At 37.3% G+C, this 72089-nt stretch overlaps 5 protein-coding genes, 1 long non-coding RNA gene and 1 pseudogene across 6 annotated transcripts in view; 6 read left to right on the top strand and 1 right to left on the bottom strand.

Moving 5' to 3' along the window:
• The first annotated feature begins 9182 nt into the window (after nucleotides 1-9182).
• LOC112176370 lies at nucleotides 9183-10038 on the top strand (annotated as a pseudogene).
• Nucleotides 10039-15542: 5504 nt separating this feature from the next.
• LOC112179090 lies at nucleotides 15543-17576 on the top strand. Its single transcript, XR_002927635.2, has 4 exons — nucleotides 15543-15912; nucleotides 16149-16222; nucleotides 16376-16498; nucleotides 17369-17576. It is a non-coding gene; the product is annotated as an uncharacterized LOC112179090 (long non-coding RNA).
• Nucleotides 17577-18810: 1234 nt separating this feature from the next.
• On the top strand, nucleotides 18811-19940 carry LOC112179088 (glutathione S-transferase U10). The gene is made up of 2 exons (XM_024317410.2): nucleotides 18811-19204; nucleotides 19275-19940. Exons 1-2 carry the CDS (start codon nucleotides 18884-18886, stop codon nucleotides 19653-19655), a joined length of 702 nt encoding a protein of 233 aa, XP_024173178.1. The 5' UTR covers nucleotides 18811-18883; the 3' UTR covers nucleotides 19656-19940.
• A 116-nt stretch (nucleotides 19941-20056) lies between these two features.
• Nucleotides 20057-22726, bottom strand: LOC112179089 (60S ribosomal protein L34). Its single transcript, XM_024317411.2, has 4 exons — nucleotides 22580-22726; nucleotides 21139-21218; nucleotides 20397-20506; nucleotides 20057-20277 (listed from the first exon to the last, which is right to left on the bottom strand). The coding sequence occupies exons 1-4, from the start codon at nucleotides 22656-22658 to the stop codon at nucleotides 20184-20186; spliced, it is 363 nt and encodes a 120-aa protein (XP_024173179.1). The 5' UTR covers nucleotides 22659-22726; the 3' UTR covers nucleotides 20057-20183.
• Nucleotides 22727-25088: 2362 nt separating this feature from the next.
• Nucleotides 25089-27297, top strand: LOC112179584 (pentatricopeptide repeat-containing protein At1g74630). The gene has a single exon (XM_024318047.2). It carries the CDS (start codon nucleotides 25329-25331, stop codon nucleotides 27261-27263), a length of 1935 nt encoding a protein of 644 aa, XP_024173815.1. The 5' UTR covers nucleotides 25089-25328; the 3' UTR covers nucleotides 27264-27297.
• A 327-nt stretch (nucleotides 27298-27624) lies between these two features.
• Nucleotides 27625-31107, top strand: LOC112179585. Its single transcript, XM_024318048.2, has 4 exons — nucleotides 27625-27957; nucleotides 28829-29144; nucleotides 30029-30188; nucleotides 30413-31107. The coding sequence occupies exons 1-4, from the start codon at nucleotides 27778-27780 to the stop codon at nucleotides 30882-30884; spliced, it is 1128 nt and encodes a 375-aa protein (XP_024173816.1). The 5' UTR covers nucleotides 27625-27777; the 3' UTR covers nucleotides 30885-31107.
• A 38680-nt stretch (nucleotides 31108-69787) lies between these two features.
• The window catches only part of LOC112175856 (myb-related protein 306), a 2375-nt gene continuing 73 nt past the window's right edge, over nucleotides 69788-72089 (top strand). The window contains exons 1-3 of the mRNA XM_024313605.2: nucleotides 69788-70239; nucleotides 70663-70792; nucleotides 71136-72089. The exon at nucleotides 71136-72089 is cut by the window's right edge and continues 73 nt beyond it. Coding sequence (XP_024169373.1) covers nucleotides 70107-70239; nucleotides 70663-70792; nucleotides 71136-71937 — 1065 coding nt within the window. The 5' untranslated portion in view covers nucleotides 69788-70106 and the 3' untranslated portion in view covers nucleotides 71938-72089. The remainder of the gene's footprint in view (nucleotides 70240-70662; nucleotides 70793-71135) is intronic.

Genomic DNA, 72089 nt, shown 5'->3' on the forward strand with positions numbered 1-72089 from the left:
ACATATTCCTACTCCGGCTAGGAGAAACCAAGCCAAGCAAAGAAGAAGGAGCGGCCGCCTGACCAAATGAACTTCAAATGAGCTGAAACCTTCCAGATCCATTCTAGACACCCAAAGGATCATTTCTTATGAAGAGTGCCAGAGCAAAATATGAGTGGAAGGCCTTCAAACAATCAGCCCAATTTTCTACAGAAGCAAAACCGGAAAACTGGACCTGTAAGAGGTCCAGCAGCATTTCCGGCCCAACCACATGGATTGAAGCTCTGAAAATTTTTCGGGATGATCTACACTCATAGTGGAACATTTCATATGAAGAAGTCGAAGGCATATAATGAAGTCTTGTTGGAGAAATAATTGAAGGAATAAAGGGGCAGAAACTGACCTGAAAACAGCTCAACACCACATATTCATGTTTCCCACCCACATGAAGAAAGCTAGATGCTTTTCTCTTTTTCCTTGGATATATTTTTTCTACAATCTCTTTAATAGATCATCATCACTTCCATGTTGCTGCACCTTCATGCTTTGCTTTCATTTCATCATTTCTCTTTCTTTTCCATATTCTACAAATCACTTTCATACTCCACTTTCATTATTTTTCTTCCACTCATCATTTCACTCTTCTTTTTCTTCCCTATTTAAATACCTTCTCCTCTCACTCTCAATTACCAATTCCTTCATCCATTCCATCTTCTTTGTCTCTCCATTTCCTTTCCATTTTCTCTCCATCCTCTAGTGCATTCAACGTTTCAAGCAAGGGAGAAGAAGAAGAAGAAGGAGCCGTGAGCATCATCATCCATCCTCCACCTTGAAGCTTGCTTTCGAGATTCAAGAATCCATAACGTTTCATCCTTCATCCCCATCTCCATCTCACGGTGTAATTCAACCTCTTTCTTTGTAATCTTGCTTAGTTTCGTGAGAATTGTGTTTAGTTAACATTTATGTTTGAACAAGGTTTATATTCTGAAATTTTATGATTGAATAAAGAATTTCGATTCTTATGTTGTGATTCCAAAGTTGCTTATGTGTGATTGTTCGATTGAATTTGCTTTATAGATATCTTTTGTATTTTAATCTTATGTGGTTCGAAACACTTATGGTTTTGATATGAATGGTGCTAGATTTAAGAACATGATTCAACTTTTTGTGTTATGAACTTAAATCAAAAGTAGTAAAGGTTTTGGACAAAAATCGAATTCAATTGAAGAGGATTGCAATTAGGTGAACTTATTCATACTAAGTTGTACACTTGAGTTGATAGCCTTTCTATGTGTTTCATGCGTTGAACATGTCATGATTGACTAGCTTTCTAGGGCTTGATTACATGTTTGATAGGATTAGTCTATGTGCTTTCACTTAGATTAATTAGCATTGAAAAGTAAATTATGGGAAATCGTTTGCTTTCGAATGTTTCACATGATCAACTCCTTTCACATGACTTGGAAGAACAATGTAGGGTTAATTCGAATTCAATGATAAACTTGGGTTTAATCTTTGTTTCTTATGTTTCATTATTGTACATGTGTTTTTATATTTTCTTTATTTAAATTTTCAATTCTATAATTCTTAAAAACCCCCCCCCCCTTATTTTTGTTCTCTTGTATATATTTATTCATTATTTTATTTCTGTAAATAATACTTTTCTTTATTTGTTACACAATTACAGGTGTACCCTCAATGCCCTGAATAGAACGATCCCTATTTGCTTATACTACTAACGATATTTTCAGGGTTAAATTATGCGCTTGCTTTTAGCGCGTCAATTTTTGGCGCCGTTGCCGGGGATTGAAAAATCACTTGCTAAATTGTGTCATTTATTGTATATATTTGTTGTATATAAATTGTTTAAAACTTAGTTTAAATATTATTTATATTATTGAACACGAATTTTAATTGTAGGTTGTAAATTGAGAGGAATAGGTGAAGTCTCTTTTATTAATATTGGCCTAAACCCCTTATTGGTACCTAGCTCAGGTCCCTTAAGGTTGATGGCGGCCTTTATTAACACTTGTTGAACTGTCTTCACACTTATGAACTTTTTCATCTTAGTAAGAAAGCCTATGTGAAATTGTGTCTAGGAAGGGGACAACGTTCATGACGGGTTTTTGAATCCAGAAGTGCTTGCAAATGGGCCTAAACCACTATGTGGGAGTAGCTCATGCCAAAATGGATTTTTCCTCTCGTGTTCGTCCTCCCCCACCTGGCCATTTCAGTAAGGTTGCCCAAACGATTTGAAAGGGAGTTTGTGTCTAGGCGACTATACTTGGGCCGCACGTTCACTTGATTTACCGCTTGGAATTTGATTCGATATCAATAATGTTTATAACAAAAGAAATACTTGTGAATACTCTATACGTGTAAATTATTTTGTTGTTTCACACTTTAAACTTGTAAAAATACTTTTCACGTTTTATACTCACTTGAGTACTTAACTTGTGTCTTATGTACAATATACTTGTTAATTATACTTGTAGTTTGTAATTAATAGTTATACTTGTTTTTATTTTGTATTTCTTTGTTAATTATAGTTACTAACTTTATTTAATGTAGGTACCGTCTGGCTGCAAGACGTAAAATACAAGCGCTACTTGGGAGGCAACCCAATTCAGAATATAATCATATTTGCTTTCTCTTTCCCTATTTCTTTTTATTTTTCATTTTTTCTCTATTGTTTTTATTTTAGGATTTGTTTTCGTAAACGTCTTCTATCTATGCTTACTTATTTCATTGCATGCTTTTAATTGATTACATTGAGGATAATGCAATATTTAAGTGTGGGGGAAGGGATTTATATTTTTGTCTTTCATTTTGAGTCCTATATATATTTTTGTCTTTTATTTTTGAGTCCTTTATAAAAAAAAATATAAAAAATAAATAAATAAAAAAACTGCATTTATTCAGTCTTTTTAAATTCAGCTATTTACAAAAAAAAAAAATTAAAAATATATATATATATATATATAATTAAAAAAAAAATTATACACTATACTAAGCCATGTCTGCATCTCCGTAGGACTTTGCTTCAAGGACAACAGAACCATACCAAGGACATTGCAGAGCTCAAGAAGCAAATGGGACAAGTGGTGGACTTCATGACCAAGTTTCATAAGAGTGGTAAGCTTCCAAGCAATACAATTCCAAACCCAAAGGGAGGCTTTGAAGGTTCCACCAATTGAGGACAAGAGGAAACCACGTCTAGGCTGAGAAGACGTTAAAACTAAGTGCTACTTGGGAGGCAACCCATGCAAATCAGATTTGCTTTCTTTATCCTTATCTTTTATTTTTCGTTTTTACTTATTTGTACTTAGTATTATTTTCGTAAATTTCATCCCTATATGCTTAAGTGTTTCATTGCATGCTTATTCTTGAATACATTGAGAACAATGCAATATTTAAGTGTGGGGGAAGGGATTTACACTTTTATCTTGAGTCATATATATTGAAAAAATACAACAAAAATCGAAAAATGTCAAAAATTTAAAAAAAATTTGGTTACTTTTGTTTTTGTTTTTGAGTCTTAGAATGCCCTTTTAACTGTCTAGGATGATTTTATATCTCTGAAATCATGATTAAAAGAGGATCACAAAATTGAGATGATTTTTAAAATGGTATTCTTTGGTTAATTGAGATATATGAAAAATGCATGCATGTGTAGTGGATATGGATTTCGTAACCTTGGTACAGAATATGAGCATGTTAGGATGAGTTTTGATTCATAAAAGCCCATGTGAGATATTTGAGCCATGTCCCTTTTTCTTGGAGTGATAAATGAAAAACATATTCTTAATTTCTTGGCGATGTTTTGATGATCTCATTATTCTCTCATCTTGATTGATTGCTTGCCATAGATTAAGTTTAATGGACTAGAGAATGCTAGAATTCACTCTTGTGCTTGTTGAAACGTTATATCAATACATGGCCCTGATTCTGGAAAGGATAGAGGCACCCTAGGAATTACCACCATTGCCATATAAACTTGTGTCCCTATTTGTGCCCGTCGTGGGACCCTCCTAGATAAGCCCCTTTGAGCCTACATTAAGCATTTTCATTCATCACCCTTAAAACCCTTAACCATGAAGCTTAGTATAGTTACAACCCTACCCTTTGTTCTAAGAACTCAGTGGAGCTATCTTTTGAGACATACTACGTGGGTTTGGTGCTAAGGATGAAAATTGAGAAGAGGTGAAAGTTCAAGTGTGGGGGTAGACTTGTCCATAAAGAAAAAAATATGTGAAAGCCGTGAAAAATGAAAAGAAAAGAAAAAAAAAATTGTGTACGGCTAGAAAAGAAAAGAAAGAAAAATGTTTATGGATTTTAGTCCCCCGTACTTAGTGATTTTGGAGTTTACTTTGAACTGAAGGCCCACTACAGAAAAATTTGGCCTTTGTCCATTCCACTATAGTTCTAGGGAAGTTTACAATGAAGATTTGGCCCAACATGAAGACATTAGGCCCTTTTATGTTACCTCTAGGGAAAGTGACGTTTTTGCAATGCCTTGGTGGATTTCTTGAGGTCTCTACATCTACATGTGCTCTGCTAGGTTTTTAGGACACTTTGATAAATCCTTACCCTTCATTTCTTAAAACCGTGAGCCTTGGCCCCATTACAACCTTTAAGAAGACTTTCTTGATCCTTAAGATGGGACAGCCCTTGATGTGGAGATGAGTTACAAGAGTTGAACCTATGGCTTGGGTCCATCCGTGCAAGTAGTTGATATCCTTCATGAGATCTTTTCAAAAAATTATATTCACAAAGTGCTTTTCGTTTCTTATATATGTGAGCTATTTGATTGCCTCAAAATATTTTCTCTCACATATAATTGAGTGATTATAAGCTTTTAAGCATTGTCTTGAATTCTGAGAGAAGAAAGAGTGGATATACTTTGTGAGGATATGAATCATACTTGTTCGAAGCATGCTTAACAGAAACCATCACCATTGTCACAACCAAGTCCTACTTGTGTATGTGTAAATTATGTGTTTCAATTAACTCTCGAATGCCTAACATTGAATCTTGGTTGAGTGCTAATCTTGATGTTGTGAAAGTAGGAGATTTCTGAGACAAAAAGTTGAAGGGCAATAGAGACATTGTTTTTGTAGAGTCTTTAATTTTCGTTAAGTCTTAGTGTGTGTCTTAGTGTGATTTTGCTAAGGGACTAGCAAAAGCTAAGTGTGGGGGAATTTGATAGGAGCATTTTAATGCGACGTTTTACTTGCTTTTCCCTACATTTCTTGCGTTATTTCCTTATTAAAACCCTGTTTAGGAAAGTTTTCATTCTTTGATTGGGAAAGTTCCTATTTGTAGAAAGTTTATATTTTTGTAGTTTCTATTTATCATTTTTAGTAAGTTTCCATTTTCAGTTTAGGAAAGTTGTCATTTTTCAGTTTAGGAAAGTTTCTATTTTTCTTATTAGTTTCTATTTTCAGGACCTCCGAGCTAAAAAGTGGAAATGAACTCATAAATGGAAAGAGGAGCTTGCGAACACCAAGGGGAGTAAAGATGAAGGTACATTGGAGTAGATGAAAATGGAAATGTACTAAAAGATCAATTTTACACATATTCCTACTCCGGCTAGGAGAAACCAAGCCAACCAAAGAAGAAGGAGCGGCCGCCTGACCAAATGAACTTCAAATGAGCTGAAACCTTCCAGATCCATTCTAGACACCTAAAGGATCATTTCTTATGAAGAGTGCCAGAGCAAAATATGAGTGGAAGGCCTTCAAACAATCAGCCCAATTTTCTATAGAAGCAAAACCGGAAAACTGGACCTGTAAGAGGTCCAGCAGCATTTCCGGCCCAACCACATGGATTGAAGCTCTGAAAATTTGTCAGGATGATCTACACTCATAGTGGAACATTTCATATGAAGAAGTCGAAGGCATATAATGAAGTCTTGTTAGAGAAATAATTGAAGGAATAAAGGGGCAGAAACTGACCTGAAAACAGCTCAACACCACATATTCATGTTTCCCACCCACATGAAGAAAGCTAGATGCTTTTCTCTTTTTCCTTGGATATATTTTTTCTACAATCTCTTTAATAGATCATCATCACTTCCATGTTGCTGCACCTTCATGATTTGCTTTCATTTCATCATTTCTCTTTCTTTTCCATATTCTACAAATCACTTTCATACTCCACTTTCATTATTTTTCTTCCACTCATCATTTCACTCTTCTTTTTCTTCCCTATTTAAATACCTTCTCCTCTCACTCTCAATCACCAATTCCTTCATCCATTCCATCTTCTTTGTCTCTCCATTTCCTTTCCATTTTCTCTCCATCCTCTAGTGCATTCAACGTTTCAAGCAAGGGAGAAGAAGAAGAAGAAGGAGCCGTGAGCATCATCATCCATCCTCCACCTTGAAGCTTGCTTTCGAGATTCAAGAATCCATAACGTTTCATCCTTCATCCCCATCTCCATCTCACGGTGTAATTCAACCTCTTTCTTTGTAATCTTGCTTAGTTTCGTGAGAATTGTGTTTAGTTGACATTTATGTTTGAACAAGGTTTATATTCTGAAATTTTATGATTGAATAAAGAATTTCGATTCTTATGTTGTGATTCCAAAGTTGCTTATGTGTGATTGTTCGATTGAATTTGCTTTATAGATATCTTTTGTATTTTAATCTTATGTGGTTCGAAACACTTATGGTTTTGATATGAATGGTGCTAGATTTAAGAACATGATTCAACTTTTTGTGTTATGAACTTAAATCAAAAGTAGTAAAGGTTTTGGACAAAAATCGAATTCAATTGAAGAGGATTGCAATTAGGTGAACTTATTCATACTAAGTTGTACACTTGAGTTGATAGCCTTTCTATGTGTTTCATGCGTTGAACATGTCATGATTGACTAGCTTTCTAGGGCTTGATTACATGTTTGATATGATTAGTCTATGTGCTTTCACTTAGATTAATTAGCATTGAAAAGTAAAATATGGGAAATCGTTTGCTTTCGAATGTTTCACATGATCAACTCCTTTCACATGACTTGGAAGAACAATGTAGGGTTAATTCGAATTCAATGATAAACTTGGGTTTAATCTTTGTTTCTTATGTTTCATTCTTGTACATGTGTTTTTATATTTTCTTTATTTTAATTTTCAATTCTATAATTCTTAAAACCCCCCCCCCCTTATTTTTGTTCTCTTGTATATATTTATTCTTTATTTTATTTCTGTAAATAATACTTTTCTTTATTTGTTACACAATTACAGGTGTACCCTCAATCCCCGGAATAGAACGATCCTTATTTGCTTATACTACTAACGATATTTTCAGGGTTAAATTATGCGCTTGCTAATAGCGCATCACAGACAGGAAGTCTACATCTGGGTACTTCACCTTTGTCGGAGGAAACCTTGTTACCTGGAGAAGTAAGAAGCAAAAAGTTGTTGTAAGGTCAAGTGCTGAAGCTGGATATAGAGGTATGGCACATGGAGTGTATGAACTTCTGTGGCTACGAAATTTACTTCGAGATTTGGGTTTTAAACCTAAGTCAGTAATGCAATTATACTGTGATAACAAAGCAGCTATTGACATATCACAAAATCCTGTGGAACATGACCGAACGAAACATGTGGAAGTTGGTCGACACTTCATTAAGGAAAAGCTAGATGCAAAGTTAATCTCCTTTCCTTTTGTTCCAACCGAGAAGCAATTAGCGGATATACTTACCAAAGCTGTATCTAACAAGTTGTTCCATGACTCACTAGGTAAGTTGGGTCTTCGTGACGTTTATGCCCTAACTTGAGGGAGAGTGTTGACTTCTGAGTCATGTTGTGTAGAATAAGTTTGCTTGCATATAAAGTAAACTTGTAGGAGAAGGATCTTGTAGAAGAAACAGTGCCGGCCCTGAGACTAGGCGAAGCAGGCCCAGGCCTAGGGCCTCAGATTTTAGGGGCCTCAAAAAAAAATTTATATAGGCTTGCAGCTTCTTCATTTTCACCGAATCCCCAGTGCTTCATCTCAATCTATCCACTTGGAAACACAAAAAAGCCTAAAACTTGAAACTACCCAATTGAAATTTACTTGCTGGAAATTGGGAAACAGAGAGAAAAGTTGATACCTTGAATTGCAATTTCATCTAGACAGTTGCTGATTAAGCCCTAAACCCAACAATTGATACCCAAACCCTAAAAATCATCAGAAAAGGAATTTGGGGGGAGACAGAGAGAGAATGAGCGCGGTGTCAGTGTGGCGGGATTTTCTTTTTTGCTTTGGTTTTTCTAATTTTTTGGTTTGCTTTGAGTCAGCTTTTCCTGTGGACCGTCCATTTAATCCAATGGTTACAAATAGTTATTCTTTTTCTTAAACCTTGGTTCTCTCTCTCTCATCTTCTTCTTGTTGATGAGATAGCAGCAGCAGCCCCCAAAAACTAAGAAGTGAAATTCTTCTTCTTCCAGTTGTGATTATGAATGGAATTACAAGAAAGTTAACCCTCTGCTTATTATTAAGTAATTTCTCCTACTCTCTCTCTTTCTTTCCAACTAGTTATTTTATTCAGTAATTTCTCCTACTCTTCTCTCTCTAAAAACAGTGTCGTTGGTGCTGCTAGATCACTATCAGGAAACTATAGATTAGTTGTTTTTTATCTAGATGAAGATTTAGTGGGCATTTCTGAATACTCTAAGAAGAGAACTATTTTTGGTGCTCCTAGCCCCGCAAAGAAAATGAGGCATATGATAGAACTGATGACTACCAGTGAGGACCAAGAACGGGGATCAGTTTCAAACACATTTAGGGATTGAAGAGTTGATTTTATCTTCCAAAAAGCAAAAAGGTAAGATCTTTGAAGCCTTTTGTTTTGTGTTTTGAAGAAATTTTGGCTTTTTTCTTCTCTATTTGTGTTTATTTCATCCCTGTTTCCTTCATTCTCTGTTGAAAATTTGCTATATGCCTGTGGCTTTCTATATGATATTCTTTAGGGATTCAAATCATTCAATTGTTGAATTTGTTGGATTGTTGGTTGGGTTTGAAGTTGTTATCACTGACGCTTTATTTTGGGGCCTCGAATTTTTTTTGCTCCTTGAGCCTCCAAACTCACAGGGCCGGCCCTGAGAAAAATGAAACTTAGAGGACAAGTACACTTGGAGAACAAGTTTACTTAGAGAACAAGATGTGTAATATAGTAGTGTAGGGCTTGTATATATATACCCCCATTTACACCATTGAATTGATATGAGAAAATTCATCACTCACAAATATCTCTTCCTTTCCATTTCATATTTTGACTGTGCTTACTCTAAGAGAGTGGAACTGGCCCTCAGACTCAAAAGCATACCTTATGAGTACATGGAAGAGGATTTGAGCAACAAGAGCCAGTTGCTCCTCGAGTACAATCCAGTTCACAAGAAGGTACCTGTACTCATCCACAATGGAAAACCCATCTCCGAGTCACACATCATCCTAGAATACATCGAAGAAACTTGGAAGACTGCTCCTAAGCTCCTGCCTGAAGATCCTTACGAAAGAGCCAAAGTTCGATTCTGGGGTAGTTTTATCCAGCAACAGGTCAGACAATGCTACTGTAATATATATAATCTAAGACATTAATTAATTTTTGTCAAATGATGCATATTTTTGTTAACATATATAGTTGTTTGAGAGCATACTCAAACTGGTGACAAGACATGGGGAAGCACAAGAAAAAGCAGCCACGGAAGTGATTGAGAGGCAGGGAGTGTTTGAAGAAGGAATGAAGAAGTATTTTGGAGGAGGTGCTTCTTTCACTAATGAGAAGAATTGGGGGCTACTAGACATATTGATGGGTTCAACATTTGGCGCTTACGAAGTTCATGAAGAAACTTCAAACTGATGGACCCGGATAAGAATCCATTACTGTTCTCATGGATTACAAGATTGAAGGAGCTTCCATCGATGAAGGGATTACTGACTCCTCATGACAAGTTTGTCGAGTTCCTTCTACTTATTAGACGAACAAGTCACGCTAGAGGGGTTGATTCAAATTAGCTGATCACCTACCAATATTGATCAGCTTGTCTGATACCTTTCGCGTTATATTAGGGTTATATCATATTAGGGTTATATCTTATTATACAAGCTTGTCTAATACTAAAACATATTTATCATATTTGTTGCCTAGCTAGATTGACAGCTTCGTGCTTTTTCCATGGTCTTGTAGAAAAACAAGTGACGATGAAAGGATCTGGCTTGGCTAACCTTTCTGGGTTTTTGCCAAGGCTCCCAATCTGTGTCTAGAGGTTGCTGGATTGTGCTTGCAATAATGCCATTAGGCACATTGTATGATTGTATCTGTAACAAGACAGGGCAAATGTAATTCTTGAAAAGATGAATGAAGATATCGTATGTTTTCAATGGAATGATAATGTGAACAAAGAAACTTGATCGATCAAATTTAACAAAAGGTTGACAACAAATATTGTACCAACAATCATTGCTCCTCTAAAATGAAAGTCAAAATTTCTCGCATGCGCGGATCACAAGAAATTGGTTTTTCTCTGAGTCTGTAGGTTGTGGATTGTTCTACAATACATACATGTATATTAGGGGTGGGCTTGTGAAACCGAAAACCGAAAAAAACCGCACCGAAAACCGCACCGAAGCTGAACAAAACGTAACCGAAAAAAAATCGAACCGAAACAAAAAAACCGAACCGAACAGATTATATTCGGTTCGGTTTTCGGTTTTAGCTGGGTGAAAACCGAACCGAACCGAACTTGAACCGAACCGAACCGAAATATTGTGAAATTTTATATCATGACTACGGTTGACCAATCCGATCAGGTTTGAAACTATTGTGAAATTTGCTAAAATTTTTACCACACGCATAATTTATTGTAATAATAGCATCCAACAGTCGGTTTTTTCATTTTCTTTGAATTTATATAGATTTCTCTTTGGAGTGTTTATATATAAATATTGGTTTATAACAGTAACTAAGTTTGACCTAGTTGATCGAATTCGAAACGAAAACCAAATTGGCCCGATTTTTTACAACCATCATAAAACATTACAATCTCTCCATCGAACGGTTGGTTCCTCCAAATTCATTTTCCACTTCATGGTTGCTTTAGAACGAACCTTAACAATTTAAATACAATATATAAGTCATACAACTTTAGGAGGTAAATTGGTATAGGCCAATGTATTGGTAATTAAAATTGAAATTTTTATCCTATGTCAACGCCCATCCATTGATGAAATATTTACAAACATGATGTAAAAAAATAAGCACGTTTCGCGGTCGTCATGTCATTGGTCAACCAAGAAAACATACAAGTAATTATGGTTGACCAATCCGATCGGATTCAAAACTATTGTGAAATTGCCCTAATTTTTAAACACACTCGTAATTTATTGTAATAATCGCATCCAACGGTCGGTTTTTTTTTATTTTCTTTGAATTTATAGAGGTTTCTTTTTGGAGTGTATGATATATAAATATAAGTTTATAAGAGTAACTAAATTTGACCTAGTTGATCGAATTCGAAATGATAACCAAAGCCAACCATTTCATATAATGAAGCTTTGAAGTTTGATTATGATCTATGGAGTCTAGATTATTGTCTATTGAAGTATAAAGCATGAATTAGTGAATTTGTAAACTCAATTGTATCTTGTATGAATTATTATCCGCAATCTTACGCTCCGAGGCCTCAACTTCTTTTTGTCTAAAATAGTGATAAAAGTTACATTGTAAGGCATAACAGTACCTCACCAAATTAATATCCAGTATTGCATGACAACTACAATTCAAAATTAAAATTTTCATAAGCGTGAAGACTCACTCCTCCTTCTTGATCTTGATGGTAAAACTAGCCCTCGTCTTCCCCATTGTCGGAGCCATATCCTTTGATTCTAGTGCGAACAAACCCTAGATCTTGGCGGTACACAGAGGGAATATATTTAGAGTTTGTTTTTTATTGATAATTTTTGTTCTTATCTTTTAATACCTCAAAAAAAAAAAAAAAAAAACTTCATAAACAGTTTGAGAGAAATTCTTCCACGTTCAAGGAAGAACAACTCCCATGTTCATTGCTTTATTTTTTAAATTATGATTTTATCCTTTATATATGAAATTAATTATTGTTAGAGCCTTAATAAATCAAGGGCAATTACAAGGTTTTTGAAAATTTAACCATAAACACTATTTACTTAATTAATATTGATAGGTTTGAATAGGGGTGGGCGCGGTTCGGGGCGGTTCGATGTTAGGCTAAAACCGCAACCAAACCGTTTCATTCGGTTGTGCTATATTTAAAACCGCAACCGCATTTTAAAAACCTACACCGCTTACTTCGGTTACACCGTTTTGCGGTGCGGTGCGGATCGGTTTCGGTTATGTTTGACTTTCTTTTCTTTTTGACATATTTTCGACCAAAGTCGACAAATTTAACCGTCCTAAAATGAGTAACCATTACTATCAAAATATCAACAAAATAAAGTATAAACCACTCATAATCTGTTCACTAAATCAAGTAATGAACATTACAAGTAACCTGTTCATGACATCAACATCTCAAGTTCTCAACTACAAAAATAAGTCATAACATTAAGTTAATGTTAAACCTGCAGATCAACTATCAAATTATTCAAATATCAACAATCTGCTCCAGCTGTTCAACATTTATAACCAAAAAGCAATTTCCAAAACTAAATCAAAGTTCCAACAGTCTAACAATCTGTTTACAAACCAAATAGCTAACATGCAGCACAAACATAAATCAAAATTCCAACTTCCAAGTTCTAGCAATAAATCAAAGTTCCAGCAGCACAAAAACTTCAAAGTACGAAACATTAAATTTAAAGTTATTACAAACTATAGTTAAAGAACTTACTGGCTGCAACATCAAGTTCCAAGTACCAAACAGAAGTTAAAGTTATTAGTTATTACAAACCAAAGTTAAAGCAGTTCATACTTGAATGAAACCGGAAGGGAAGAACAAAAAAACAGAAAGTTGGGTCACGGAGAACTTGCTCCAGCAGCACAACAATTTAATGAATTTATTTCAAAAAGTTGTTCCATTAGTCCGATTTCCAGCAGCTGCAACCTACTTCATCCCTCAGAGTCAGACACTTGGGTCACAACAGAGTCTAATAAAAAGTTAAAAACCAAAAACAACAATCACAAACCAACAACTTACCAATTAATTGATTCAAATTAACAATTAGTGTCAAGTAAAAAAATGTTAAAATACCTGATTCAAGCTTCTCAAGCTCACCATAAAGCTCCAACTCGGTCTTCGTCGGCTCTTTGTACTCATTAAAAGCACCACCTCTTAACCAATCATTGAGACAAACCAGCCCTTCAACCATTGTCGGAGTCAAGGAAGCTCTAAATGGGTCAACAACCCTTTTTCCTAGGCTAAAAGCAGCCTCCGAAGCCACCGTTGAAGCTGGAACAGCAAAGACATCCTTGTGATTCGGAATAACAGTGAAGTTTATTATTCTCTTATGGAGTACCCAAGTCTCATCTATGAAATGAGCTGTCAAGACAAGGTAATTGATATTCTGGACCGAGGTCCAGGTATCGGTGGTAAGAGAAACCCTCAGATTGTTCCTAGCTAAAAACTCTCGAATCTTTTCCTTCTCAAATTGGTAGATATCCCTGATATCTCTACCAATTGTCCTCCGAGAGGGAGGATCAAACCTTGGTGATGCAATTTTCATAAACTCAATAAAACCCTGCCCCTCTACATGACTAAACGGCAGCTCATCCCTCACAATCATTTTAGCTAAAGCCCTTCTACATTCATCTGGGTCCCAACCCCTAGCAACTAACTTACCACCACTATCAGCACAATCAAAGGAAAGAAATTTTTGCTTCTTAGCTGGTTCGTATGCCGGACACTTCTTGCATTGGTAGAGCATATGAGTCCTCATGGATGTCGTCCCATTTGATCTTGAGTCGCAAGCATACGTGGTGGGGCAATACTTGCACTTAGCTCTTGGTCTCGCCATCGGAGTACCATCCGGATTCTTCATCTTCTCAAAATGATCCCATGCTGCAGACTGGTTCTTCCTCTTCACATAGTCAGCTTCACTAATTGGAGCAGCAGCTGCAGAAGGTGGTGGGGGAGGAAGCATAAGCGGTGCAGCAGCTTCACTTGTAGCAGTTGGTGTTGTTCCGGTGCTTGACCCAGTTGGTGTCGCATTGGGAGTTTGAGATGCTCCACTTCCCTGACAGAAAAATAAAAAACAGAATTAGCATGATAATTTAGCACCAAACCACAACCATCAAAGTCTCAAACAATCATTAGCATCAGTAAAGAATCAGATACAAACAGAAATAAGATACAAATATAAACAACAGAGCAGCTCAATAATGATTTCACACTTGTAAATCAAAACATTCCCAATCGAACCACAATTCTCAAACAGTAAGTAAGAAACTGATGAATCCAAAATCCAGCTACTAAGAACAATGAAACAAGTATGATCCATCACTAAATCGAAACCCAAGTATGATCCATCAGATTAACCCAAAATCGAAACCCAAGTATGATCCATCAGATTAACCCAAAACAAAATCCAAAATCCAAAATCCAAAATCCATCAGATTAACCCAAGTATGATCCATCAAATCGAAACAAGCTGAACAAATTAAGTATTAACCCAAGTAACAAATCGAAATTAACCCAAGTATGATCCATCAAATCCAAACAAGCTGAACAAATAGAAACAAGCTGAACAAATTAACCCAAGTAACAAATCGTAATCGAAATTGAAATCGAAATCGAAACAAGCTGAACAGATTAACCCAACTACCCAAGTATTGATTCCATGCTCAGTCGGCGTCAGTCTTCAGTTGTTCGGTTGCATCAGCTTCAGTCGTCAGCGTCAGTCTTCGTCGTGAGTCGAGAGAGATGAGGTCGGGAAGAGGCTAGCAAAGTCAGTCTTCGGCGTCGTCAGTCGTCAGCGTCGTCGGCGTAGTCAGCTTCAGTCGTCTTCGTCGTGATTCGAGAGAGATGAGGTCGGGAGGAGGCTAGCAAAGTCACTCTTCGGCGTCGTCAGTCGTCGGCGTAGTCAGCTTCAGTCGTCTTCGTCGTGATTCGAGAGAGATGAGGTCGGGAGGAGGCTAGCAAAGAGCCAAAGACTGCAAGAGTGCAGAGTGAAAAACTGAAAATGAGAGGCTGATGGGAGTTTGCGAATCTGCTAGGGTTTTCAATTTTGAGACAGTAATCCAGTGCAGCAGGGAGTACCTGTACTGGACCTAAACCAATTACAATTCGACAGCACATTTAAAAATATAAACATAATACTAAAATAATTAAAATAATATTAATTTAAATAAATAATATATATCCGGTCCGGTTCGGTTATTACCGGCCGGTTCTAATTACAAACTCGGTTCCGAACCGTTACAGACCGGTCCGGTCCGTTTTTTTTTTTTGCAGCCCTGTTTCATCCGGTTCGGTCCCCAAACTGGATTTCCGGCCCGGTTCGGCCGGTTTTTGACGTCCGGTTCGGTTTCTGCCCGCCCCTAGGTTTGAACTTTGAAGTGAAACAAACCGAACTAGTTAAAACTACGACGTTTAGACTTTAGAAACCCTTTTTCTCATTTTTCTCTCACCCTTTCATTTCTGTTTCTCTGTCTTCTCTGGCCTCTCGCCGTCTCTTTCTTCTCTTCATTAATCCTCTTAGTTTCCTCGTTGTTTGTCAAGAACTCGAGATCGCCAAGGAGTGGAAGGATCGCCAAGAACTCGAGATCTCTCAGTTTTCTCTTCGTCTTTGGTTTCCGTTGCCGCTTTGACTGCATCCTTCTGCTTCTTCATACTCTACAGATCCAGAGCCTCTTTCTCTCTCTGTCTCTCTTTGTATCTGTATATATCTGTAGATCTCTCTCTCTCTCTCTCTGATTCTTATCGATGAAGGTGAAGGTGAAAACATAGATGAAGGTGAGACCTCAAGAACATCCTTGGCGCTGGTACGTTTTTGCTTTCTGTGATTTATTTGCTTATTGTTTGGTTAAACATAGGCCCAAAGTTTGGGGCTTTATGATCGATTAGTGCTATTGATTTGTAAACTGATGCTCTGTATTCCTACTTTACCATGTGGGTTTTGAATTTTGAGTCTCTTTCTTCTTGATCTATGGATTTACATTATTATGTAGTGGTTATTTGCAACTGATGATATTATTTTGTGGGTTGTTGATAATGGTAGAGAAGATGGAGCTGCTGCTGCTCTGTCTACACTCTTCTTCTTCATAATCCGCAGATCCAAAGCCGTTCTCTCAAGTACTCTCTCTATTTCTCTCTATATTTGTATATATCTATAGATCTCTCTCTCTGTTGATTATGATTGATGTTAACAGTTTTGTGCAGTAGCAAAATTGTCTGAGGATCAAATTGTTCAATTACTTGTGCGATCTAACTGAATTGATTGATCAGGTGATGTGGGCTTTTTCCATATATTTGGAAGCAGTCGTCAGTCGTCACACTTCCTCAACTGGTGCTGCTGCGAAGGACAAGAAATATTGACAACTTAACAGGGCAATATGTAGTCCTCCTCGGGTAATTACTCCGTTTAAATTTTTGTTTTTTGAATTCAAGAAGTATTGACAACTTAACAATCCAAAATCATTTTCTAAAGACTAATCTAAGTTGGTAATTTGACAGCATAGAAGTAAATTGCTATTTCCCATTGTTTATCATATTGTATAAAATAAATCTCTACAAAAAATCTCTTCCCATTTGGTCGAGGAGCCTTCCCCTCCCGAGTACCACCCTTGGACCTTTTGACCTTGAAATCAATCTAGGAATAGCTGAACTGCCAGGGCTGGAAAGTGGGCTGATGAGCAGCAAAGCAGTTTAATAATCAGAAACTGGGTTTATATATCTATAATCATTTAGTTGCCATTCATGATCACCATTCCAACTTGATCTTAAACTGAACTGTGTTGTGTTCAATCTAAAAGAGGTTCGATGTGAAGTTACGTGATCTTTCTGACCTCTTTGATACTATAGTGAGGCAGCATTAACAATTCAAATGATGAAAGAAAAAGTAATGAATAGGAACTGGTGGATGATAGACTTGGTACTTGATCTTTTGCAAATGCTTTCTGAATCAACCTTTTTCTTTTATCTTTTTGTCTCTAAATATCAGTATGGTTGTGTTTTTATATTGTTTTCTTTGCTAGATGTATTTGCTATTGTATATTTGTTACTTGTCTTCTCAATTAGATTGATAATGAGTTTTGTTTTACTAGCTTTGAATGACATTTTGTGGGCTCTGTACCTGATGTTATACCCTATGAAAGATGAATAGAAAGTCTCAGTCAGCCTTTGATTTGTTTGAGCAGTGGAAATGACATTATTTCTCGTATTCTATTTTATCTTTCTAAATCAATTAAATTGAATCCTATATATACATTGAATGTGCAGAAGTTGAGTGCTATTGCAGAAGCAGGACTATCTGGCTCTGATGATGTAGATTTGGACTATTCTAATCATAAAATTTCTGAGGTAATGTTTCTCTCTAATTATTTGTGTTTTGGGTTTCCAAGAAGCAATTTGTACGAAACTCTTATAGCTCTTAAAGCATGTCAGTATCAACTTTTTTGTCTAATGTATTTGGGCTGAAGCATTTTCATCTCACTTTGCAGGCAACAAGAACCAATTATCAAAACTTTCCAGCTGTTTAGAGGATATAATTCTAGATAATGTTTTTAGCTTTTTTTTTTTTTCCTATCCATATCGAAATGGCTCCAATGGCCTTGATTTTTTCCATATTGAAAAGGCTCCAATGGCCTTCATTTCTAATTTTCTTGTTTCCAATGTAGGTTTTGTAAGTATATTGGTGAGCAATGAGCCTCAAAATCTAGCTAAAATAGAAAGGGAACATCAAATAGGCCTTAAAAAAAAAACTAAATAATTTTTATTAAAAAAAATAAAGAGATAATTTTTATTAAAAAAAAAAAACCGAACTGGACCTGAGTTACCGAACAGTTCGGTTCGGTTTTTGGTGTTGAAGTTTGAAAAATCTAAAACCGAACCGAACCGAAGTCTAATTTGGTGCTCGGTTCTGGTCTAAAACTGAATCGAATCAAACCGAACCCACCCCTAAATATCATACATACATTTACAAATGATCGATGTCCTAAATTGTTGCTGCGGTCAATATAAGAACAGCATGTCATTTGTGAAATGTCATCGAGTCCCTGGCCTTCCTCTTCAAGTGTCTTTAATTTCTCAAACAAATCCTTGATGGCTTTATCTTGTCTGCTCCAGCAGATATGTATACCTCTTAAATATCAGTTCAAGTTGCTATGGTTGGACATAGCAACTCGGACGAAGAGAAAAGATGATAACAACTGCTCTTCCTGGTCAATGAGCTTATCACCAGTGTTTGGTAATTGGTACAATTCTTAATATTTATCTTTTTGGATCACAGCATCACTTGAAAACTGCATAACTAATATAGAAATTGATTGTTATGACCAAGAAAATTGTATAACCATCTATTTCTTAATCTTGAGTTCTTGACTAAAGCTCAGGTCTCTTGAAATGCTGAAAGGTCCACAGCATTTTCTTTCTTAGCCGGACTTGTCATGCAAGTAAAGGAAATGGCTTATAACATGATATTGTAATGTTATAAACTTATAATGAGCTGAGCAGATGAACATCTGGGGCACAAAGTCAAGAGAGTACTGATGTGGCAAAGGAAACCAGACTACAATAACTATCTTAGTGCGCAAGAAAAACATAGTCAAATTTGAAACCTTATCCTCATCTTTCTTATATTCATGAGCTTAAAATATTAATAGCTTAAAAAGGAAGCTACCAGTAAACTAATGGTGTATGTTTCAGGTCAAATATTTCCAGATAACATGGTAAAATTTATATAAAGGCTTACCTCCATGAACCCGGAAAACTAAGCGATTCTTTTGAGAAGGAGAGATGGAAGGGGAGAGCAAAGTAAAACTACACGGAATGTGGGCTAGTACTTACTCCAAGAGAGTGGAACTGGCCCTCAAACTCAAAGGCATACCTTATGAGTACATAGAAGAAGATTTGAGAAACAAGAGCCAATTGCTTCTCAAATACAATCCAGTGCACAAAAAGATTCCTGTACTCGTCCACAATGGAAAACCTATAGCCGAGTCGTACATCATCCTAGAATACATTGACGAAACTTGGAAGAATGCTCCTAAGCTGTTTCCTGAAGATCCTTATGAAAGAGCCAGAATTCGATTCTGGGCTAGCTTTATCCAGCAACAGGTGAGTTGCTACTGCACTGTTCAAAGGGTTTCAAAAGGTTTACCATAATTTGTCTGTCTTTTTCATACAGTTGTTTGAAAGCATGAGCCGAATAGTGACAAGTCATGGAGAAGCACAAGAACAAGCAGTCAAGGATGCGTTTGAGAAACTGCGAGTGTTTGAAGAAGGAATGAAGGAGTATCTTCCAGGAGGTGCTTCTTTCGCTAATGGCGAAAATTTGGGACTCCTAGACATATTGATGGTTACAACATTCGGCCCTCACAAAGCTCATGAAGAAGTGTTTGGTATCAAACTGATGGACCCAGAGAGGTATCCATTACTGTTCTCATGGATCACAGCACTGAATGAGCATCCCTTGATGAAAGAAATACAGCCTCCTTATGACAAGCTTGTCGAGCTCCTTCAACATTTTAAACCAACAAATCAAGCTACAGGGACTGAATCACATTAACCAGTCACATTATGTGGTACGTGGCAGTGGTTGCACACCTACCAATATTGATCAGCTAGTCATTGTGGCTAACTGGTTTAGCAGCATGCTCTTTTCATGGTTTTGTAGAAAAATAAGCGTAAGGTCTGGCTAGTGCTAACCTTCTTGGGCCTTCACTGGTGCTAACCTTCTTGGACTTTCACCACCAGTGAAGGTCGCAGAATCACTCTGATTGCAATAATGCGTTAAGGGACATTGTATTATATTGTATCTGTATTCATCAGAAAACCAATTTCATTCGCCTTACTCCAATTTATTTCATTTGGCACATTATTCATTCAGGCAAGAATCTTAAGAAAGAAAACCAATATGCAGAAGCAATATATCACATAACAAAAAGAGCAAACACTTTTTGGGGCAAATAGTTCAAAAGATTTGTGTGCATTTCATGAAAACAAATAATGTTCCAACAATCTTCATCCTCTCAATAAATGTCAAAATTTCTAGCATGCAGATCAATAAATATGAAAACAGGAACTCTATAGCATCTTAGCTCTTTGATGCTGCCCTTTCTTTGGCCTTCTGAATCTTCAAAACCTTCTTCACTATCTTCTGCTCTTCCACCAAAAAGGCTCTAATTATCCTGCAAGATCAAAAATTACCCGGGGAAACCATCAGTAATTAATACCAACTCAAATAGGTAGCATCTGTAACTCCACCAAACAAAAGTACCCCAAAACATAAATTTCTAAAACGACAAACCTCTCTCTGACAGCTCCACCAGACAGAACACCACCATAGGCACGATTCACAGTCCTCCTGTTCCTTGATAGTCTAGACCTCTTATATTCAGCAGGTCTCAAGTGAGGAATCTGTTGATAGCAATAAGTAAGAATAACAAGTAACGAAAGGCAGGGACTGCCAAAACACAGGGAATATAACTTTGCATAGAGTTTCTCATGACATGATATTGCTAGAGTATGACACAAATGGTACAACAGCCACCGAATAAAGATCCAGTGTCACAGAGCTATAAATAAATGAACCCTAGAGTGACTAGTAAGTGCTGCATATACTACTCCTATTGTAGAATTAACCTAATCCTAACCACAATCTAAATCACAATTTACATGAACCTAATCAGGAAACGCAGAAAAGCATATATAGGTACATTCATGATTCATCAAAATTACATAGAAGAGACCATAATTAGTGAGGAAAGAAGACAATGGTACTTCATATCAGCATGGTAGCATATAAGGTCCTATAAATGAAAACTATAGGCCATTGCTTAGAAAAATTTTACCAATCAACCATTTGTAGTAAACCAAAAGGCTTAATTTGAAAACAGCGGCTTGCCCTTATAAGTGAATCTGAGAATGTCATCTCATATACACTTCTACTTCTAGAGAAACAATAGTGAAATCCACAATAACAACACAGATAAACATACATGAGAAGAAAACAATCATGAAAACAAGTCAGCTCTAAGGAACCGGCATACCCCTTGGATTCTCTTTCCAGTCACAGGACACTTGGGTCCACTTGCTCGCTTCTTAGTAGTCTGATACACAAGCTTCCCACCTACACATCAATTATAGCCAAGGAATAAGCACAAAACAATGGAACACAAATTTACCGTGCAGGATTAAAATGCAACTACAAGAACGAATACATTCTAACTGACAAGAAAATTACTTTCTACTAGGGAAAAATAACACATTAGGTTCAACATTAACTTCAAGAACATTACCATTCCAACTAGAAACATCAAATCTAATAAATAGAATCTAACAACAATGGATAGAAGCAATTGCACATCGCAAGTCAAAAACCGATTAAAAGCTGAAAATTATCATTCCAACTAGAAACATCAAATCTAATAAAATAGAATCTAACAACGATGGATAGAAGCAATTGCACATCGCAAGTCAAGAACCGATTAAAAGCTGTAAATTTTATAAACCAATCACATTAGGTTCAACATCATCTTCAAGAACATTATCATTCCAACTAGAAACATCAAATCTAATAAATAGAATCTAACCACGGTGGATAGAAGCAATCGCACATCACAAGTCAAAAACGATTAAAAGCTGCAAATTTTTAAACCCAATCACATTAGGTTCAACATTATCTTCAAGAACATTATCAGTCCAGCTAGAAACATCAAATCTAATAAATAGAATCTAACAACGATCGATAGAAGCAATTGCACATCGCAAGTCAAGAACCGATTAAAAGCTGTAAATTTTATAAACCAATCACATTAGGTTCAACATTATCTTCAAGAACATTGTCATTCCAATCAGAAACATCAAATCTAATAAACAGAATCTAAGAACGATGGATAGAAGCAATTGCACATCGCAAGTTAAAAACTGATAAAAAGCTGTAAACTTTGGTAGTTTCAACATCGACTTCAAGAACATTATCATTCCAACTAGAAATATCAAATCTAATAAATAGAATCTAACCATGGTGGATAAATTTTTTAACCCAATCACATTAGGTTCAACAGTATCTTCAAGAATATTATCATTCCAGCTAGAAACATCAAATCTATTAAATAGTATCGAACAATGATGGATAGATGCAATTGCACGTAGCCAGTCAAAAACTGATTAAAAGCTGTAAATTTTTTAAACCAATCACATTTTAACCAAACCACTTCCAGAAATAAAAGATTCAAACGTCTCTAATTTCTCTCATCATATTTTTCCCAATATTACAAATCCAGAACTTCAAAGCACACAACACAGAACACGCACACTTTAACCAAATTATCATACAACTAAGCCCTAATCCAAACTAGACTAGCCTATGCCCATGAAAGATTGGATTTTTATTACAAAAGATGCAAAAATTTTACTTGTGATCACAAATTTACAGCAACCAAGACACAGGCTTTAGTTCTATAAATGAAATTGGAAGCAAAAAAGTACCGGGGGTTTTGACGATCCGGTGCTGATTGGACTTGGTAGCATAGCTATGGCGCGAACGGTATGTAAGCCTCTGCACCATTTTTGACCTCACCCTTTCTCTCTCTCTCTCTCTCTGCTACTACTTGTTAGGGCGGTAGAGTGAGAAAGATAAATACCCTAGATGGTAGTAGAGGAGGCTCAGTTGCCCTAGGATCCAACGGCTGTCACGTGATTTTCTTAAACGGGCCAGATTAAACCACGTGTTCTTTACTAAATCAATAGGTTGGGATAGGTTGTGTAAATCGATGTGATTTCGAACCGAACCGAATTTAATTTAAAACAGAACCTTAAGATGGCTTGAACGCATGTAGCCGGCCACTCATAAAAATAGCATATCAGTCATTATGCTCGGCATGTTAGTAAATTCATTAACGGTGCGTTTAGATGAAAAAATTATAAAATTTGTAAGAATTTATAAATAATGGAATCTTTAACTCTATCAATCTAAAATTCCATTAATTGCAATTTCTATTGTTTGGTTGCATCTATTTATGATTTGAAATGTGTAATAAATTAATAAAGTTTAAAATAAATAAAAATATAAAATAGAAAAAAGTCTTTTTTTGGAAATAAAAATTGAATATTGCAAAGGAATTCGTAAATGACACCTATTTTGGTGGAAATTGAAGTAAGGAATTTAAATAACGAATTTTTTCATTTTTTTTCCACAGAGAAATTTAAAATTTCCAATCTGATAATGTCAAATGAGGGAATTGATTTTTAGGAATTATGAAATCCTCACTTCCAATTAAATTCCATCATTTTTTCTCTCATCCAAACACACTCTAATAGATGTGAGGATGCGAAGAGTGCGGAGAAAGTGAGATTAAACACACTAAAATATGTCTTTTTCAATATTTGTGTTTCTTATTTCCATCAAATTTCAGTTTTGTCTCTTCAACTCGGTTCTGTTTTTGTATTTTTAAGTTTGATAAGTTTTACAGAGTGAGGCTCTAATGAGGATCATTAAAATGAAGATTTCATAAGAACTTTCTAATCAACTGTTGTGAGACTTATTTTTCAATCACATCTCGACAAATTAACCGTCAGATGTTTAGATATTCATTAATAGATGTGAGGATGTGAAGGGTGTGGAGAAAGTCAAACTAAACACACTAAAAATGTCTTTTGCTTTTACAAACTTGAGCGAATTAACACCAAAACTTTATACAAAGAGAAAGAAAAAATTGTCAAAGACTCTGATTTTCCACCCATAACAAGACTATTGGGCACAATTTTTTGCCAAAGTCGCTTATTCATATTTTTACACCAAAATTTTTCCACCCTAAATCATGATTTTAAAACAATCTTATAACTAACAAAACTCAAAAATCTCGACACGAATTTTATATACGATTTTTCAAAATTTAAAAATCATAAAAAAAAAATATCAGGTTTCCATTTTTACGTAACGTAATATTCAAGCAACTCCCAAAAATCATATTATACATTATTACATATAGTGAAAATATGAAACAAGAACAATTATTATCAATAGAATTTTGTATCAAATCCTCAGCAACCCTAGGGTTAAGAAAAGAGAGCGGCGGCGGAATTCTGTCGGTCTAGTAGCAGACCAGCAGTGTGACTTCTCATTTGCAGATAGAGGTTGTCCGCGCAGTAGGGGAGCCAAATTCGAGCTATTGGGCCAAGAGGCGCTTAATGTCGGGGTGCAGGTGCGTCTTCTGTCAAGGTCATGAGGTAGGTGGGAGGCCAGATCCGATTGGATCAGCGCTTCATTTGGACGTTAGAAAACTTGCAGCGTTGAGCTAGCATTGTGGTCGAAGAGCAACAAGCAACTCGGCCATTTTCCCAATCAGATTCGTCTAGTTTTTTTGTGGGTCGCTGATTGACAATGAGATGGTTTGGTGGAAAGGCCGACTGCTGGAGACCCTGCTGTCGACGACGACGGTGGCGGTGATGGCTAGGCAGCATGAAGGGGCTTCGCTTCACTTAGCTTAGGTTTGGGCTTGGGCTTGGGCTGTTAGGCCTGGGTTCACTTCGAGCCAGCAGATTTCCAAGAACAGCGTGAAGACCAACATGTTGCCGAGGTTGTTGGCTGCTGAAAAGCCTAAGGCAAGTGCTGGTTCCGACCCTAAGGGGAAGGAAAAAGTACTTGCTTAGGGTTTCAAAGACATAGACATTCTGAACTCAAGCCTATTAAAGTATGAGTAATTTCTATAAACTTTTCTACGATGTTTCTAGTTATGATTTGTACCACAATTGCGTGTCTGCAAATTAGACTAAATGAATGATTATTCTTTAGAAAGCGAGGCTATTCTTACTTAATTAGGCTTGCGTGTTAGACTCTAGCCTGTTTTCGTGACTTGATTACTAATGCAATCAACTTCTATTCAAACTAAATAAATAATTAAATGAAACAAGAGAGTTGCAATAAAAATTGATGTTTATGGTGAAATTAATATACAAGAGAATTGCAATATTATGGTTCGGTTTCTTCGGTTCGACTTTGAGGGGTGGATTCAATTTGGTTTTGGTTTTGGTTTCGTCAGTTCGGTTTCGATCTATTACAGTTCGATCGGTGCCGGTTTGGTTTCGGTTTTACATCGCGGTCCGGTTTAACTTTTTGGTTCTGTACGCAATCGGCCCGGTTCTTTTCTTTCGGTTTTCGGTGTCGAAGCCTTTCTCCTGTAAAAGAAACGGCGCGAAAGCTTTGGGCTTTTGAACTAATGGAGTTGCAGAGCCGAGAATGAACACCTGTTCACACCTTTGCTCTTCTTTGTTAAACAAATGCAAGACCCTGAAAACCATGAAGCAAGTCCACGCCTTTGTGCACAAGACCGGGCTCGACACCGACCCCTTGGTCTTCGGCAAGCTCCTCCTCCACTGCGCCGTCACAATCTCCTCCGACGCACTCGACTACGCTCGCCGCCTCTTTCTTCATTTTCCATACCCAGATACGTTCATGTACAACACCCTTATCCGCGGACTCGCCGACTCCGATAACCCACACAATGCACTTCTCCTGTTCCATGACATGCGTCGGAAATATGTAAGACCGATCGATAGCTTCTCTTTCGCTTTCACGCTCAAGGCGGCGGCGAATTGCGGGTCGCTGAGGGAAGGGATGCAACTGCATTGTCAGGGTTTGTTGCATGGGTTACATACTCATGTTTTCGTTGGGACAACTCTGGTTAGTATGTATGGTGAATGTGGGTGTATTGGTCTTGCACGGAAGGTGTTCGATGAAATGCCTGAACCAAATGTGGTCGCTTGGAACGCGGTGCTTACGGCGTGTTTTAAGTGTGGGGATGTGGAGGGTGCGGAGGAAGTGTTTGGATCAATGCCTTGGAAAGATTTGACCTCGTGGAATATTGTGGTTGCGGGATACGTGAAGGCGGATGAGCTTGAGCTGGCGAAGGAAGCGTTTTGGAGGATGCCAGTGAAGGATGATGTGTCTTGGAGTACTATGATTGTTGGGTTTGCGCAGAGCGGTTGTTTTGATGAGGCATTTGGGTTTTTCGGGGAGCTACAGCGGAAGGGTGTTAGGCCAAATGAGGCTAGCTTGAGTGGGGTGCTGTCTGCGTGTGCGCAGGCTGGAGCGGTTGAGTTTGGTAGAATTTTGCATGGTTTGGTGGAGAAGGCTGGATTCCTTTCGATGATTTCAGTCAATAATGCACTCCTGGATATGTACTCTAAGTCTGGAAATGTGGAGATGGCTCGGTTGGTCTTTGAAAGAATGCCGGAGAGAAAGAGTGTTGTTTCTTGGACTTCGATGATAGCAGCACTTGCAATGCATGGTTATGGCAAAGAAGCAATACAATTTTTCTGCAGGATGGAAGCGTCTGGAGTTAGGCCTGATGGGATCGCATTCATTTCTGTTTTGTATGCTTGTAGTCATGCTGGGTTGGTTAACGAAGGATGTGAATATTTCTCTAAGATGAGAGATTTGTATGGTATAGAACCAGCTATTGACCATTACGGTTGTATGGTAGACCTGTACGGTCGAGCTGGAAAACTGCAGAAAGCCTATGATTTTGTATGTCAGTTGCCAATATCTCCTAATGCTATTGTTTGGCGAACTCTTCTTGGGGCTTGTAGCATTCATGGTAATGTAGAGTTGGCAGAACAAGTGAAGGAAATGCTTTCCAAACTTGACCCTGACAATGCAGGCGACCATGTTCTCTTGTCAAATGTGTATGCTGCTGCAGGGAAGTGGAAAGACGTTGCTGCTGTAAGAAGATCAATGGCTGACCAGAAGATTAAGAAAACTCCAGGTTGGAGCGTGATTGAAGTTGGCAAGGTCATGTATCGCTTTGTGGCGGGCGATAAATCAAACAAGATCACAGAAGAGGCTTATGAGAAGTTAAGGGAGATAATGCTGAAGCTTCGTGTTGGTGGAGGTTATTTGCCGGAGGTTGGGAGTGTTCTGCATGACATAGAAGTGGAGGACAAAGAAGATTCAGTGTTCATGCACGGTGAGAAACTTGCAGTAGCTTTTGGGTTGGCAAGATTGCCCGAGGGAAGGATGATAAGGATAGTGAAGAATTTGCGGGTTTGTAGAGACTGTCATACAGTGATGAAGCTGATTTCTAAGGTCTATAGATCAGAGATAGTGGTGAGGGATAGAAGCCGCTTTCACTCCTTCAAAGATGGCTGTTGTTCATGCAACGATTACTGGTGACTGGGGACTAACAAATTACTCAAATTAGTATTGCTTCGATCTGGAAGTTAAGAGAGCACAAAAGTCATAGCAGGAATATACTGGTCCTCAAAACCAAGAGAAGAAAGAATACCAACAATTTGGCCTTGGCTTATGTCATTCATCCAAAAATGAAAAATCTTCGAAGGAAGCCGTTGAACCTCCGGAGGGAATGAGGAAATCTGAAAACTTACTTCTAAATCAGAAACATACAAACTTCAAGTTACTTGCTTTTACTTTTTACCGTTGCCAATTTACCGGTTTTACCAAGTCCAAAATTCTCATAGGCTAAAGACATGATATGGAAAAGTCAACAAACTATGAGCTTCTGAGCTGACTGATATTGCTGGAACTATTATGGACACATATCTCATCTGGTTCTCAGAATACCAGCAGAAAAATCTCAGTAAAAACCAGTGGTCAGCATCTTCCTCCACAACTCCAAGCTCACAAAGTCCCTGATACTATTTTCTTTCTCCATTTCTGCACCATATCCATGGCGTTCTCTGCTGCATTCCATACATGTTCACGACCTTCCCTTATTCTTTCCTGCAGAACCCATAAACCCAATTTCCCTCAGACTTCTTGCTTCCACAGAACCCTAACGGTTAGGGCTTCAACCACTTTGGACTACTCCAAGCTCTCTGTGGACGATAAAGCTTCAGCTCCATCAAAGGTCAGAGACCCAATTGTTCCTTTTCTTACTTAGAATTCTGAAAATCCTTTCTTGTTTTCATTTCAGTTTATTCATGTAATTGTTATTCGTTCTGCATATGGATTTTAAAGGTTAGGTTTTGATTGTGGATTCAATACCCCTACATAAGTTGAATAATGATATGTTAGAAATTTGAGAACATTTAATGAAATTGTCAGTGATTTAGGCGGAATTGTCAAGACTAAGCAATAAGATGATATGCAAAAACGTAGATATATATGCATAGCAAGATGAGACATAACATACACAAGTTACATATGTTATTAGCTTCTAATAGCTTCTAATTTGGGCTAGGGTTTAGGCTTTTGGCCCAAACCTATGTTATTAGCTTTTTGTCTAATTACAATAAGTTTCTTGTATTAGGAACCTAATGAGTGTAGTTTGCTTGTCTGTTCGCTATGTTTTTTCATAGCTTATAGGCTCACTTTTAAGTGAGCGATTAGTTCAAATATAGTTGGTCTATCCTATGTACCACTGTGGCTCCTCCACGAATCTTTGTTCTGGCCATTGTTATGTGTCAGCTGGTGGCCATTGTTATGCATGTCAGCTTGTTCTTGGCATGCGCTATTATCAATGGAATTACCATTACTTAAAAAAAAACAAAACATACACAAGTTACATATTATATTAAATTATGTGAAAACCTAGATGGAAAACTTCCATCCTAATTGATATCGATGGCGCATTTACCAAAAGAAAATTTGGAAACTGTAATTACCAAGTGCATGGGCATAGGGGATCGGTGTGTAAAGAGATGCTATATAAATTTGAGGGTTTAGTACTACGTGTTTGTTACTTTGCCTCACAAATGAATGATGGTAGTTTATTGCAGACCAATAGTTGGCAATGGAAATTCAAGGATAATTCTATTAACATATACTATGAGGAGTATGAAAAGGAGAGAAAGGGTCCTTGTAAGAATATCCTTATGATACCAACGATTTCTGATGTTAGCACAGTTGAAGAATGGAGAGCAGTGGCAAGTAATATTGTTCAGCAAGTTGGTAATGTTAATTGGCGAGCTACTATCGTAGATTGGCCTGGTCTAGGGTACTCTGATAGGCCAAAGATGGACTACACTGCTGATGTGATGGAGAAATTTCTGGTCGACTTCATTAATTCAGTTGATGGTCCTCTAAGTGGCTCAGGTTAATGAGTAACTACTCTCTTTTGGTCAATGGTCAATTATTATACGACTATCATAGTATCATTTAATCTGCATTGCATTCTATCTTCTATATCTTTTTAGCAAGAAGTATAGTAGCACGGTTCTTTGAGCATGCATATGTTGTACTCGAGCTTCTTAACTAAATATAATTGCTAGAAAATTCAAACTGTCTTCATGCTTCCCTCCCCCTTCTAGTGGTGGAAAAAATATATGAAAAAATAAATTCACAGGATCTTTGTTTACTTCCTTTATGGAGTTTCTTTCTTTCTTATGATGAAGCCATGCTATTGCTTCTGTCTGGAATTTTTTAAATACAAGTCTTTTATTTTTGGGAGAATTCCACAAATGGTCACTCAACTATGACTCATTCGACACTTTGGTTACTCAAGTTTCAAATATATCACTTTTGTCACTCAAGTATTACACTGTCATTCACAAAAGTCACCCAAGGGGCATTTTTTCTCACAACAAAGTGACTTTTGTGAATGACAGTGTAATACTTAAGTGACCAAAGTAATATATTTGAAACTTGAGTGACCAAAGTGTCGAATGAGTCATAGTTGAGTGACCAAAGTGACTATTCTCCCTTTATTTTTTTATCTTGAAGTTCAGTTGCTAATACTTGTTGTTAGAACAACTACATCTTCTCCTAAACTTCAGCCATCTGATTCTCCTGCATTAACTACATAGGCTGTTATGATTCTTATGTATCAGTTTAGATCATAACTGTATATAGGATTTAATCACAGCATTGTAACTGCAGCAGCTAGCTGCGTATATATATATGTGTGTGTGTGTGTGTGTGTGTCCTTGCAGATATCAATACATTGAAAACTTACATTCGACACTTGTGCTATCAACCAGAAAATGATCTTGTGGTATTTGGAGGAGGACATGCTGCCACTTTAACTATCCGTGCTGCAAAGCGGGGTGCAGTAAAACCGAAAGCTATAGCTGCTATTGCACCCACCTGGGCAGGTCCCCTTCCTATTGTGTTTGGTCGAGATTCTAGCATGGAAACAAGGTATCTAAATAAAAACCTCAAAATACTGATGGAAAACTTTTAGTCATTGATTGGTAATTGGGAACCCAAATTGAAGATAATTATTCTGCAGGATCGCAGAGAAAGATCAATTAATCCATATAATTCATTTTCCTATTTGTAGACTCGTACACAATAATTCATTCCTTTGCTTTTATCTATTACGTGAAACTGATTGATCTCTCCATTTTGTTCACAACCAATAGGTATGGACTGCTTAGAGGCACCTTAAGAGCCCCTGCTTTAGGCTGGATGATGTATAACATGCTTGTCAGCAATGAGAAATCAATTGAATCTCAATACAAATCCCACGTCTATTCAAATCCTGACAATGTGACTCCTGGAATTATTGAAAGTAGATATGCCCTAACCAAAAGGAAAGGTGCTCGCTACGCGCCTGCTGCTTTCTTGACCGGTCTTCTTGATGCTGTACAATCCCGAGAGGAATTTCTTGAACTCTTTGCTGATATGGCAAACAAAAAGATACCGGTAGTTGTGGTGTCCACTAAAGGATCTCCAAAGAGGTCAAAAGCAGAGATGGAGGCTCTCAGGGAAGCCAAGGGAGTTAGTAAGTTTGCTGAGGTACCAGGCGCTCTTCTTCCGCAAGAGGAGTATCCAGCTATGGTTGCTGAGGAGCTTTACCAGTTCTTGCAAGAAAACTTTGAATCCAAAGATTAGAGTTTGTTTAGTTGCTAGATATATGGGTTTCCTTATACAACAGTTTTGTGATCAGAAAAGTTGCGGTACTACAGATCATATGACACTATGGTTTATGCTCCTAGAATTGTATACAAATGTGCATCTGCACAAGCGTTTTTTTCCTATCCTTTTGCTGATACTCTGACAGTGTTGTTCAAATTTATACACGCTTTTCTCTGGTCTTGCATGTCCAGAATCCTCATTTGTGTTTTTAGCATACATGAGCTAGCCTAACTCGGGAGACATTATAAAGAAATGGGATTCCGATAGGGCTTGTTCGATCCCTTCTAGTGTAAAGAGAAATCTCGTCTCAGTTTAAAGGATTTGTTTCATATGCATCCGAGCTTCCCCATTATTTGGAAGGACAAAACTTTGTAAATCCCCAAGACTGCAAGTGCAAGCAACATCTTTTGAATCCAATTCTATAGTGCTCTGGAGTTGGGCCGGTCTAAGAATCCGGAGGCCCGGTGTAAAATTAAAGTGTGGTCTTACTAATCATAGCCTTGTATAATGGAATTTCAAGGAAAAGATTTCCATGATCAAATTGACATAATGAAGAAATTGAAGAAAATGAAGAAAATTGTATACATGAAATTTTGGAGAACAATTTTGTTGCTTGACAATTTGTTGGGTCTTTGATTCATTAATTGGAGCAAAAATAATCGGAGTACAATATTGAAGTGTGAAACATGTTAAAATTTCAATTCAACAATCAGATACAACAAAACGACAAAATCTTATAAAAAAAATAAAAATAAAAAAAAACATTATCGTTTGTCACTAATTGAACAAAAGTTAAAAGACAAAGATCAGAAATTTAGTTAGTAGGAGCAAAGATTCTGAAGCACAGTCAGTGTGTGTTTGTCACCAACTACTCCTACCTCTCTGGTCTCTACCAAGCGCCAACGGAACCAAATATTGCATCTTCTCTTACATGTTATCCATTTTACATTTACTATTCATATTTCATAATGTCGTAATAAACAAGTTAAAAAAACGGAAACTCGCCGCCCCATACATTGAACTAATCGAACGGCTTACTTGTCTCTAGCGTCTGAATACTCTGGCCCTCAGAACTCTCTTAATGGCATTACACAGCTGAGTTCGGTGTTTGGTGTTTTTGTTGCAGGGCCATTTTACTATAAAATGTCCCCATCACAACTCACACGTCCCCATGTGTTTCCAAAAGGCCATGAAACGCCATGAAACCAAGTACGAATACCATAATTGAAGTAATGATACATTACGTGGAGCTAGCTTGTCCAGACCTAGCCTGCCAGAATACTGTGATGCCATGTACTATTTTTTTTGCAGGATGTACGTGATACCGTGTACTATGATTTCTGTATTTATGTGCGTATCCCATCACATCAAATCAGTAAGAACTGTAGCTAGCCCAATTTGTTAATGCATTTATGTGAGAAAAGACCCTCGGCCCTAAGCAAAATAGACTACTAATGTGAATCGACCCCCTTCATTATCGTGGGGTTTCGTATATGCTGTCCAGAAGTCGTACCTAACCCATAGGATTTCTGTATAGTTCAAATACCTTTTCCATAGCAATGTGGTTCATATTCTCTAATTTCTAGAATTTTTGTGATAATGAGGCAGAAAGGTATCCAATGTTCGTATATACTTTTCTTTTTTTTCGCGAAACAAGAAACAACAGAAGCAAGGAATCAGCTCCTCAGACGGAGGAGGAGGGATTCCATCATACAACAAAATATGGAATAGGAAGGAAGGAGGCTGTTGAACCCAACTATCCGGACACCTCTTCCTTCAAGCCAAGGAAGCTACTAGGTTTTTAGCTTTGTTAGCATCTGTACTAGTCCGACGCAAGATATTTCATTAGCCAAATGATTTCTGACCTAGTTAAATTTTTTATAGAGATATCTTTAACAATAGTATGGAGAAGATCAGCTAATTACTTGACGATTTGAGCTAAATTTTGAGAAAGCGGTAGTAGGAGGTCAGTGCTGGTCTGAAATGCTACCAGCATATCTTGAATGATAACTACTTCTGTCTAAATCAGTTTAGATGATTGGTTACATATATACTACGTACGTTGTAATCACTTAAGAAACAACATCGACTAGCAATCACTTCTAATGTCAAACATGTTTCTAGGTAATCAAAGTAGTTTTGTAGCTACGTGCGCATTCTGCTGACAGCAGTTAGCAACTAAAGTAATTGAAAGCTGTTCTTCAATTGTACGGTAATATATGCTATGTTTTATAGTTATAGGCTCGATCACTTTTTTTTTAATAAGGGGTTAGACGATATTTGTTTGTCAGAGGTACATAATGTAGGAAACAAATTTTACCCTCAATTCCGAAGGAAAAGAGTCAACCACACTCTGCAAACCGACCCCCCATCCCCCTATTTTATTAATAGAAGAACAGTTGACAAATACAAAAAAGTTGGGGGGCTAAATCAAAACCCAACAACCGAGAACAAGTTTAGGAAGAGACTCACTTTAATAAGTGAATGATTAGTTCGATTATAGTCTAGATTTTATGCTAAAAATTCTTGTACGCAAGCCTTATTGATCTCAGATATATGCCAAAGTTATTCTAATCTATGAATTCTAACTTATTGCCATGTAAAATTCAAGTAGCCAAACTATGATATACTTCACTTAATGATATCCATATGTACCACAGTGGTTCTCACCACAACTAGACATATCTTATAGAAGACAGTGGAAGAGTATGTAATGGTCATCCTGACATGCGTTCAATGAAATCCACATTTATTAAAAAAAAGCTTAGGCGTGTAATGAAATATTGACGATATCCTTGATGTTCAATTTCTCGTCTTTTACAAGTGTCAATTTAAAATATAACATGCTTTCGATATTTTATTTTAGTACATTTTTAGCCCATTATTCTACATCTAATACCAATATACAACTATACAATTTTCAATCGATACCTAGTATCTCTCAAATTTTCTATTTTTCACACTCAGTTTCATACAAAATTCTCCTATTATGACGATTTAACTAAGAAATACAGCATTAATAATAGATGAGGCAGGTCACTGTAATATAACTAAGCTCCAGTAGTCCGGTCTCTACTAACATTCAATCATTTGTCGGGAGCTGGGGCAAGTAGCTATGCGTCACGACTTCACGTGGGTAGGGTTGAAATATTAGAAAACGACGTCGTCCCCACAGTTACCTCTTTCCTCTGCCTTTTTCTTTTCATCTCGCAAATTCACTATTTTTCAAGTTTTGTTTGACCTGGTCAATCTTCTACTGGGGCCATTATTTTTCTGTTAATCTACATTTCCGACACGTAAGTCCTTGGAATATGACCCCACGAGAGTTTAGCAGGGCCCAACCTTTAATAACGAGATTTTAAATTTGGCCTTTTGGACAGCGGCTCCAAGCTGTACGTACCAAAGGCCCAATGCTAAAGTACACGTGTGAGATTGTGACATGTGTTTCTTCTGCTTCTTTATTTATTTTTTACTTTTCTCTTCCTGGTATTAAATGGAATTCTCTGTTCAAATTCCTCGACAGATGAATTTTTGGCCACCATCCTTGACTCTTTAAGTCTGGTTGGATAAAGTTTGTTGGGCAATTCATATGAGGTGCAATTGGATCCATATGAGTCCTGTAGATTCGGCTGTACGTTATTGCGCAATCTTTTATGGGTTAGGCTGCAATAACTTGTAGGGTACGTGTGCCGGCTCTGATTGTTAAAATAGAGATGGTTTAGGTTGTTTTATAGTTTTGTTTGTTTTAAGCTATGGGCATTGGTTGAGAATTATGCTTAGATTGGGTTGAGCAATTATTAAGGTCAACTTAGTTTTGTTTTATTTAGGTCATTGTTTTATTTGTAAAGTCAATAAGTTTCGACTGATGTTGATGATAATAATTATTTTTGGTGCTAAAATTATTTTACTTTTTTTTTTAACTTTAAATCTAAATTCTTTTGTCTCTCGAAACTTCTAATTTGACCACATGTCTCATTGTATACTCCAATCTGATCGTTTGCGTCTCATTCACTAATCCATCAATTTCTTCATATAGTGTTGTCCACTCAAACTAATTTTAGGTCTTCAATCACGCAAGAAATACACCATTTACATAACCAAGGCTAAAAATTCACCTTCAATGGATGCGCATGTCACCACTTTATCAAGAAATTAACATAATAATTTACTAATAGCTAGCTATGACACACCTTTAGTGCCTTGTACCCGTATTTGCTATATTTTAGTATAAAGATAGAGGCTTGACATTACTATTGAACTATCTCCAGGATATATGGGGAGTAGACCAAGTCCTCCCACGAGTTTATTGCAGTTTAATCTCTACATTGAAAACAAATTATATATCCATTAGGTTAGGTGTTCTTTTTCATTTTCGAAAGAGGGGACTTGAATATAAAACCTAATCTATTACGAGAAACATTATTCAGGTATGCCCTAGCGACTTTCTGAAAAGGAGACCAAATAGTGGACAAAACCCTCAGAGCCAGGATGGAAATGAAGTCAACATCAATCTAATTATTGAAGGAAAAGACACTTACTTACTTTCCAAGGGTAGACCCCCCTGTGTGTTCTGGCTTAGTCGGTGTATCCACTGTACATAATATACACATAAAAATTCACGAATTGTGATATTTTCTTTCTTCTCATACTCATTACAAGTATTTTCATAAGGATTTTAGTTTGTTAAATTTGTGGTATACAACTATACTTGGTAAGTACCCAAAGTGGCCGAGTGAGTTCACACTAGTTTTCCAGAACTAAAAGGATTATCAATTACATGATCACACACATATTATGATTTTAATGCATTATTTATTTAAGAGAATTCCACAAATGATCACTTAACTATGACTCATTTGATACTTTAGTCACTGAAGTTTCAAATATATCATTTTGGTCACTCAACTATTACACTGTCAATCACTTAAGTCACTACAAGAGTATTTTTTATTATTTTTTTTCAATGAAAAAAAATAACAAAGTGACTTAAGTGATTGACAATGTAATAGTTGAGTGACCAAACTGATATATTTGAAACTTCAGTGACTAAAGTGTCGAATGAGTCATAGTTGAGTGACCATTTGTGAAATTTTCCCTATTTATTTCATCCCAACGCATTGTTTATAAGTGGGAGTGGCACTGTTTGATCGAGATTAGTTTGAGACAAGGAGGGTACGTGTGTTGTGCTTGTTTGATCGCAATCAACAGAAAGTTGGATCCATGGCTGAAATTGTCTTGTCTAAATGTTATTGGACAAAATAAGAGTCAATTTAGTCGGAATTAAAAGAGCGATTAGAATACTATTGTTATAGGCCCATCAAGAAGGTCACAAACTCTTGGATTATTCAAAAGGTTGTCATTTTAGATGTTTCGAGTAGCTCGAATAAAAAAGTTGATGCAAAATATTAAATAAGATTGTCGTAACTTTAATTTGGGTGTCCTTTTGGACACAAAATGTCGAAAAGCTATTCAAGAAATCTAGAACACTCACTTTGTTAGCTCATCGCATCATATTTATGCCAAATATATTCGTTTTATTAGTTTGTTTTTAATCTAAATTTGGTTCTGTATATGAGCACAATTCATGCTTTGTATATGTAGTCCAATAAGGCAATAAATACTACCGTAATACAATTTTCTCTACTTTGTTGCTTCTTTTTTTTTTTACAGTATTAATTTATTTTTCTAAATTTTGACACCCGATTTACTTAATTTTAGGGCATTTTTAACAAACTCTTTATTTTGACTCTTTAGCTACTTTGAAGAGTGTGTTTACTTTATTTTTTTTATCTATTTTAACAACTGCAGTAGACTTCTAATAACACGACCTGACTGCCGCCTCACGGACATGGAGCTAGGGCTCCGATGCATGGAAATGAAAGAAAATCAAACATGAATGGACGTAATCTTACATTATTGTCAAACCAATATACACAATGGGGCCGTAATTAAGACATATTACCTGCACATATTGTGACAAGTTCGTTAATTGCAAACATACAAGTACTCCCGTTGAGTTGAGAGGTTGATATGGATCGATGCATTGCATCGATAATAACGATATATGTGAGTCCATCATGTTCGGACTAATCAGTTTGGAAAAACTCATTGTTCAAAAAAAAAAAAAAATCAGTTTGGAAAAACTTGATAATTGGGTAATTGGTAGGACATGAAAATTAAAGCTAGCACGCACGGTACGTCGGTGGATCTTCTTATTAAGGTCGCTCTTGCAGGTGGATTTGACTGAGGAATATGTACATGTATTACAGAAAAATGGAAAATGAGTACTCGTATGTGTCTACAGTCTATTAGTAACTACCCATAATTTTGATCCAGAGAGAGAGAGAGAGGATCATATAATTAAGTCTGGTTCGCACCTCAACTTTTGGTGTAATTTCCACGTATACTCTTGTTTTTGTATATCTTTGGGAAGAATCTTGGTTTGATCCCCTTATTCTTTTTATATTTTGCTAAATTTTAATAAAAAAACAGACGGTGAGTTTCAAGAAGTGGCAGCCTTCTATCTTTCGGAATTTTGAATAGGCGTTTGACGTCTAAGATCAATTATTGCTAATAGTATTGTGTAATCGGTAATCTTGTATTTGTTTTATATAATAGAAATGGGAGAAACAGAATTAATGGACCGAAAGAAATATTGCAAGAATTTCAATTACATGACTTATGGTTTTAGTGCATCACACATGCATGTAATAGTTTGTTGCACACTTGTATCACACAACTAGTATTATTGCACCACTTGATGCTGTTCAATCCCATTCAACAAGGGACGAATAAAATGTGGCTTCTTATATTGTCTTAGTTATATATTTCCATTTAATTAGGTAGCAACATGGGAGCTGGAATCAAAAACATGAAAACAACGTCCTCGTGTTGCATTACTATCACATATAGTTACGGCCTAGTCAGGATACATACATGTATAGCTGGAAATAAAATTGTGACAAACAAGTTCTAACAATAATAAGAGTGCTACACTTTAAGCTGAGAATTGAGGTTGTTCAGATTCATAATAACTAACCTTATAGTGATCCATCAAGGAGCTACTAACTAAAATAAGCTAATAAATGCGGGTTTCATACTAAAATTTCATATTTTTGGAGACAAATATTTCTTAAAATTGTTGATGTTAGCTGTGACCTTTACTAGCTAGTAGGACATGAAATTAAAGCTAACATGGAATTTCTCAATCAAGCATTCTAGCATCTTACGCAACTCTAACAGCTTCCCCCATATTTTGATTTTTATCTATTTTAGAAAAAAATGAGACTCTTTTGCTCAAATAGATTTCCTATAACTATCCCCCTATTTTAGGGATAGTGAGGAAAGAGAAACCAACATTTCTTAAATTTACAGCAATCTCTAAAATTTTAAAAAAGAATATAGAGATTTTAGAGATTGCGCTGCAAAATAGAGAATCTATTGGAGTTGGAGAAGAAAATGAGGCTAAAGTTTTGACTTTTACTTCCTTATAATATAGAAATTGTAGGGAAGCTGTTGGAGTTGCTCTAAGAGCATGTTTAGCAATGCTAGCCATTTTTGTGTTAAGTTTTAGCTAAAATAGCTAAAAAATCATTTTAGTTAGTCACTTTAGAAATATGTCTGTATCAATGCTCTCTATTTTAGCTAGTTTTAAATTTATATTATTTTTTAAATAAAGATTAAATAGTTTAAATGTATTTATAAATTACATAAAATAACTTAAAATTAATGTTTTAAATTATAGAAAGCCTCATCTCGCTATCTATATTTAGGAGCGAAATAGTTAAAAGTTATTATAGAGAGTCACTTAGGAGTCTGGTGCAACTGCTAAAATAAATAAAAAGCTAAATATGCTCTCCAAAATAACTAAGGAGCCAAAGCTTTTTATTTATTTTAGCAGCCGCACCAGACTCCTAAATAACTATTTATTATAACTTTTAGCTATCTCGCTCATAAATATAGAGAGTGGGATGAGGCTCTCTATAGTTTAAAACATTTATTTTAAGTTATTTTATGTAATTTATAAATACATTTAAACTATTTAATATTCATTAAAAAAATAATATAAATTAAAAACTAGCTAAAATAGATAGCATTGATGCAGACGTAATTCTAAAGTGGCTAGCTAAAATGACTTTTTAGCTAAAATTTGACTAAAAAATGGCTAGCATTGCTAAAGATGCTCTAAGATTTTGTTTTCCTTCATTGTTTTCTTTGATGAAGATGGAACCAATCAGTAGAATCAATGGTTTAGATTAAAGCTTTTGGAATTCTACATTACAAAAAGTGAATAGTGAAATTTGAGTTATAAGAAATTATACCACACACAATAATGCCGAAATTTTTCGTATGTATTAAAATTCCATACTCATTATACACCGATCTAAAATAGGAAGAATATTAACATTAATGGAACCGTGTGTCGAATTCACCGCTTCTGCACAACACCAACAATATCATTGATTAGTACATATGAAAGATCACAGAGAGGGCTAAAGCAACTCAATAACCACATAACAATGACAATAACGAATTAATAATGACGCTGTTTGTGTCTAATAATCTGAAGTAAAACGACCTAAGTTACTAAATATAGAAAGAAAACCCAGATTTTGCTCAATCATTGTGTCTTTCTTCTACTTCATTGGGCCATATTATAGTTTTCTATCTTAAAGTCTGGAAATGGACGTCTGTTATAGTTTTTGTTCGGTAATGCAGCACTCATAGATGACACAACTAATAACTAATATCCCTTTGCATGTGTTTGTTTCAAATCGTTTTCTCCCCAACTTTAATCATAACACCTTATGGTGTTGTTAGTGGTTGGAACACTTGAGTAGGATAAAAATCGATCTCATACCCAAAAAAAAAAAAACACTTCTGCAAATATTAGAAACCAATGAACCAAAAAATCAAACGAAGAATAAAAAGAAGAGTAGAAGAATGGAGCAACTTACACGTACGTGAGGTAACTAATCTATGGCGGGTGATAAAGTGATTTTGGGTTTACATCCAAAATTAATATGCAATGGATGAAGTGGCATAAACCCTTATAAACTCATAGGCAATGTAATGTCCCATTTTTCACATGTGAGACGTATATATTCTCAACACGCCCCTACACGTGTGACCAATTTTCAAGTCATACAGGTGGACAACTTTGGGTGACGTGGAGCATGTGTGTGTAGCCATGAGGCATGCACATGTGGAATAACCCGCTCTGATACCATGATAAAATAATCTGGGGCAATGGATGATGTGGCCCAAACATTTATAAACTCACAAGCAATGTCTCATTTTTTCCATGTGAGATGTATATATTCTCAACAATGGGTACATCACGTGAAAGTATTCAGAGATGTAGTTCATGAATTGCATAGTTTTTTTTCTTAAGACCCCAATATGCTAAATAATTATTTAAACTCACACTATAGTAATTACAAAAAAGATTATGAATTATCATCATTAACTACAAGTTAAGCAACAATCCATTAGACCGATAAACCAGGTGTGAATGTATAGTGGTTACTTGAATCTAAAATCACAATGTACCTCAAAAAAAAAAAAAATCGCAATGACATTCTTGAAACTCTCTTCGTAATTGTCGTTTTGGACGAGTGTCGCTACTAAATACAACATTATCCTCATATGTTGTTGCAATATAGTTCTATTCAATTTTACATAAAAATTTATTCTCTTTTTCTGTTGGTATTTCGATCTCAAGACTCTTGACATTTTCATGGTCTTTGATCTTTTAGTCCTTCATTTGTCCGAGTTGTTTAAGTAGTACGAATGGTTGAATAACTAAATGAAAGGAACAAACAAACAAGCGGTCTCTTGTTGGACCCCCGGCCTTTTCAAATTCTATGTCATATTGAATGAAAACGTAATCGCTCCAACAACGAACAGTACGTTGGAGACCCTTCTTGAACCCTAGCTGCACAGCCCTAGCTGCACAGCTAGTGCTTGGTCACAAATTCACAATGGAAATGCCCGAACCGATCGAAGATGGCATTGTTCTGATACGTGTACGTAGCAGTGCCATTAAATCTAGAGGCAAACTTAACAAACTCTATACCTGATTACACTGTTTGATTGTTCAGTTTGGACCGTTTAAATCCAATAAAGAAGAAAGCAAGGGCAGCTTTCTAACCTCTGTTGGCTCTGTGTGTCGATTCATTATTAGCATAATGGCTTGGACTTGATTTCGTGCGGCCATGTGGCTGTGCAGATTTCTTGTCTACCATCATCAAGAAACCAACAAACTCGTTCGATAATCCAGTCATTGATATCATCGATGATCAATATCTTGATCGCTTTTTCTATCACAGACAGGGCCGGTCCTGAGAAGAATTCAAAGACCTAGTGCGAAAATTTGACAGAAGCCTTATGTTCATTGCATAATGATTTAAAAAAAAAAAAAATGGGTACAACAAAAAAAATGTTATTACTGTTGTAGAGAAACTGAATTTGAGAGAAATTTGCTGTGTATTCTTATTGATAATAGGGGCCTCTTTATATAGAGGATTACAATGCATAGAATCTCAATCATACAAGGAAAGTAATTCTACATTGATTAGGATTCTAAATCCTTCTAATCGAATCGTATTACCACTAGATCAAGTAACCTAGAGTTTGGGCTAAACACAAATTAGGTTTTCCTTGAACACTCCCCCTTGTGTTGCCCAAATGCGGTGCTTCTCTCGTTGCCTCATTAAAAACCTTGGCGAGTAACAAAAACCCAGTGGGACAAAAATAACCTCGGTCGAAGGGGAAAAAGAGCACAACACACCCTTCACGATTCGAGACAAACATGTAGACATCTCCCCCTGATGTCTGCACCTCCCCCTGATGACTACGATCATGGGAGTTCAGGTAATTTTCGCAAGCCAATTCTTGCCACATGTTTCTCGAACGTGGATTTGGGCAATGACTTAGTAAACAAGTCTGCCACATTATCCTCAGATCGGACCTGGTTCACTTTGATCTTGAGGAGCTTCTGTTGTTGCTGATTGTAGAAGAATTTAGGCGATATATGCTTGGTCTTGTCGCCTTTGATGTAGCCTTGCTTCATTTGTTCAATGCAAGCAGCATTATCCTCATAAATGCTCGTTGGCTCATCTGTGGTAGACTTCAAACCACAATTGCTTCGAACATGCGTAACTATGGATCGAAGCCATATACATTCACGAACTGTTTCGTGAAGAGCAATAATCTCTGCATGATTCGAAGAGGTAGCGATTAAGGTCTACTTGGTAGACCTCCAAGATATCGCGGTCTTTCCCATGGTAAAAACATAACCAGTTTGGGAGCGACATTTGTGTGGGTCAGAGAGATACCCAGCATCAGCAAAACCTTCCAAAACACTTATATCGTTTTGGATTGGGGATAGGGAACGCAATCCACCATGTATAGCGTCCCTAGTATTTGATGGGTCCGAATCCATCATCTCTCTATAGGGATATAACAAGCCCATATCGATCGTACCACTTAGGTATCGAAAGATATCTTTAACACCAGTCCAATGGCGTCGTGTTGGCGCAGAGCTATATCTAGCTAGCAAGTTCACTGCGAATGAGATATCCGGTCTTGTGCATTGTGCCAAGTACAATAATGCGCTTATTGCACTTAGGTAGGGCACTTCCGCCTCTAGCACATCTTCATCGTTATCTTTTGGACGAAATTGATCCTTCTTTGGATCAAGACTACGGACGACCATTAGGGTGCTTGAAGGCTTAATTTTATCAGTGTTGAAACGCCTAAGCATCTTTTGGGTATAAGCTGATTGATGAATCAGAATACCATCTCTACGGTGCTCAAGTTCCAAACCGAGGCAAAACCGTGTTTTCCCAAGATCTTTCATCTCAAACTCGGATTTCAAGTGTTCAGCGGTTTCCCTTAACTCTTTAAGGGTGCCAATTATGTTCATGTCATCAACATAAACCGCTACTATTGCAAATCCGGAACTTGTCATTTTTATGAACACACATGGGCATAGTTCATTGTTGACATATCCCTTTCCAATCAAGTAGTCACTTAGACGGTTATACCACATCCGTCCGGATTGTTTCAATCCATATAGTGAGCGTTTCAATCTAATCGCAAACGCGCTCCGTGGTTTAGAGCCACTTGATTTGGGTAATTGAATTCCGTCTGGAATCTTCATGTATATCTCTGTATCTAGATCCCCATATAGATACGCAGTAACCACATCCATAAGCTGCATATTCAGTTTTTTGAAACTACCAAACTGACAAGGTAGCGGAACGTAATGACGTCCATTACGGGAGAATAGGTCTCCTCGTAGTCGATTCCAGGGCGTTGTGAGAAACCTTAGCGCCACAAGGCGAGCTTTGTACCTTACAACCTCGTTTTTCTCATTACGCTTTCTAACGAATACCCATTTGTGACCACCTGGTTTGGTGTTTGGCGGTATTGGCACAACTGGTCCGAATACCTTTCTTTTCGCTAGAGAATCAAGTTCTGCCTGGATCGCATCTTTCCACTTTGGCCAATCAGCTCTACGTTGGCATTCATCAACGGAGCGTGGTTCGATGTCATCGGTCTCAATAATCTCACGCGCCACTGAATACGCGAATACATCATCAATGATGACGGAGTTTCTTTCCCACGTCCCATGTACACTAGTGTAATTAACAGAGATCTCTACGTTCTTAGGGATATGTTCTAACATTGAGGCGTCCCCCAATGATGTCTCATGGACATAACCATAATCCGGAACATTCTCATGGGACGGATTTTGAGTATCAATGATCAAAGGATTTGTTTGTGCCTCATTCGCCTTCTTTCTAGGGCGAGTATCCTTCGAACCAATTGGTCTACCGTGCTTTCTTGCGGGACCTACGGCCATAGATGCCACATCATTGCCATGTTGGGCAATGGCGCCATCTCCTGGTGTGACAGGAGTGGCGTGATGTCCAATATTTGAGACATCGATTTTTGCAGGCATGTTTATAGCATGTATGTGTGATCTCGTCACTTTGGCAACATCAGAAAACGCATCAGGCAGAGTGTCTGCTACGTTCTGGAGCTCGATTATTCTTCGCACTTCAAGTTCGGACTGTGCGGTACGGGGATCGAGATGAGACATAGTGGGGACAGACCACGACAATTCCTGTCGTTCCTGTTGAACATTTGTGTTCTTATCTCCCCCTAACGACGGGAAGACTGTCTCATCAAAGTGACAATCCGCAAATCTAGCGGTAAAGAGATCGCCTGTCAAGGGTTCAAGGTAGCGGACGATCGTTGGAGATTCATATCCAACATAAATGCCCATTCGTCGTTGTGGACCCATCTTAGTACGTTGTGGCGGCGTAATAGGCACATAAATGGCACACCCAAAAATGAGTAAGTGCGAGATATCAGGCTCGTACCCAGTCACTAGCTGTAACACAGAGTAAGATTGAGTGGCAGTGGGTCGTAGACGAATTAGCGTCGCTGCATGCAATATTGCATATCCCCAAGCAGAAACAGGGAGATTGGTGCGCATAACCAATGTCCGTGCTATCATCTGTAGTCGTTTGATAGCGGCTTCTGCGAGACCATTTTGGGTATGAACATGGGGAACTGGATGCTCTACATCAATCCCCAATGACATGCAATAGTCATCGAATGTTTTCGATGTAAACTCCCCAGCATTATCAAGTCGAATCGACTTAATAGGGTGGTCAGGGTAGTGAGCCTGTAGACGGATACTCTGGGCGAGGAGTTTGGCATAAGCAGCATTCCGAGTGGACAATAACGCGACATGTGACCAGCGTGTCGACGCATCAACCAATACCATAAAGTATTTAAAAGGTCCGCATGATGGTTGAATTGGTCCACAGATATCTCCTTGGATTCTTTGTAAGAACGGAATAAGTATTTTGGGATCCTTTGCGTAGGACGGTCTCGGTCCTAATTTCCCGAAGGAACAGGCTTTGCAGAAAGAGCGAGGGGCCTTAGAAGTAACCAATGAGGATTTTGGTTGGGCCTGAGCGTCCGTAGCACTATTAGAAGCAAAGTGTGTGACTACATCTCCCATTATGGCGTTAGAGCCATGGAAAGTGGTGTGCGTAGCGTCATGGCTACTAGGAGGAACAACCATGGGGTCATGCTCATGGTTGGCGCCATTAATGGCGTCATCACATGGGACGTGGGTGGCCTTATGGCGCCCCAAGACAGCTGCAGTTCCAGATGCTGCAATTGTTGCGGTCTTGCTAAGTCCTGGAATCAATTTTCGATTCTTGCTTCTTCTCACTCTGAAGAATGGATGTCCGTGTGAAGTCTTTAGTATACGGAGCATCATATCACGACCAGGATGTCCTAGTCAGTCATGCCAAAGCCAATATGTATCTGAATCCAAGAGATCTTCTCTTATGACATTATTGGATTCAATGGGTCGAATTGTAGTGACATAAAGTCCACTAGATTGACACATATGCTTCTCTAAGATGCGCTTTCTTCCGCAATCATTAGAGGTAATGCAAAGGAATTCTATTCCGTTCTCACTATGCGTTTCCGCATGGAATCCGTTGGCTCTAATATCTTTAAAACGCAATAAGGTCCGATTTGCCTTAGGAGCGTAGAGAGCTTCAGTGACTTTAATCAAGGTGCCATTAGGCAAAAGGAATTTGGCCATTCCATGTCCTTGAACTAAACTTGATGGCCCAGCCATCGTAGTCACAGATGAATATGTAGGCAACATCTCTAAGAATAATTGCCTATGTCGTAGAATGGTGTGCGTAGTCGCACTATCCGCAAGACATTGAAGTTCATCCATTCCTAAAAGAAAAAGCTTGTAATTAAAAAGGAGTCATAAAGAAAAGAACTCAACTTTTATTAATAAGCCAAATGGAATTACATCATCGTTTCTCATAACCGAAGGAAATCTAATCCAATAAACTAGTTAATGCAAAACAATGGTAGTTGCCTATCTTCTTTCGGTAATTCCATTGTAAATGTGACCAGTTAAGTAGAGAGATGTCGGTGGGGCAAAGCTCGCTTAAGAATCACTTATCTCAAAACCTTTCTAGACATCACTTTTACATTGAGTACGCGTACTTTGAAGAAAGACTAATATCATTGGCATCTACTACAAAAGTAATATGGCAATTGCCTACATCTCTTGGAAAATAAAAAGACTTAATCAAAATCGCCAGTTTCTGGGTCTTGATCCTTGTAGTCTTCCACCCTTAGATCGAGATTTCCATATTGATCTTCTTGTTCCATGTAATGTGCCTCCCTTGCTTCACGATACATCTTGTATGCGTTTGCAACATTCTGGGATGCAGTACACTTCTTTGCCCAATGTCCACTTAATCCACATCTGAGACAAGCAACATTATGGTCAGATTCCCTTGATCGAGACGCTCTGGGGGCGTTTTGTAGACGGTTATTGCCTTTGGTGGCGTTACCACCATAACCGGAGGCTTGGCCTCTCTCTCTCTTCACACGTTTACCTCCACGGTTCCGTGCACGCCTATCTTGGTGATTTCCTTCCTCTTTAGGGCGAGAATATGGACCAGAACGTCCAGAATTATCCCTACTCTTAGGGTTTCGCTCCTTACGTCCTCCCTTGGGAGCGCGACTATAATTAGACTCCGGAATTGACTTGGTTCCCACGGGTCTAGAGTTGTAGTTCTTCACAAGTATGTTGTCGTGCTTTTCAGCTACGTTCATGGCACCAATTAGCTCATGAAATCTTGTGATGCGTCTAGCATTGACATCAATCCGATAGTTTTTTGCTATCATCAATGCAGAGACGGGGAAGGTAGAGAGAGTCTTCTCGATCAACATCGTATCAGTGATGTTCTGCCCACATAATTCCATCATAGACTTGATATGAAGTGGTTCTGAATTGTAGTCAAGTACAAACTTGAAATCACAGAAGCGGAGGCTATGCCATCTCACTTCTAAGTCTGGAAGCAGGGAATCACGGACGTTGCCAAAACGCTGCTCGAGTTCCACCCATAGTTTTCTTGGGTCTTCCTCATTGAGGTACTCATTTTGGAGCGCGTCATTCATGTGCCTTGTCATGAGAATGATGGCTTTAGCTTAATTTGCCTCTCTCGTAGCTCTATTTGCTTCAAAAGCAGCAGCTTGTTGAGGAGTACGTACATCCTGACTTGGCTCTTGGATCGTACTCAGGATCCCATCAGCCTTAAGATGCTGGCGCACATCACGGACCCACTTGTGGTATCCAGAGCCTGTTGTCTCTAGTGGAGCGAAGCTCAACTTGTTCAGGTTACTCATCCTGAAAAACAACAAGAAAATATGATTAGTTTCGAAGCGAAGAAGGCTACTACGAAAAACTATATAATTTCTGAGCATAGTCGCTTCCAAGAAATTAGGGATTTTTCTGAGCGTAGTCGCTTCCAAGAAAATCCGATTCCAAGAGGGGTTTTAGATTAGATCGAAACGACGATGTATGTGGTCGATCGTTTTCTTCTCAATAAAATCTAAGTTTGGAGGACTCTACAAGCTCTAAGCTTGGAGTGAGCACGAACCCCCACAGTTAGGCTTTTGGTCTCCCCTATGAAGAAGAAAGGGGGGTAGAAGAAGGGAGGTTGCAAGTCCCCGAGAAAAGAAGAAAAGAAAGAAAAAAAACTTCAAAAACGGGAACTTTTAGAAAAGGTTACCTTGAAAAATAGCCGGAAATCTTGACCGGAAAAAGCTATAGTAGATGGCCGGAAAAAGGTCACCGGAGGTCGCCGGAAAAGTGGCCGGAAATTGGTGGCCGGCGGTGGTGGCCGGAGCTAGGCCGGGCTGTGCAGGGGCGCTACAGGGGGTATGCGGAGGCTGTGCAGGGCTCGTGCAGGGGCTGTCGGCAGATGTCTCAGGGGATCTGCAGGGGCTTCGGCAGCGTGTGGGCAGATGTCGCAGGGGGGTCTGCAGGGGCTTCGGCAGATGTCGGCAACTCTCGGCAGGTGCTTGCAAGGGCTCTCGGCAGATGTCGACAGCACTCGGCAGGGCTCGTAGACGCTTCGGCAGATGCGTGCAGGCACTCTGCAGGTCTAGGCAGGGGCTCGGCAACTACTCGGCAGCACTCGGCAGGGGCAGAGATCGGTCCGATTTTTTCGACGGACGTTTCCGGTGGTTCCGCCGCCGGTTATGAGCTCCTTGGGATTAGGGCTTCGATATGTGGGGCGGTGGTTGCAGGAATTTGAGGGCTACGAAATTAGGGTTTCAGGGTTAGAGGCTCGTGCTGATAACGTGTTGTAGAGAAACTGAATTTGAGAGAAATTTGCTGTGTATTCTTATTGATAATAGGGGCCTCTTTATATAGAGGATTACAATGCATAGAATCTCAATCATACAAGGAAAGTAATTCTACATTGATTAGGATTCTAGATCCTTCTAATCGAATCCTATTACCACTAGATCAAGTAACCTAGAGTTTGGGCTAAACACAAATTAGGTTTTCCTTGAACAATGACAAATTATTGAATAATAAAAAAAAAATCTACTAACAAAAGGAAAAAGAAAATCATAAACCCTAAAGGAATGTGAGATGTAAAAAAGACAAAGAAAAAGAGAGAAGAAAAAGAAAATTAGGGACACGGAGAGTGAAAGAAAAAAGAAGAAAAAAGAAAAAATGAAGATTAAAAAAGAAAAATAGAAAAGAAAAAAAATCAAGGACACCAAAGGTTTTTTTTTTTTTTTAAAGGAAGAGAAATAATGATTAAAAATGAAAGTCTGGGATTCGAACCCATGACAAGGATATAAAAACCCAAGCGCATATTGGCCAGCCTACTACGAACTGGACTACACAAGATTCTATGCATGGATGGGGAACTAAATTAATTATATTCATTTGTACCTATATATACTCGAAACTCAAAGTCGGAGGCCTCCAATTTTCGGAGGCCTTGTGCAGCGGCACTACCTGTACACCCTTTGGGCTGCCCCTGATCACAGACATGGTCAAGGTGAAAGTACGTTGTTATATTCAACCCTATGATCAATATCTCGATCTCTTTTTCTAAGTAAGACATGGTCATGGCTAGAGTTTATACGTACCAAGTCAAAATATGAAATGGAAAGGAAGAGATATTTGTGAGTGATGAATTTCCTCATATTGATTTAATGGTGTAAAAGGGGTTATATATACAAGCTCTACACTACTACATTACACATCTTGATCTCCAAGTAAACTTATTCTCCAACTTGTTCTCCAAGTGTACTTGTCCTCTAAGTTTCCTTCTTCAACAAGATTATATGCAAGTAAACTTGTTCTACACAACATGACTCACAAGTCAACACTCCCCCTCAAGTTGGGGCATAAATGTCACGAAGACCCAACTTGCCTAGTGAGTCATGGACCAACTTGCTAGATACAGCTTTGGTAAGTATATCCGCTAATTGCTCCTCAGTTGGAACAAAAGGAAAGGAGATTAACTTTGCATCCAGCTTTTCCTTAATGAAGTGTCGATCAACTTCCACATGTTTCGTTCGGTCATATTGTACAGGATTATGTGATATGTCAATAGCTGCTTTGTTATCACAGTACAATTGACAGGTCCCGCCCCTGATTTCACCCTGAAATCCGAGGTGGTCTTGCGGGGTCCACCTTAGAGATAACTCTATCGTGAACTGGCTGAGTCACCCCTAAAGTGGACTACCCAAAACATTAACTCACAACAGGGCCGGCCCTGAGGGCTGCTGCCTGAGGCAGCCGCCTCAGGCCACCACTCTCCGACGGGCCTCCACAAAGTTTTTTTTTTATAATTTTTTTATTATTTTACATATATTTGTTTATGATTATATAATCTGTTTTCGCGTCCTTCTTACAATGCGTCCACCCTAGCGTAGTGGTAACATAGATGTGCTGTTGTTTGCAGCATCAAGGTTCGAAACACAGTGGCCTATTTTTTGTCTTTTTTTTCTTTTTTAGAGAAATTTTAAATACACAACCCAAACTACTTAATACACATCCATATTATTTTATATTTCAAATCAGATTTTATAGGTAGATTAAATGACCAAAATAGACGTATATATATTAGAAGAAAAAAAAATAATAATCATATCTTCCTTATATGATTCTATAATTATAAACACAATAAATTTCTATACATGCATCCTCATTTAAAACAAGAATAAAGTTACAAACCATCTAATTTAAATTTTCCTTAAATAAATTGTAATTAAATGGGGTGAGAAACCATATAATTTACAAAATCAATTTATTATCTAATATAAAAAAATCACAGGTATAAAATTTTGTAATTGTTAATTTGTTTGGTCATCCAATGAAAATTTCGTAGTTCTGCCATTGTGGAGAAACTACTAATACAGTCTTGGTTGAATGTTCGACTCAAAATTTTATACTTGATCAATATGGGGTTTGGAGGATGAGAACTTAAATAATACAAAACCTATTTCTAAGCATCTATTTGAAGGGAACAATAATAATTCCTTATGGATTTCTCAATAACTAACACAAGTAATTAATATGGTCAACTATAAAATACTAATATGTTAATATATACTAAATTACTAATCAAATTAAATAGTAGCCTTAATGAAGTTAAATAATAGTGTATTTCATGGTTTTTTGGGTTAAGGATATTTTAGGTAATTTGGGTTGTGTATTTAGTAAAATATTAGAATGAGTAATTATATGGTTGGTGTATTGAGTAAGGAGTGTGTATTAAGTAATTAGAGGTGTGTATTTAAAACTTCTCTTTTCTTAATTAGTTTAATTGCACTTTTTTGTCTTTTTTTTTTTGTCTTAGTTTCTTTGCAATTAAACTTTTTTGTTCCTTCTTTTTCCAGCTTCTATGGAAAGAATATTTTGAAATTGAATATTAATGTACTTGCCCTTTTTTCATTGGTTTCTTTTGTAGTTAAATATATTCTGTTTTTTTTTTTTCAATTTCTAAGTGAAAAATTATTTTGGAATTGAACACTTTTTTTTTTCCTTGCATTACCATTAATGTAGGGGTTTAATTTATATATATAAAAAAATTTGTTCGATTATATGATTTTTTTATGTGAGGCCACATTTAAATTATTTGCCTCAGGCCATCAAAATGTCAGGACCGGCCCGGACTCACAATATATCAGAGCCAAACGAAGAAGTGCGGAAGCTATTCGTCAACTATGCCTCGAACCATGTATGCCCGACCTCAACTAACAAAGCCTGCAAACTGGGCATTAGAAACCGAAAGGCTCAGGGGAAAGTAGACGAAAAACGTTAGCGTGAATGGACAAAAATAAACAATTTAAAAGAAAAAAGATTTCAGACTTTCCCACATTTATTCTCTTAAAAATATGATGCATGCAATAATAAGAAAACACATTTAGCTTTAAATCCAAGAATTTCAAAACGATAAACCGACTAGCGAGCTAGTCACAACATTCGAAAAATATATCGTGAAACCGAAATCTCGTTTCTCAAGAAGATAAGACTAGCCCCGCTGGCTACAGTGAAAATCGGACTAGCAACGATAAGATATGGGGAAGAAGTATCACCATACGAAAGAAGGGAGCCTCCCAGGCTCGGGTCGGAGTGTCCCACACTCTGGAACATCTCATGCTCTGCTCAACTCACCCGCAAACACATAGTAAGTGGGGAGGAGTACTAATATGGCTCGACTACACCCACGTGAGGAGGAGAACTAAATGAAGGCCTAGGTATGGTGGGTAAAAACCATTCAAATCCAGTAAATCTATAAGGCTTCCTCAAAAGTCCCGCAAATAAAAAAAAATAACAAAACACAGGTACGATTCCCAACCGTACCTAGAAATTCTAGTAAAAAATCACATAAATCAACAGCGTGTCCCACATGCTAAAAGAATAATTAGATCAATCGTTTCCTCGACAAAAATTCTATTTAAAATCCGAAAACAATTCATTCCCGAAATCACTTTATAATATTTCATAAATCTCAAAACCCAATCAAATCCGAAAACCAAAATCACTATCGATAGCAAATCATCATATGCTCAAAATATAAAAGATGATAATTAAATAAAGCATTACTTTAGAGAAATAAATGCATGCATCAATATTCAAAATCAAACGTCCACTCACAATACTGGTTGGCGACCACTCAAACGAGTTCCTTCGTCAAGCGGTAGCTCTAGGGCCGGTCCTGACATTTTGATGGCCTGAGGCAAATAATTTAAATGTGGCCTCACATAAAAAAATTCATATAATCGAACTAATATATATATATATATATATATATATTAAACCCTTACATTAATGTTAATGCAAGGAAAAAAAAAAGGTGTTCAATTCCAACATAATTTTTCACTTAGAAATTGAAAAAATAAAAAAGAACAGAATATATTTAACTACAAAAGAAACCAATGAAAAATAAAGGGCAAGTACATTAATATTCAATTTCAAAATATTCTCTCCATAGAAGATTTTAATTGCAAAGAAACTAATTAAGATAAAAAAAAACAAAAAAGTGCTATAAAACTAATTAAGAAAAAAAAAAAGACAAAAAATAGGCCACTGTGTTTCGAACCTTGATGCTGCAAACAACAACACATCTATATTACCACTACGCTAGCGTGGCAGCATTGTAGTAGATATGTGAAAAAAAATTATATAATCATAAACGAATATATGTAAAATAAAAAAAAAATAAAAAAAACTTGGCGGGGGCCCGTCGGAGAGTGGTGGCAGCAGCCCTCAGGGCCGGCTCTGGGTAGCTCGATATATCGTCATGTACACAAGTACACTTCCATAAACGACAATTCGAATAAATAATTACGAACCTAGTCGAAACCCGAAAATCCCTATTTCCATTACTTCTCGGATTCAACCCAAATCACACCCATAACACCAATTCCTCGATTTACATATTCCACAATGAAAACGAGGGAAATCAGACAGCCGGATTTCCCACAATTCAATCACAAAACTTCAAACTTCAGAAAATCACAAACAATTCCAAACTCCTCCAAAATTCACCAAACTTCACATACAAAACTCTACAACATTTATACGATGTAATGGGCTAAAAACTAGAATCAAAACACTGCCCTACACGCTGCAGCCGCCGCCACCGCCACCAGCTCCGATGGCCACCAAACTTTGGTAGCAACACCTACTCAACATACCCAACAACTTTCTCAACTGAGACAAAGTCAGAAAATGAGTATAAGTAACTCAACAATTAAGGAGAAGGTTGAACCCAATTAGTGAATAGTGGCCTAGAATTTCAAACCTTCGATTCTTCCTTCTCGCGTCAAATCACTGCAAAATACTTGGGGAGCATCATCTACGTCTTCATGCACTTCCAGAGAACCAAGAAACTTGACCGGAAGTGGCCGGAATCCTAAGAAACCGACCTTGATCCAAACTGCCATCAAATTCTTCTCGGCGTCGAAACTGCATTTTCCGGTCGATTCATGGCGAGCCTCCCCCACTAGCGAGTCCAGGAGGAGAAGACGAAGTTAGGGGTGGTCACGGTTCATCCCCAAGTGACCGGAAACAGAGGCTATCCGGAGCTGCAGAGGAGAGAGAGAGAGAGAACCGGGGAAGAAGAAAGAGAAAATCGCTCGGAGAGAGAGAGAGGGTGAGAACAATTAACCCCCACAGTAACTTTTTCAAATTTATACTAATCTATCATGAACAGTAACTTTCACATTTTCGCTTATAATTTTCGCATACGAGCTCCGAATTTTACGTACCATATATGTACGCGCTCGGTTTAATGTCCTCTACGACTTCCATGAAGAATATTTTCTCAAATTTTGACCCGAATAAAAGTCAATTTTTAGGGCCACTAAAAGTATCGAAATAAAGTAAAAAGTGAAAGTAAGTGTCGTTTACCGTCCAAATGACTAGTAAACGGGTAAATTGAGATATGGGACGTTACAACAATTGCATTGCTGACTTAGGCTTAAAACTCAAATCTCGAAGTAAATTTCGTAGCCACAGAAGTTCACACACTCCATGTGTCGTACCTCTATATTCAGCTTCAGCGCTTGACCTTGCAACAACCTTTTGCTTCTTACTTCTCTAGGTAACAAGGTTTCCACCCACAAAGGTGAAGTACCCAGATATAGACTTTCTGTCTGTGATAGAACCGGCCCAATCTGCATCTGTATATCCACTAACATCGAGGTGCTGGCATTTAGAAAACATTAAACCTTTTCCTGGTGCTAACTTTAAGTACCTCAAGATTCTTATCACTGCCTCCATATGCCGCTCACTTGGATTATGCATAAACTGACTCACAACATTGACTGCATAAGCAACATCAGGTCTAGTGTGTGACATATATATCAGGCGTCCCACTAATCTCTGGTATCTTGGTTTATCAGTTGGAACCTGATCAGGATATTCTGCTAGTTTGTGATTTTGGTCGATTGGAGTGTCAATTGGAGAACAATCCAACATATCTGTCTCTGCCAAGAGATCCACCACATACTTTCGCTGACATAAGAAGATGTCATCTCTCCCCCTGGCTACCTCAATCCCCAAGAAGTACTTCAAATCTCCCAAATTCTTCATCTCAAACTCAGAAGCCAACTTCTTCTGAAGACTTTCAATTTCTACCAAGTCATCCCCTGTTATTATCATATCATCCACATATATATATAATAAGCACAGTTACCTTCCCCTTTTGGTGCTTTAAGAATAAGGTGTGGTATGAATTGCTCTGCTTGTATCTAAAGCATCTCATGGACTAAGTGAATCTATCAAATTAGGCCAGGGGTGACTCTTTAAGTCTATAAAGGGATTTCTTCAATCTGCAAACAACATCATCATGTGTATCTGATGCATATCCAGGAGGAAGACCCATGTATACTTCTTCAGTTAACTCCCCATGAAGGAAAATATTTTTTACATCAAATTGATGAAGAGGCCAATTCAGATTAGCTGCAAGTGACAACAATACCTGAACACTATTCATCTTGGCTACCAGAGCAAAAGTCTCATCATAGTCAATTCCATATGTTTGAGTGAACCCCTTAACCACCAACCTCGCCTTATACCTACTTACTGTGCCATCTGCATTATGTTTGACAATGAAAATCCATCTACACCCAACAATCTTTTTACCACGAGGAAGTGGTACAAGTTCCCAGGTGTGATTCTTTTCTAATGCCTCCATTTCTTCCTCCATTGCCTCGGCCCACTTTGGGTCTCCTAAAGCCTCCTGCACTTTATTAGGAACAGATACAAAGGATATTTGATTCACAAATGATGCATAAGGTTTAGATAACATATGGTGTGACATCAAGTTAGCTACTGGATATTTGGCTTTAGCAATTATGGAAAGTTCATACTTTTTTGCTGGTTGACCACGTGTAGTCTTGCGAGGTAACACATATGTAGAAGACACAAACTCTACAGGGTTACCAGGTAAAGATACTAGACATTCCTGAGATGGAGATTCTTCACCAGAAAGTTCAACATTAGGGGTTGAAGTATCAGATGAGGGGGAAGCTGGAATAGAGTCCTCTTCAGAAATATACTGGTCGAGAATTTCCTTCGATTGGTCGAGTACACTTCTGCCCATTTCACCGGCTTCCTCGTTTGATTGGTCGACTCCCCCTATCGACTGGTCGATTTAGGAAATTTGACTAGTCAACTTCGGGATGTCAGTACTCTCTTCTTCTGCGTCTTTATTCATCTTCAACTTTCCACCAACAAACATCTCTTCAAAAAACTCATTCTCCCCCTAAAGAGTGGTGTTGTTGGGGGAGAAATAACACATATCTTCATAAAAAGATACGTCCATGATGATATAGAACTTTTGTGTAGGTGGGTGATAGCATTTATAGCCTTTCTGATGAGAACCATAACCTACAAAGACGCATTTGAGAGCTCAGGCATCCAACTTTGACCTCTGATTTTTGGGTATATGGACAAATGCAACACAACCAAATACATGAGCAGGAAGATTATGAAAAGAAGGAATAGAGACATGGGTTGATAGGAGTTCAAAGGGAATGTGCCCCTGAAGAACACTGGAAGGAAGACGATTAATAAGATGTGAGGCAGTCTGAACCGCCTCACCCCAAAGATACTTGGGCATGTGAGTACCAAATAGCAATGCTCGTGCTATGTCTAGAAGATGACGATTTTTACGTTCAGACACACCATTTTGTTCAGGTGTTTCAGGACAAGTGGTTTGATGGATTATACCTTTTTCTTAGAAATATTCCTGAAAATCACGATTAACAAACTCCCCCCCCCCCCCAATTATCAGAACGAAAAACTTTGATATGACCATTGAACTGTGTTTGAATCAATTTTTGAAAGGCTTGAAAAGCAGAAAACACAGCGTCCTTAGATTTAAGCAATGCTACCCATGATAATCGAGTGCAATCATCAATAAATAAGACGAAATAACGCATTCCAGAAACAATGGGTTCTCTGGAAGGTCCACACACATCAGAGTGAATAAGCTCAAAAGGCATAGAACTTTTATTAGAAAGACTCAATGGGTAGTTGGCTCTATGGCTTTTCGCTAAAACACAAGTTTCACAATGTAAGGACGACTCATCAATGCCAACAAATAAATAGGGCATAAATTTACGCATTACACTGGATGAAGGATGCCCTAAGCGTCTATGCCATAACCAGACTTCATTAAGCTCTCTAGAAGTCAAAGTCAAAGTCAAAGCAACTGGGACATTCTTCCTTGGACTTTCTCCGGCATAAGCTTGATCTAGATGAAACTGTCTCTCCCTCATATACCCCTTGCCAATGACTTCTCTGGTCAGAAGATCCTGAAACACCACATACCTGGGAAAAAATGTCACAGAGCACAAAGATTGAGTATTCAATTCGGGAACTGAGATTAAGTGGTGAGACAAGTCTAGTACATACAATACATCATGCAATACTAAGGTAGGTGTGACTCTTATAGACCCAATACCTAAGACAGGAAATGATTTACCATTGGCATTTGTAACATATGACACATTAGGTGTGGATAAGGTAATGAAATATTTCTTATCATAGGTCATATGATCTGAAGCACCAGAATAAATAATCCAAGTATTTGAACCTACAAAGTTAGAAATTTTTAAAGTCATACCAATCTTACCAGTACCTCTAGCAACCATTGAGACTGAGTGAGGGCCATCACTGCCTGTGGTATGATCATGCCCAGCGACTCCAAAGTACTTTGAACAAGATGAACAACTGCCTTTCCTCTACCTCGAGGTTCAATTGGTTTGGGTTTGCGGAAGTATCCAGCAGGGTACCCAACCAACTTATAACAAGTCTCCTTGGTGTGTCCAGTCAGTTTGCAATGTTGACATACAGACCTGCCTGGAGAAGAACCCTGAGTCATGGGATGTAATCCTAATTGCTGTGTACTGAAGCCAAGAGGTGGACCTTGAGCCCGAGGGGGCTTAGCTTGGATTGTTAGGCTGGAGATTTCATAATGAGCTGCCTTTGTCCTACCTTGCTGAGACTCATCCTTGCAGATGTAGGTGAAAGCCTCAGTAAGGGAAGGAGGCTCTTGCCGACGCAACAACTCTCCCTTGGCACTGTCATGTTTAGCATCTAATTCACTCAGAAATTGGTGCACATGCTCCAACTCCTTCTCCTTCTGGTACCAAGTAATATCCTCAACATTCTTCAATTTGTTTGGTCGCCGTTGATCAATCTAGGCCCAAATGTTTTTCAGCTGGGTGTAGAACACTGAAACTGCTTGCCCATCCTGCTTCATCCTTGTTGCCTTGCACAACAATTCATAGATCTGGAAAAAATCAGATTCATTCAGATAGAGATCATTGAGCGTCTTCCAAACTTCTGCAGCAGTATCACACCTAATGATCAATTGGATAACCTTATCAGTCATGACCTTGTACAGAATTGACAGTACAAGTCCATCAGCATCTTCCCACTTGACATACTCTTCACTTTCCTCATTCGCCGGTGCCTTAATGGTACCGGTGACATGACCCATCTTATGGATTCCACAAAGGTGAGCGGAAATCATCTTCTTCCATGTCCTATAATTCCCAGGTCCATTCAGTTTTGCTCCTCCGAATGAACCTGATGAAGAGTCTGGGTTTTGAACTGAGACTTCAACTTTTTGAATACCGAAATTGCTGGTATTCCCTCCTTCTAGAAGTAGAGCATCAGGGTCAGCCATTGGAATACTGACGAAAAAAACAATATGCAGCGGAATTGAGACAGAAGGTATGTTTGACAAGTCAAGAGGGATTAATCGACTAGTCAAGAAGTAGCAGTACTTCCTAAGTAAAGAGAAAATAAATCTTATCCTTGGGTGTTGCCTATCGCGCAACCTTTCGGTAACTCCTTTTAATGCGACCAGATAAGGAGGGTTAAGATTTTGGTGGAGCAATGCTCACTTTTCAACATTTCGGTTACCTTTCTCTTATTCGATCCTTGGCCTAGACATCGCATTAATTGGATGGACCTACTGGTGTTGGGCGAGTAAACTCGACGTTACAAGGATAAAATTCACCTTCTAAAAGATAGAGAACAATTCTAACCTCCAGATTAGAGGAAGAAACAATCTTACCCCAAAGTGTGAGGAAAGAAGAATGAAGGAAAAATAAAGAGACAAAGTCCTCTCGGATCTTCGCTTGTTCTCCAACCTTACTTGTCCTCCAAGTTTCCTTCTTCAACAAGATTATATGCAAGCAAACTTGTTCTACACAACATGACTCACAAGTCAACATACCGGTCAATTTCTGAGTCTTGATTCAGTCCTGCTTATGTGTGCAGTGTATATATATACGTACGGCGGTCAATATACAGATCTTTTGTCAGCTTAGCCAGCATTGATCGATTCCAAAACAAGTTACCATACTTAGAGCTATAGATAATTAAGCATGCATGATGCATCAGATTTAGTATGGATAGCGATGATGATTAACAATTATCTGGCCCATTACACACATCACACAATTCAAACTAGACTCTACACTAAATAGAAATTACCCGCTCCGGTCACTAAATCCAAATAAAACTCACTTAATTCAAATATAATTCAAAACAAAATAAGTATGTCGGGGCAGGTTAGGATTAGGGCATGAATATGGGTTTGTTATATATACTTGATACCCAATCCAAACGAGTTAAACTTAGATCCCATCCCTATCTGGGAGCATTATTGCCATATTTGCCCAGCTTTGTTTGTATTTGCATGCACTGAAAACAAAATGCCCGGGCTCGATCATTATCTTTGTTTGTTTGGGTGATAGACTGAACTGTTTAAATGTCGAGAAGGTTGTCATAACTGATCAATATCTTTGTTTGTTTGATTTTTTTTTTTTTTTTTAAAAGGCGGTGCTTGTCTGAATGAATAGACTGATAAGCACATATTAGTCACTGGAGCACCAAGGAGTTAATTCATGAGTTCCCGATTGATTAGAAATGGCAACTACGACATTGACCATAAAAAGTACACTCTAATGTCTCATATTTAATTTCTATGACTTTTTTTTTATCAGATAAACAATTCAAATGCTATAACTAGTCTTTTATGAGTCGAACTCACAACCTCCCACTTACGAAGAAGAGACTATGCCACGACTTTTAATAATGTTATTTGAGGGTCCTTTTTTTACGGTTATTGATCTTTAATATGATCTAAAAAAATTAAGTGAAACACTGTATCACATTATTCCAATTCAATTATCATGTAGCAAGCTGCCATGCTAATAGTTTACAAATAAGCAACGCACCATCAAGTACTAAAGTCAAAATTCTTTTTTTTTTCTTTCAGTATGTGATTTTATTCATTTGATTCGAGTTTCATTTTATTGATCACAAATTCACAACTAGATCTTAATAAATAGCTGCTAATGATCAGAGCTTTCAGCGCTGAAATCACATTTATTCTCTCACTTTCATATTCAATGTCTAGTAGCCCAGGCCCAATATTCAATAGAAGTCTAACAAAATCGTATGTCTTTGTCTTTTTCATGCCACTAAAGGTTACAAATTTGACCCATGTTTTAGTTGAAGGTACGTGATTCTAAATTTAACTTCTTCGACTTTACAACATCAATGGTGACTTGGTGAGTGTGCAATTGGTTGGAGGTTGCAAGTGATTCTGTTGCGTGATATACAAAACCTAAGTTCTTAACTGCTGAATTGAACATATATATATATATATATATATATATATTTCATTTAAGCATATGTTTAGGGAACTTAATCTTGTGCTATAGACATTCTCTCCGATCTTCATCCTGTTGGCATCGTTATTCACCGGTCCTTGTTTTTACTGCTTTTAATTTTGATGTGTCAGGTTCTTATGGTTGTTGCGGGTGTTTTTGCTTGTAACTTACTTGGATTTCAATAAATATTATATATAATATATATGGACAAGAATGTCATTGTTGGTCCAAATTTATATCAATTAATCTGCCCTTAACATGAGTTGGATGTCAAAACCAAAAATGTAAATTGGATGTAGATCTGTATTAGCAGTCTAGCTCATACAAAAAACCAAGTTTGTATAAACCTATTCAACCTTAGCTCTACAGTATGTACAAGCAGTTTTGGAAAACAAATTAAGAAGAAAAGAAGGTAAACCCAATTGCTAGAGCTAGTCAATATATGATCCAGGCTAGGTACGTATAATTAGATTGATCGATCTTTTTCATTGATTGGGATTTTGAGGATTTTGAAAGTTGTTGGTGTGCATGATTAATTAGTTTAGTCAAATCATCATTACTAAACATAGTCCAGATTAGTCAAGATATATATTACAATCAAATTTGCAGTGTCCGTTCTGCGCTTTCTTCTGTGCGTGTATGGAAGAGTGTGAACAACCCTTACGTATTTATCTGACTTAGCCTAGGGTTTCCTTCAACGATGATCCAGATGGCATGAGCTATTCATATTTGGAAAAAAATGGAGTGGTAACATAGTAGTCTTATCATACCTTACAAGAATACACTATTGATGTACTAATCAATGATGTATGGTCTTTTTGCTCTTAAACGAAAAGAATGTTGAAAAATACCAATTTATTTGGTGACTTTTACACTCGTTTACGAATTTATTTATTGTGAGTTTTTATTATATATTAATTAGATTTAAAATGAGTGGTTCTAGTTAGACCTCTTAATTTGCTTCTTGGACCTCCCATCCAATTTTTTTCAACAACCTTCTTATTTTACCCTTGTTTATATTTTACTTTTTATACCTCCTATGATCTGATGATCTGATCTGCCCAGTTCCTATTTCATAGATCTGTGACCAAAAAGAAAAAAAAAATTATGAACAACGTTTATATTTGCTAATTGTCCATGTTAGAGAACTGAACACCTACTTGTGTAGGAGCCATCGCATAAGACATTAGTTGTTTATCCGGGAAACAGGAAGAAAACTGATCATCATCATTGACTTTGAATTCGTAAATAAGTGAAGTTCATATCCGATCAAGTATGTGCAGAAATACAGAATTTTACATTGATCTATTTCACACTGAGAATGATAGATTTACGGATGGGGAAACACTGGTACTGAGAAGAAGACAGAGAGTATGAGACTTTTGAAAGAACATATCAGGATACTTGTCTACAACTAGAATGCTATATAAGCACTTGATAACAAAACAAGGTAATTGATTCTCAAGCGGCAAAACATTATGGCAAAGATATCGAAATGGACAGTTTAAGTTGAATACGATATCATGTGAAATACCCAATTCATGATCACTCTCATCAGTAATCGTACTAGCATACTCAGAATTGTGCTACATGCTGTATATGGGATGATAGTAAGCCTTTTTGAACAGTCACACTAGGAAGTGCATTCACGACCATTATATTTGTCAATTGGCTAAGAAATAATTGAGAAGGGAGAGTGTTCTTAGAAGATAACTCTTGCGTTTCAATGGATTCATTCTATTAAAATTTTTCTTTTCAAATTATAAAAGAGGGGTAAAATAGAAATTAAATTTTAACAAAAATTTAGATACGTCCAAAGAGCAAATTAGGAGGTCTGAATAGAACCACCCATTTAAAATACTTTTATAATAAGTAAATATATTATACATATCAAATCTCAAATCCATGATCAAAATTGTTTTTTTTTTTTAATTTCTTTTAAAAGAGGATCAAAAGATTTCACTCCTACCCCCATGATGACTCGAACCCATGACTTCGTCATTAGGTAGTGGGTGCTCTAACCACTGAGTGGTCTAGCCGAACATCTAAATTTGATATTTAGACCTCCATATTTTTTCAATTGTTATTAGACTTTGTCAACTCATATGAAAAGACGAGTAAGGATAAAGAGAGAGAACAAAAAAAAAAAAAAAATACTCTTCTTAATATAATCTTACCTCCCCCATTAATGGAATTTACCTAAAACAAGTAAAAATAATTAATTTCTATACATGGCCCGCTCATTTGATACAAACTAATTGATAATAGATGAAGTGACTCAAACCCTTATAAGCTCATAGGCAATGTTATATTTTTTCAATGTGGGAGTTATATTTTGACACATTCTCAACACACCCATGCGCGTGTGGTGGTTTCTTAAGCTATGCACATGGACAAGTTACATTCAGTGACAGTGAGCGAGTGTAGTCATCGTTCATATATGTGGGTAACTCGCTTTGATACCATGATAAAGTAATCTGGGGTTCACATCCAAAATCAATTGGCAAAGGATGGAGTGACCCAAATCCTTATATGCTCATAAGTAAAGTTATATTTTTCTAATTTTTAAACATTCTCAACACCAATGTCGACTTCAATATATTATATATTTTTTGTTTGAGAACTAAAGTCTTTTTCACAACCATTCATATTGTATAAAAATAAAAAAATAAAACCACTATGATTTGGATTAACAAAAAGTTCTACGTCTCTCTCTTAGCCCTTGCGCCGTAAGAGAGCATCTAAACTTCAAAAGTTTTCCTATCTGGCGGCGGCCATGGGTAGCGTCGGCATCGCAGCGTTGTCACGGTGCTGGCTGCCGGACGGGTATTTCAACGCCCAGGTCTGAGGTCTGCAAGGAAGGGGTTTGGCTTGGGGTCTATGGCAGGATGGTTGGCATTCTCTACGCATTTTTTGTTGTATGTTTTCTGTGCAGATCCGGCAACTGGGTTGAGCGTCTGGGCATGCGCATGGTCTGAGCGAAGGTGTGGGCTCAGGCAGGTCGGTGAAAGCTCACTGGACTCGGGGCAACGTGGGCTCGTGGCGATGCTTGGGAGATGGTTCTCTTGTGGGCAGGTAGTGGCGAGGCTTGGGTAGTGGAATAGCACCGGCACTGTGCAGGCGGTGGAAGACAAGGTGGAGATGCGGTTTGGCTTGGGTCAACCATTTTGCTGGGCTGGAGTTGGGCACTTTCTTTTGGACTACCTTATTGGGCTTTCTAATTTAGGCTGGGGTTTTGGCCCTCAGCCCATTTCTATGTTTTTTAGTTTGTCTAAATTACAATAATTCCTTGTATTAAGAAGCTAGGCACAAATGTGCACCTAATGTCTCTTTAGCATCTCTGGAGTAGTACCGAAGGAGGATATCCGCTATCTCTACGTATTTGATTGTGCAATGAGTAGGACTATATGTACGTACCACTTGTGGGTACTACTACTAACTTCTTGTCTGTCTTTAAATGACAGCGGAATGGTATGTAACGGCCTATTCTGGCTTGTGATGAATATATTATCCCGCCACCGTGGCATTACTAAAAAAAAAAAAAAATTCTTTAATTGTCTACTTGTTCGGCCCTTCCAATAATCAATTTTTTATTCCACCACTAGATGAAAGTACGCAAAAAATGTAGGCAGTTTCTTTTCGTGGTTGAATTGATAGAGATAAAAAAAAAAACAAATTATTAAATATACAGATTTAATTTTACGTTCAAGGAATCAAGAGTGTTTTGGTATTAAGGATGTGTACTTAGCTTTTTAAATATTAAAAAAAGTGAATTAAAGAGTTAATAAGTATGAGAGATCTAAATATCAAATTTGGATGTACAACTAGGATGACCTTTTAAGTTATAATTATGAAAATGTCTTTTCTAATTTAACACGGTATGCTACTATGCTCCATATGGAATATTGTATTGTAGCAGCATATCATTATACATTTATACATGTTTGAAGAAGACTGTACCTAGCAAATATATGTATTAAATATATTGGCATTCACGAGCAAGTATATGTGGTACTCTGCAATCTGAAGATGATAGCCCTACCTAATATAGAACACCCATTATCTGGCCTAATCTCAGAAATGAAAAATAAACCAATCAGTTTTATTATGGAGTATTTATTGGTCCTGGATATATGATCCCCACACACATAATTAAACTTATTCATCGAATTAATTAAGTAATTAAAGTTAAAGGCCTGCATATGACCCACAAATCTAAACTTATTCATCGGATTATGATATTACTTTGCAATTGGTATTAGCTATATCGAACCTCTAACTCGATCATCTTCATTTCAATTTTTTCAGCCCTTCCTAGTCACTTGACCTAGCCTAATTCTAAAAACTTAATTAGCCAGCCCGGCTAATCCATTATAGTCTTCTAGTTCTAACATGCGGTAAGTGATAAACCTCGATTTGTATCCAAAATTTCACTGAATATTCAATTAATGAGAATAGAAATCAAGGGTTACTATCGAAATATCGATCGAAGTGTAGAAATCAAGGGTTACTATCGAAATATCGATCGAAGTGTACACATATATATAGGCACTGCCTGATCATCCCACCAAATAATTTGTAGGAACGGGAGTGTATTCCATGCACCAGCAGTGCATTTGCACTGTCAAAAACGAACAGCTTGTGCAAACCACAAGCCGTTTGTCTAACGAATTTACTGAGCAAAATTTACTGCCCTAAGTTTTCTTCCTCTCTCCTCCTCTCAATTCTTTCTATTATCCCAGAAAATCATAGTGAAGAAGTTATAAGATTAAAACTCAATAACCAAAATTCACAAACCACCAAAGAACAAAACTGATTTGGGGTTTTATAACATCAAAAATGGAGAAACCCAATTTCAGCTTCAAACCCGAAGATCAAAGAAACCAACTCTTTTTTTTTTTTGGCAAGAGAAACTACTTCATTAAACAACCAACAAGATTACAAAGAGAGGGCAACAGATTCCCATCCAAACTAAACCAAATAAAACTGAGAAAAACAAACACAAACAACACATGAGCTCCAATACAATAGCATACCCAAATCCAACATCCACGATGTGGAAAAGGCATCGAACAAGGACACAAACAAACCCAAGAAACCAGCAACCAAAACATGCCATAGAGACCCAAAGCTCCCACCGAGCTGTACCAAAAGCATCCCTCCGATTGTCATCGAACAGCCGGAGATAAGCAACCACCGAGAAAGTACCAAGGAACCATGGGATGATGAGATCCGCAAATACCATAAGTAATTGCGTGGTGAACTCCTTCGTGTATGGAAGGTAAACGCTTCGAAGAGCTGGGTAAACGCCCCGAAGGGCAACGGTGATAGTGGTTGTAGATGATAAAGGGAAATCGACAGAGGCAGCAGAACAAAAAGACATCTTTGGATGATGTTCAAGGAACAACGACACAGAGAGGGTGAAAAGATGGGAAAAGAAACGAAGGAGGGGAAGGAGGGAGAGGAAAGAGCATGGTGGGAGTAGAGATGGGAGGCTAGATGGAGCAGACTTGAAAGGGAAAGCCGAGAGAAGAGGCATAAAGCCTCAGAAGAGGGAAGATCCCTAAGAAAATTGTAGATCGGTGCCACCCCCGACTCTCAAGCTGATGATCAAGATCAATATAGATCTAGATTAGGCAAGAGACAAGGGGGAGGAAAACTGGGGAAGCGGGTTTGGTTTGTTTAGAGAGAAGGTAGACTTTATCTCACTAGAAAAGTCCCTTACCTTTGAAAAAGAAACCAACTCTGAATTTGAATTCAAAGATAGAGTATGGAAGCAATTGATGATATCCAAAGAGGGAAGGTGGTGCTGCCACAAGAAACATGGTCACCGGAGTACGAAAGCACCGCCAATTGGGTCGAAGAATCGTCGGAGCTGCCGAACTTTCTGCCTTCGATTCTCCCCCTACACTCGACCAATGGACACACCAAGACCACAAGGACGTCAGGGATGTAGATGCGAGTCAGATTGGACTTGTGCGCCGCCGCAACACCTCTTGATGGAAGAGATACGGTAGGGTCACCATCTGTGCTTTGCGGGTCCAAAAAACAGGTCGAGTGGCCTAATGCTTCTGAGATCTTAGGTCTGAATCGAGTATTCATATCCCATAATTAAATTTTAGTCAACGCCTCAGATCAAGTGGTGGGTATATGGACGGCTCAGATTGTACCATGTTAATTTCTTTATCTTTAAAAAAAATTTCATAATTTTGAAACTTCAGAAAATAGTAATTAATAACTCGGGTGTTCGAAAAATTTCTAAAAAATTCTCATAGACTAGTCTCATTGTGTATTTTATTATGGAGCCTATAAATTTGAGATTTGGCATCAACAAAAATTCAGGAAATATTCCCAAGGTCCCAAAATAATCACCGAGACTATTAGGTGCGTGTTCGAATACATTGTAGTTGTGGAGCCTCCTGTTATTATTCGGGAAGTCTTCTTGAGGTGTATTGTAATATGGGGTTTGGGCATTATGTCCCCCCATTTGTATTCATCAGCTTCATCAATAAAGGTCTGAGGACAGCCGCATCAGCCCTTATTTCAAAAAAAAAAAAATATATATATATATATATATATATAATCACTGAGACTATAAACTCAATTTCTAATAATTATTACTTTCATTTAATAAAATTTTCCAACTAGTAATATTTACTCATGTATTTGACATTATCTTAGTAGTAGTATTTGACATTACCTTACTCCATGTATTCCACTTTAATTTCTAAAAAATTTGGAGTAATAATTAAATTTTCATTTAATTTATCGAGTTTCAATTTCATTCTAAAAAAAATGAAAGTGAAAATCGAAAAAACTTGACATTACTAAAAAATTCAATCAATTTTGTTCTCGTTTAGACTTCGATCTATTTGGTCAACTAAAGTTACCTTTAAAACCATATATTTATCAATTATATTTTTCAAAGAGCAACCCCATCAAGATATGAGAAACTAGGGAAACCGACTGTTGGATGAGATGATTGGAATATTATATATATGTTTTTAAAAAATGATTTTTTTGTCGTAGTTTCGACTTTGATCCACTCAGTCAACCGAAGTAACATATATAACTTCTTGGTTGACCGATGACATAATGGCCATGAATCGTGCCAATTTTTTCACACAACATATATAACTATGTCTTGGATACGTGTGAATGGTCGAAAATAAAAAATTTCAAATTCGATTTCGCAGACCAAAAGTAATACCAATATGCCTACTAATGTTGTATAACTTATACATTGCATACGAACCTATGTGTACCTTTCAAAAGAGATAACAATGTAGAAAATGAATTTGGAGAAAGCCGACCTTTGATTGGGAAGATTGAAATGTTTCATGGTTGTTGTAAAAAACTAAACCAATTTTGTATTCGTTTCCTTCGATCCACTAGGTCAATTATATTTACCTTTATAACCCCATATGTATATATCAAATTTCTCAAAGGGAAACCCCATTGATACATACAAAATTGGGAAATTCGAGCGTTCGATGAGAGGATTGAAATATTTTATGCATATTGTAAAAAATTCAGCCAATTTCTTTCCCGTTTCTACTTCGATCAATCCATTTGGTCAACCGAGTTTACCATTATAACCATATATTTATTAATTAAATTATTCAAAAAGAAACTCCATCAAGTCATGAGAACCTGGAGAAAATGACCGTTGGATGAAATGATTGGAATATTTTACTCGTGTTGTAAAAAATTCAGCCAATTTCGTCGCAGTTTCGATTTTAATCCACATAGTCAACCAAAATAATCTATATTAACCTCTTAGTTGACCAATGACATAACGACTACAAATCGTGCCAATATTTTCACAAGACGTAAATAATTATGTCATGCATACATGTGAATGGTTGATGGATGGAGAAAAGAAGTTATGAATGAGTAGTTACAGAATTTTAGTTTGATGGGTATTTAGTATTTAGGGTTGACCACGTTGATCAAGGCCTAAATGATGACGAAAGTAGGTAAATTTTTTTTTTGCCATAATCTTTTCTTCTTGTCGCGAGAACATCCAACGGTTGAATTTGTGAAATTAAATTTCCTCCACGTTGTTGATTTTAGAGGGTATAATGTTTCATATAACCAATAAACAAGTTAAACTACATAAGTAGGCATATAAGGTTTTTGCGGAATTTAAAAAAAAAAAAAATTTGAAAATCAATAAATTTGATATTTTTTAGCTCAAAAATATCTATATATGCAAAGTAAAATGATTCAAGATTAGCTTTTTGGTCTCGGTAGTTAGTAGTATGCTTGAAAATAATCTCCTAAATTTTTCTTGAAGTGAATCTTTAATTTGTGGACTCGATAATTAAGCACATGACGCGTCGAGTTTATGAAATTTTTTTCTCAAGCAAGCTATTTATTACGATTTTCGGAAGTTTCAGAAGTATAAAAATTACAAAATGTAAAAGAATTTTAAAGCAATGTAATCTAGGTCGTAAATCTCTCCACCGACTTAGAACAATTCTTAGGTTCACCCCTAGGGTGAACTAGCATATTCACCCTCATTATTGATTAACATACTTTTACTTAATAGATTTGTAATCCAACCATTCATGTTGTATAACGTAATACAAAGATTACTTCTGTAAAAAATCAATCAAATTGAAGACCTTTTAGTAATTCATTTCTATGAAATACATGGACGGTTTATCATAATAGTAGTAAGTGTTGTTAGAACCATCCATTTGTTTGTTCAATTAGATAATTAAACGATTTCTGATTCGATTGATTTTTTACAGAGATAATCTTTAAATGCTACTTTAAGATATGGACCGTTTGATTATAAATTTATTAAGTAAAGTATGTTAATCAACAATATGGGTGAATATGCTAGTTCACGCCAGGGTGAACTTAAGAATTGTTCATCTTAAATTGAGTGGAGTATCCAGTTTTTTTTTTTTTGAACGACAAACATTAAATACATAAATATTAATTACATTAATTAATAAACATTGATTACATTAATTATAAAAACATTATTTACCCCACTTTAATAGCTTTCTTTTTTACCTCACTCAACAACTTTTTTTTAGATTAGTCCAACTTAACATTTATGTGTTGACTGTCAATAAAAAAGTTAGCATGAATAAATGGCTAGTTGGTATGAATGGCTGAGATTGACTTTAATATTAAAATAATATTATTATATGTTAGTGTTGTTGCACCACTAGTGCATGGAATCCGTTTTTGGTGTTTGGAATGAATCACTTTTCCCCTTATTTTTCTCATTCAGAAAAGTATTTCATTTTCTTTTGTATTCCAAACGCAAGAAAAAAACAAGTTTACTTTCTTATGCTTCCTTTCTACGAAACAAACGTGGCCAAAGAGCATGAAAACAACCGAATGTCAAACTGTCATAAAAAATAATAATAATAATAAATAAAATAAAATAAAAAAGAACCGAATGTCAAAATTATGCACGCATCATGAGGATTAGGGTTTAAATTTGAAAACAACTACCCAAAGTGTAATACAGAGTAGTAATTAATAAATACACCGTTGTTTGGGAAGAAAGGGATTCACAATTATACGTACATTTATACATCCCCATTTAAGAGAGACAGTAAATTAGATTCTCAATAAAAAAAAATAGAGAGAGAGAGAGAGTAATTTAGGGTTTGTATTTGTTGCTGCTGCCACCACAATAGCCCCAATGAATGCCACGTTTTTCAAGAGGCAGAGAGAGAGAGAGGGAGAGAGAGATGAAGTTAGCGAGTAAATGCAGTTTTGCTCTTTTTGAAGCTATTTAGTACACTTCTGCACAAAACCCTTTTACCTCCTTCATAGTTCATTGTCAGGGCAGTCCTCTCTTCTCTATAAATACCCATAAGACAAGGCCAAACCACTGCCTTGGACGTTTGCTTCTTCCTTCCAATACATAAGATCATCCTTCACCAGATAGATTCTGGAGATCGTTATAGAGAGAGAGAGAGAGAGAGAGAGAGAGAGAGAGAGATCACACCTCTTCATCCTCATCCTCATCCTCATAGCTACATAGCTCAGCTCGAGTTTGATTTGAGTTTCGAACTTATATATATATACACACACACACACACTTAGCCTTGAGCTAGATCAGAAAGATTAGGTTAAATGGGAAGACCACCTTGCTGTGACAAAGTTGGAGTGAAAAAAGGGCCATGGACGCCGGAGGAAGACATCATCTTGGTGTCGTACATTCAAGAACACGGCCCTGGGAATTGGAGATCAGTTCCTACCAACACAGGTGCTGTACTTGATTTTTGATCTACCTGGCTGCCTACTTTCATTTCAAGTCAGTTCGTTATGTCAATTACTTTTTATTTATTTGGACAAGTGTGTTAGTTTATATCATCCTCTTCTTCTGGGGTTGGGGGGTACTTTTTTCACTTTGTCTTGGTTTTGGTAAGGTTTTAATGAGAGTTGGTTTAAACATTAAAGTCATCTATACCTTCTGGCCATGGACAGTCTTGTTAAATTAATTATTATTTCCTTTCTAGCTCATCCTTTACTCTATCTTGAACTTTGTTCCAGATCATGCCTGTGGCTAATTTTTCTTGAGCTAGTTTTTTTCCTTTTTGGTCTTATATCTTGAGCAAGTATATTAACAGCAGTATTGTTAACTAATTAAATATTTCTAGTAATTAATAGAGACGGTTTTGATGATCAGGTTTGATGAGATGCAGTAAGAGCTGCCGGCTTAGATGGACTAATTATCTCCGGCCGGGCATCAAACGCGGTAACTTCACCGACCATGAGGAGAAGATGATCATCCACCTCCAAGCTCTTCTAGGCAATAGGTAATATTTTCATTTCTTTGAAAAGTTCAAATCCTCTATAACTTAAAACTCAAACACCGTGTCTTTTCAAAACTTGGATGTGCCTTAATTTCCATATATTTTTTAGCTGTGAATTTCATGTGTTTTGACTTGATTAGATTATTAGTATTAACTAACCTATGTTTTTGGATATGGGAGTTAGATACTCCCAAATCCCAGTAGTCAGATTCTCTATATTGTTCTTTTGATTATTATATTCCACAGTGATGGGATTTTTGAAACAAAAAATGGAAGTAAATTAATCTTCTGGTTAATTGAAACTTAATTTGATATTGATGAAAAAATAAATTGAATATGGATGCAGATGGGCTGCCATAGCTTCCTACCTTCCTCAGAGAACAGACAATGATATAAAGAATTACTGGAACACCCACCTGAAGAAGAAACTCAGAAAGCTCCAGACAGGTACTGCTGAAGACGGTATTTCAGGTAATTCACAGCAGCCAATTTCAAAGGGTCAGTGGGAGAGAAGGCTCCAAACAGACATTCACATGGCCAAACAAGCCCTTTGTGAGGCTCTCTCCCTTGACAAACCAAGTCATGATCATCACCATGTGCCAGACTTAAAGCCCTCACTCTCCAATATTAATGGCACTACTAGTACTACTACTAGACCTCACCAAGCATCCACATACGCGTCCAACACCGAAAACATTGCTCGATTGCTCGAAAACTGGATGAAAAGTTCACCAAAAGTTCGAACAAACTCCTCGGATGATCATCAAACCCAGATTCATCATCAGAACATGCTCAACAATGGTTCCAGTTCTAGTACTACCGACGGGGCACACAGTGGGACAACAACTACACCGGACCATCATGAACACCATGGTTTTGATTCCTTGTTTAGTAGCTTCAACTCATCCACATTATCCGATAATGCGTCGACTCATTTATCAGCAGAAAATAATCATCGTCAAACTAGTACTACTACTAATAATAATAATACTGGTCTCATGATGTTCCAAGACGAAAGCAAGCCTGATTTAGAGGCGGCCGCGGGAGCAGCAGCAGCAGTAGATCAAGTGCCTCTCACATTGCTGGAGAAGTGGCTCTTTGATGACGCTACTGCACATCAAGCTCATGATCAAGACATGCTGTTTTAAAATTAATCAATCAGATTAAAGCCGCTCATCGATCCCCATCTCGATTAATTATGGTTTCTTTGCTTTGTTTTAATTTTATGAAGTTAGGCTTTTGTAAACTTGTAACAATGTTTTTGTTCTTTTTTTTCCCCCCCCCTCTCTTTTTTCCTCTT

This window comes from Rosa chinensis, chromosome 7 (assembly GCF_002994745.2).
Source record: "Rosa chinensis cultivar Old Blush chromosome 7, RchiOBHm-V2, whole genome shotgun sequence".
NCBI classification, from domain to species: domain Eukaryota; kingdom Viridiplantae; phylum Streptophyta; class Magnoliopsida; order Rosales; family Rosaceae; genus Rosa; species Rosa chinensis.

Bases quoted from the DNA above. Each gene is read 5' to 3' on its own strand.
- LOC112179088 (XM_024317410.2), top strand. From the start codon at position 18,884: ATGGAAGGGGAGAGCAAAGTAAAACTACACGGAATGTGGGCTAGTACT. The intron at 19,205-19,274 runs GTGAGTTGCTAC...TTTTTCATACAG, and splicing joins CTAGCTTTATCCAGCAACAG to TTGTTTGAAAGCATGAGCCG.
- LOC112179089 (XM_024317411.2), bottom strand. From the start codon at position 22,658: ATGGTGCAGAGGCTTACATACCGTTCGCGCCATAGCTATGCTACCAAG. The intron at 21,219-22,579 runs GTACTTTTTTGC...ATTGATGTGTAG, and splicing joins CCGGATCGTCAAAACCCCCG to GTGGGAAGCTTGTGTATCAG. The intron at 20,507-21,138 runs GTATGCCGGTTC...TGCTATCAACAG, and splicing joins CTGGAAAGAGAATCCAAGGG to ATTCCTCACTTGAGACCTGC.
- LOC112179584 (XM_024318047.2), top strand. From the start codon at position 25,329: ATGAACACCTGTTCACACCTTTGCTCTTCTTTGTTAAACAAATGCAAG.
- LOC112179585 (XM_024318048.2), top strand. From the start codon at position 27,778: ATGGCGTTCTCTGCTGCATTCCATACATGTTCACGACCTTCCCTTATT. The intron at 29,145-30,028 runs GTTAATGAGTAA...GCTATCAACCAG, and splicing joins TGGTCCTCTAAGTGGCTCAG to AAAATGATCTTGTGGTATTT. The intron at 30,189-30,412 runs GTATCTAAATAA...CACAACCAATAG, and splicing joins GATTCTAGCATGGAAACAAG to GTATGGACTGCTTAGAGGCA.